The sequence below is a fragment of the Pelophylax lessonae genome (assembly GCF_965119305.1).
Source record: "Pelophylax lessonae genome assembly, chromosome: 9".
NCBI lineage: Eukaryota > Metazoa > Chordata > Amphibia > Anura > Ranidae > Pelophylax > Pelophylax lessonae.
The window spans coordinates 254,161,137-254,226,155 of NC_138776.1; the positions used below are offsets into that span (position 1 = coordinate 254,161,137).

The 65,019-nt window shown below is 45.2% G+C and overlaps 2 protein-coding genes across 2 annotated transcripts; one reads left to right on the top strand and one right to left on the bottom strand.

Annotated features, from left to right (window-relative positions):
• Positions 1-20,437: 20,437 nt before the first annotated feature.
• Positions 20,438-26,713, bottom strand: LOC309564373 (uncharacterized protein; the record flags this gene model as incomplete). The annotated part of the gene is made up of 2 exons (XM_082269000.1): positions 20,438-22,178; positions 26,598-26,713. 2 exons carry the CDS (start codon positions 26,711-26,713, stop codon positions 20,846-20,848), a joined length of 1,449 nt encoding a protein of 482 aa, XP_082125126.1. The 3' UTR covers positions 20,438-20,845.
• A 15,007-nt stretch (positions 26,714-41,720) lies between these two features.
• Positions 41,721-60,344, top strand: LOC309562670 (uncharacterized protein). Its single transcript, XM_082266948.1, has 6 exons — positions 41,721-41,760; positions 52,341-52,563; positions 52,793-52,955; positions 53,713-53,904; positions 54,032-54,110; positions 58,599-60,344. The coding sequence occupies exons 3-6, from the start codon at positions 52,878-52,880 to the stop codon at positions 60,056-60,058; spliced, it is 1,809 nt and encodes a 602-aa protein (XP_082123074.1). The 5' UTR covers positions 41,721-41,760; positions 52,341-52,563; positions 52,793-52,877; the 3' UTR covers positions 60,059-60,344.
• Positions 60,345-65,019: the final 4,675 nt, after the last annotated feature.

Sequence of the window (65,019 nt, forward strand, 5' to 3'; positions counted from 1 at the left end):
GCGAGCATGCGCGCGCCCCCAGGAGACCCGCTCCCGCTGTGATTGGACACAGCGGGAGCCAATCAGCGGGTCCAGCGGACACGCCGATCGTCCTCAGGAGAGGCAGAACGGTGGTCCACCTATCTAAACGAGGCAGACAGCCGTTCTGTGAGAGGGGAAGATGGAGATCTTGTGTTTCTGCTAAGCAGGAATGCGGATCTCTGTCTTCCCCCCAGTCAAAGCACCTCCTACACAGTTAGAAAGCACTCCCTAGGAGCACATTTAACCCTTTGATTGCCCCTGATGTTAACCCCTTCCCTGCCAGTGTCATTAGTACAGTGACAGTGCATTTTTTTTTAGCACTGATCACTGAAATAATGTCACTTATTCTGACTCCAATTGTTGTAATAGTGACATATCCCTTGCTGAGACCTATTCCTCGCCTGTAAAAGTAGATGCAATCACTGCGCAAAATCATTGTCAGATAGCTGAACTCACCAGACACCGTTTCTTTCCATCCACGTAGGTTTTATTGCATGCAGTAGGTATAGCAGACAACAAAATGTGGCAGATGAATAAAATATGGTATCTGCAGGTCAAAACATAATACAGTAAACCCCCCTCCATTGCGGGGGTTACGTTCTAGACCCAGCCGCGAAAAGTGAAAATCAGCGAAATAGAAAAACCCTATTAAAATGCATTGTAGGCATGTTTTTTTTACTGTCACTGTACGTGTAAAAGCATTTTAAGGTCTTTAAACACACTTTTAAAACAATAGAATCTCATTTAAACACATAAAAGATACTGAGAGAGACATAGCAAGAGCTATGGAAAACACAAAAATATTTCATTTTTAATGATTTATATAGTAAAATAACATTACAAAAATAAACGCAATATACCGAGACCGCAAAAACTGAACCGCGATGGAGCGGGGGTTTACTGTAATGCGTTTCCGGTAGCGAGCAGATTGTATGAAAGACCAAGACAGATGTGGCCATCTCTATCCCCACAAGCATAAAGAAAGCAGGAACAGGAAATACATAAAAAAAGGGAGGGGCTAGGAGAGAACACAGAAGGGAAAGACAAACAATTGAAATAACCTCAAGATGGCAGTATAATCACCAATAATAAATACATTACCACAGCTATGCATTATATTATATCTTCCGTATTGGTGTAACAGCACATCACTGGTCCCCAAAAAAGTGTCAAAAGTGTCCAATTTGTCCGCAGCAATATCGCAGTCCCACTAATCGCCGCCATTACTTGTAAAAAATTAAAAATATCTTGTAGTTTGTAGACGCTATAGCTTTTGCGGAAACCAATCAATATACGTTTGAAACTGCTTAAAATAATTTGACATATAAAGTGCTGCATATAAACATACAATATTTAGTATGTAATGATGAAACAATAATCTCCAGATGGTTGTCAACGTCTCCTTTGTCACATCAAATCTTCACTATACATATAGGAACTCGGATACCCATAGAAAACAAAGTCTTCTCAGTGTAAAACCATCAAAGAAAGATTTTATTTAAAAGTAGAAAACGTACATTCTCTCTGCAGTTTACAGGCGATTCAAGTACAAGTAGTGTGATCACAGATAGTCTTACCCCAGATGATGTCCGTGTGGACGAAACACGTCGGTTTGTACTGAGTTTGCTCCATGTGATTGCGCCTGTTGGATACTATCTATGATGACGCTACTTGTACTTGAATCGCCTGTAAACTGCAGAGAGAATGTAAGTTTTCTACTTTTAAATAAAGTCTTTCTTTGTTGGTTTTACACTATGAGGAGACTTTTTGTTTTCTATTGGTATCCGAGTTCCTATATGTATAAGTGAAGATTTGATGTGACAAAGGTAATATGTTTTCAAATAAGGAATAGAGTCCATATCCAAAAGGGGCTTTCCGTGTACAGAATGGAAGATTGATTAAAAAGTGTGACCATTACCAGGGTCGTCTTTATCTTTATTATTGATTGGACTTTTTCTTTGGGCCCCCCCCCCCATGCGATTTTACTCTCCACCCCCAACATCCCATAGCACATAGACATAGCTCAAAAAACCAAACACACACATAGACTAATCTAAAAAAAACTTTAATAATGTAAACAAAGAACTGGTCCACTCTCACTGATTGGTTGCTAGAGGTTACTGTACATTATTACTGCTCGCTGATTGGTTGCTAGACATTACTACACATCATTACCGCTCACCCATTGGTTGCTAGAGAGTACTCCTTATCACAACCGATCACTGATTGGTTGCTAGAGGTTACAGCATATCATTACTACTCACTGTCTTCAGCTCTGCAGATCATCACACCTGTCTCCAGCTTTGCAGAGCATCACACCTGTCTCGAGCCCTGCAGAGCATCACACATCTCCAGCCCTGCAGAGCATCACGTCTCCAGCCCTGCAGAACATCACACCTGTATCCAGCCCTGCAGAACATCACAGCTGTCTCCCCTCTACCAGCCCTGCAGAGCATCACACCTGTCTATAGTCCTACAGAACATCACACCTGTCACAGAACATTACACCGGTCTTCAGCTCTGCAGACCCTGAATTACCTGTAAACTGCAGAGAGAATGTAAGTTTTCTACTTTTAAATAAAGTCTTTCTTTGATGGTTTTACACTATGAGGAGACTTTTTGTTTTCTATGGGTATCCGAGTTCCTATATGTATAGTGAAAATTTGATGTGACAGAGGTAATATATGTGTTCAAATAAGGGCTAGAGTCCATATCCAAAAGGGCCATCCCGTGTTCAGAATGGAAGATTGCCAAAAAGATGCAAACAAGGGAGAGACAGGAGCGCTTACCAGAGTTAATGAACTCTAATGCCAGAGGCAAAGAGTCATTTAAGCAAGAGGTAATGGAACCATGATGACACAATAATCTCCGGATGGTTGTCAACGTCTCCTTTGTCACATCAAATCTTCACTATACATAAGATTACCCTAGATGATGTCTGTGTGGACGAAACACGTCGGGTTGTACTGAGTTTGCTCCATGAGATTGTGCCTGTTGGATACTATCTGTGATCACACTACTTGTACTTGAATCGCCTGTAATCTGCAAAGTGAATGTAAGTTTTCTACTTTTAAATAAAAAGTCTTTCTTTGATGATTTTACACTATGAGGAGACTGTGGCCCCCCCTCAGGTCAGGCCCCTTGACACGATCCCCTGTACTCACTATACTGTTTTTCTAGGGTCCAGTGTCTCCCCCTCAGTCAGCTTTCCTGGATCTCTGGGTTCAGCTTTGTTCCTCTGGCCCTCAAGATGACCTCCTGATGCCTTGTGCCATTGCTACAGAGGAGGAGGCAGCCGCCACCCTCCCTCCGGGAGTCTGCTCACCAGCCAAAGACCCCGCAGCACATGTGCTCTTCGCTTTTATACAGTATCCCAGAAGGCTCCGAGACAGCCAGTCTCTGACATTAACCAGGACTGGATCAAAGCCTATGTATCCATTGGTCAGGTTTCCCCCCACTGTCCAAAATGCCTCCCTATTGGACCAGTGTGAAACACTCTCTAGACTCAATGAATCACACACTGAGCAGACCTAGCTCACAGATCCTGCTCTCTGCTAGACAGAAAGCAATATAGATTTCCCTGCTGCTCATTGGCGGCTGGTGTGTTGAGGGCGCCCCCCCCCCATCCATGCGTCCGGCCCCCTAATCTGCATGCAGGGCACCGGACGCATGGAGTGCAATGGTTTTTATTTTTTTTTCAATCACCTGATTAGAGCCAGAGGCTCTAATAGGGCGATGGAAAGGGTGGTCCCGGGGCGCAGAGCAGTGCGTCCCGAGCCCACCCATTGTGTGACAATAGCCAATGAAAATTCGCTATTGTCACACCGATCCTCCTCCTCCAATCAGGAAGCCGGTCTAATACCGGCTTCCTGATTGGCCGCATGGCAAACCCCATTCCATTGGCCGAGCCGAGGAGGAGGCGGGAGCGGGAGGAGGACTCGAGAAGACGCGCCGCCGGAAGCCGCCCGCCGAATCGGAAGCCGGAGTGAGAAGAAGCCGCCCACAGGGAGACCCGGGACCTGCTCCAGGTAATTGCACTGGTCTGGGGGGGTGGGGGTGGCACACTGCATTAAAAGGGGCACGCACGCTGAACTCTGCATTGATGGGGGCACGGCATGGCATAATGTTCATTGCATTGAAGGGGGCACAGCACAGTGTTCATTGCATTGAAGGGGGCACAGCACAGTGTCCATTGCATTGTGGGGGCACAGCACAATGTTCATTGCATTGAAGGGGGCACAGCACAGTGTTCATTGCATTGTGGGGGCACAGCACAGTGTTCATTGCATTGAAGGGGGCACAGCACAGTGTTCATTGCATTGTGGGGGCACAGCACAGTGTTCATTGCATTGTGGGGGCATGTACGCTGAACTCTGCATTGAAGGGGGCACGGCCCAGTGTTCACTGCATTGAAGGGGGCACGCACGCTGGTCACTACATTGAAGGGGGCATGTACGCTGGTCTCTGCATTGAAGGGGGCATGTACGCTGGTCTCTGCATTGAAAGGGGGCATATACCATCTCCTGTACCATGACCTGGGCCATGCCCTTACCATGACCTGTGCCATGCCTATACCATCTCCTGCACCATCAGCTGTGCCATGCCTGTACCATCACCTGTGCCATACCTATACCATCACCTGTGCCATGCCTGTACCATGCCCTCAAAGTCACGCAATTTTTTACCGCGTTTTTTGACGCGAAGCAATACCTATTACATTTTTATTTTTGCGCCCCCCCCCCCCAAAAAAAAAAAATGTTGAGCACCAGCCGCCACTGCTCCTCTGATAGGCAGACAGAGTCAAAACTATAATCTCTCACTAGCACCTACCTAGGAGGGTGCTACATTTATTTGGATTTTTTTTTAACAGAAATATGTAGCAGAATACATCATTGCTGAAGAAATTTGATTTTCTTTTTTTTTTTATTGGGTATGTTTTTTAGCATAAAGTAAAAAATATTGTTTTTTTTTTTTTTTCAAAATTGTCACCCTATTTTTGTTTCTAGCGCAATAAATAAAAAAATGCAGAGGTAATCAAATACCGCCAAATGAAAGGTCTATTTGTGGGAAAAAACGATATCAGTTTTATTTGGGTACAGCGGCCAAATAATCGGAAAGAGAGACAGATCAGCAAAGCAGAGAATCACCAGAGCTGGGGGGCCGGAACAGGAGAAACTAGCAGATGTCACATACGGTGGGCAGAGTGGGAGTAAGATAACGGGAGGTGAGCTGGAACCAGAGAGAGAGAGATGAGGATCAGCAAAAAAAAAGATCAGCAGTGCTGGTGGACCAGAGTAGGAGAAACCAGCAGATGTCAAACGTGGTGGACAGCATGGGAGCAATATAGCGGAAGGTGACTGTTGACCAGTGGGATGAGGATCAGCAAAGCTGGTGATACTACTGAGCGGGGGATCAACAAAGCTGGTGATACTACTGAGCGGGGGGGATCAGCAAAGCTGATGATACTACTGAGCGGGGGATCAGCAAAGCTGGTGATACTACTGAGTGGAGGATCAGCAAAGCTGGTGATACTACTGAGCGGGGGGATCAACAAAGCTGGTGATACTACTAAGCAGGGGGATCAGCAAAGCTGGGGATACTACTGAGCAGAAGGAGCAGCAAAGCTGGTGATACTACTGAGCGGGGGGGTCAGCAAAGCTGGTGATACTACTGAGCGGGGGATCAGCAAAGCTGGTGATACTACTGACCGGGGGATCAGCAAAGCTGGTGATACTGCTGACCGGGGGATCAGCAAAGCTGGTGATACTACTGACTGGGGGATCAGCAAAGCTGGTGATACTACTGAGCGGGAGATCAACAAAGCTGATGATACTACTGAGCGGGGGATCAACAAAGCTGGGGATAAAAAAGAGCAGGGGATCTGCTGAATGAGGGTACTAATAAGCTGGAGATCTGCTGAATGAGGGTACTATTAAGCTGGGGATCTGCTGAACAGTGGAACTAACGAGCTGGGGTTCTACAGGGCCCATTTAAAACAATTTAAAAAAATCAACACACAGGGCATTTGCCAAGCTTCATTAAATCTTCAAAGAAGCATTACAGAGGCATAAAAAACCCAAAAAGTATGTTAAAGTGGTAGGCTCTTTAACCACTTACTGCCCGCCCACCGTCAAATGACGGCGGAGCGGTGCAGCTCTCGTTCTGGGATACCGTCATATGACGCACAGCAGGGGGGCGTAGTGTGGTGATCGTTGCCGTGCCGTGTTGCTAGGACACGGCGTGACCTCGATCTTGGTAAAGAGCCAATGACATAGCTCTTTACCCATGTGATCGACTGTGTCCAATCAAAGCCGTCACGTAAGCGATCTACAGTATTGTGAAACGCGTCAACCTTTACATGTTCCTGTGATGCACTGTCAAAGTTTTACCTGTGGTGAGGAATAAATACTTCATTGATTTCATCAAGATTCTGAGTGCGGTCATTTCTCTTTTTGACTTGGAAGTTTCTGGATGACGGATCCGACTTGCACCAATCAATACTATCTCACCTGAGCGGCTTTTTCCTTTGTAAGAATCATGGATCATCAGTGCCCTGATTACAGAAAAGTAAAAAAAACATGCCCATAAGTCCCCCCAACCAATGCCCATCAGTGCCCACAATCAGTGCCCATAGAGCTGCCAGTCAGTGCCCATCAGTGCCTGATCATCTGTGCTGCCCATCAGGGCTGCCTGCCAGTACCCATCAGTGCCACCTGTCAGTGCCGCCTTTTAGAGCCCATCAGTGCCATCCGTCAGTGCCCATCAGTGCCACCCGCCAGTGCCTTTTTTTTTTGTAAGAAATAAAAAACCCAGCAGTGGTTAAATACCACCAAAAGAAAGCTCTATTTGTGTGAAAAAAAATGATAAAAATGTCATATGGGTACAGTGTAGCATGACCGCGCAATTGTCATTCAAAGTGTGCGAGCACTGAAAGCTAAAAATTGGCCTGGGCAGGAAGGGGGTGAAAGTGCCTAGTGTTGAAGTGGTTAATGTGTGTTAAAGTGGAAGCAAGGAGCCCTAGGGGTCAGAGTCAGATGCCACCCCTCCACCTCTTAAAGATACTGTACTATACTGGGACAGTGTGGTCTTCACATGCCAACAGGAGGTGCCTCCTTACTAGCTGCTGAACAGGAAATGAGGGCACATCTCCCCAAAGGAACCAACATCACACAACAATAGCATGGACCCCCACACTTGGAACAAGAGCCTCATAACTCCCACTCATGACATGTTAGTATTCTGGTCCCTTAGAAACCAAATAGCCTTCAATGGTAGACCTCCTACAACTTCCTCCGAAAGCAGAAGGTGGACAGAGCGGTCCTTCAACCACGGGTATTGCATTGTCATACAAAGAAGCCAAAACGCGTTTCGCTTTTGTGTCAAGACATGCTTTATTTACATCAGAAAATCGTGTAAACGCAAATTCTTGAAACAGAATACAAATTCATTTGGCACCAAAAGATTCTCATTTTCCCGTAAAAGAAATCTATCGCCTTATTTGGTATTCATAGACATACCTGATTGTGTTCAGCTTATCGTACCCAAGGTCAACGTTGATTAAGATTTTTAAAAAACGTTCTATAATTTATATGTACACGGGGTAACCATCTATTATGTAAGCGGGCTCTTCTGCCTGTACAGGCACTCGAAGTGGAATGAACTTCATAATGTTTTTTTTTTTTTTAGCAAATGTACACAATTGTCACGCAATTCGTTTGGTAAACTCGTATTAAAAATGACCTATTTTAGTCTCCACCCATGATGATTTTTTAGGACCAGCAAAAAAAATAAAATAAAATACATTTCTCTTTCTTACAACCATGGCAGGGGTACACCTGCCCCCCCCCCCCTTCGCATGATTGGGTATTCTTTGTAAAGTGAAGCTTAACCTAATTTATTAAGCTCTGGAGCAACTACACACTCTATTGGCCTTTAGTAAATCAACCCGATTGTGTAAAACTTGTAAAACATACTATGGAGTAATCTATTCTCAAAGATCAAAAAACTTAAGACCTTCAAGAGATGTTCTCTCAGAAGATCAGCTCTCCCTTTCGGCAGTGACTTAGCAGCTCAGCTTCCATTGCTCCCCATCCCAGCAGTGACTGAGCAGCTCAATTTCCCAACCTAGCACTGACTCGGAAACAAAGTTTCCTCTGAAAGCCCCTCCCAGCAGTGTCTAAGTAGCTCAATTGCCCCTCCCAGCACTGGCTCAGTAACAAAGTTCCCTTTGGAGGCCCCTCCCAGCAGTGATAACAGCTGAGCTCAACCTTCTCAGAAATGACTCCTCTGAGTTCCTACTGCTTCCTTTCCCAGCATGACTCAGCAGCTCAGCTCCCATTGCCCCCTCCTCCAAACAGTAACTCAGCAGCTCAGCTTTATCTGCTTTCCCTTCCCAGCAGTGACTCAGCAGGTCACCTCTCACTTCTCCCCTTCCCAGTGTGACTCGGGAACTCAGCAGCGACTCAGAAGCTCAGCTCACCCCTCCCAGAAATGACCCAGCAGCTCAGTTCACCCCTCTCAGAAATGACCCAGCAGCTCAGCTCACCCCTCCCAGAAATGACCCAGCAGCTCAGCTCACCCCTCCCATAAATGAAACAGAAGCTCAGCTCACCCCTCCCAGAAATGACCCAGCAGCTCAGCTCGCCCCCTCCTAGAAATGACCCAGCAGCTCAGCTCGCCACTCCCAGAAATGGCTCCTCTGAGTTCCTGCTGCTTCCTTTCCCGGCATGACCCAGCAATGCAGCTCGCCCTCCCACCAGTGAGTCAGCTCCTGCGGCTTCCTTTCCCAGCATGACTCAGCAGTGCAGCTCCCCCTCCCACCAGTGACTCAGCTCCTGCGGCTTCCTTTCCTGGCTCAGCAGTGCAGCTCCCCCTCCCACCAGTGACTCAGCTCCTGCGGCTTCCTTTCCTGGCCTGACTCAGCAGCTCAACTCCCACTGTCCCTCCTCACAACAGTAACTAGGCGGCTCAGCTCTGCCTGCTTCCCCATCCCAGAAGTGACTCAGATGGTCACCTCTCTATTCTCCCCTTCCCAGCATGACTCAGGAACTGCGCTCTAGATACTCCTTCTCTCCTCTTCCCAGCATGATTCAGGACTTCAGCTCTAGATACCCCCCCCTCCCAGAAATTACCCAGAAGTGCAGCTCCCCCTCCCACCAGTGCCTCAGCTCCTGCTGCTTCCTTTTCCAGCATGATTCAGCAGCTTAGCTCCTACTGCCCCCTTCTCCCAACAATAACTAGGCGGCTCAGCCACGAATGCTTCTCTTCTTAGCAGGTCACCTCTCACATCTAAACTTCCCAGCATGACTCAGGAACTCAGCTCTAGATACTCCCCCCCTCCCAGAAATGAACCAGAAGCTTAGCTCCCCCTCCCACCAGTGACTCAGCTCCTGCAGCTTCCTTTCCCGGCATGACTCAGCAGCTTAGCTCCTACTGCCCCCATCTCCCAACAATAACTAGGTGGCTCAGCTCTGCATGCTTCTCTTCTCAGCAGGTCACCTATCACTTCTCAACTTTCCAGCATGACTCAGGAACTCAGCTCTAGATACTCCCCCCCCCCAGAAATGACCCAGAAGCGCAGCTCCCCCTCCCACCAGTGACTCAGCTCCTGCTGCTTCCTTTTCAGGCATGACTCAGCAGCTTAGCTCCTAGTGCCCCTGTCTCCCAACAATAACTAGGTGGCTCAGCTCTGCATGCTTCTCTTCTTAGCAGGTCACCTCTCACGTCTTAACTTCCCAGCCTGACTCAGGAACTCAGCTCTAGATACCCCCCCCTCCTAGAAATGACCCAGAAGCGCAGCTCCCCCTCCCACCAGTGACTAAGCTCCTGCTGCTTCCTTTTCTGGCATGACCCAGCAGCTTAGCTCCTACTGCCCCATCTCCCAACAATAACTAGGTGGCTCAGATCCACATGCTTCTCTTCTTAGCAGGTCACCTCTCAACTTCCCAGCATGACTCGGGAACTCAGCTCAAGATAGCCACCCCCACTCACTGCAGCTCCCCTGCTCCCCTCTCTCAGCAGTGACCCAGACTTCTAACCTCTAATGCCAAATACCATCCCAAAAAAAAACACCATATAATGGCCAAGGAAATCCTGAGGAACAGAGAGATGTATATGGGACGCCATCTTTGACACCATGCAGGATGTAATGTAAGGGGACTCTCTCATGCTTGTTACACAGGTGGTGGGTCCTGTGGACTGTCCATATACAAGATTGTTTATGTTTCTGTCCCTCTGGATTTCTTTGGCCATGTTATGGCGTTTTATGGGATGGTATTGGACAGTACTATTAATGAGGATTACCAGAATTGAGGATACTCCCAGCCCTATTATTGGAGAAGCTCTAACATGTTAGTTTTGCTCAATTGGTCATTTCTTGTATATTTAAATTGATATCATGTTTGTGTGAGGTCGTGGATCCTGATGAAGCTAAAACATGACGAAACGCGTTTATCCAATAAGGTCATTTGGAATTGAGAATACTTGTCGAGTATATTGCGTGAGATATGACGTCTGTAAAAATTGTTATGAACTCTTGTATCATTTTAATGATTAAGATTAGATTTGAATTATTGTTCGATATATGCTTCATCTTAGGCACACCTAAAGACCAAATTTACGTCTCTCATTCTCCTAGGTTTCTCTATGGGGGTTTGGAAAAAGATTAGTATTGAAGGTCAATGCTATTAGCCTAATTATGTTCCCACTACAGACTGCTGAGATCCAAGGGCCGCACATCACATACCAAAGGGTCACAGGTTGAGCAGCAGGGGCATAGAGGGACTAGAGTTGTGTTCCCCTACACTGTGTGCAACAATAGAAACACACAGCCCAATAGCCTATGATAGCAAGGCACTACCTTGCCGCCCCCCCCCCTTTTCTTTCCACACTCCCTTCTCTAAGCTAACAGACTGGCTGGAGACTGCATTGTCCCCTGTTAACTCATTCCTGTGAGGACTGGAAGTTCAGGGAAGCATAACTGAGTGCGCGGGAGCCAGCAGCTTTGAAAGTTGTAAACTAAGTGCTGGGAAAATAATTTTTACATATTATTTAAAGGGGAATGTTTGTTTTATTGTGTTTAATGGGCTTAGTTGAAAAAACGCTGAGGGTTTAATACTACTTTAATGGTGATTGAAGTTATTCAGACAGGAAATGAAGGCGGGATCAAGATACCGCTTCAAGGTAAGGCAAGGCTGGAATTCAGCTTTAACCGCTTCTGGATCGCCCCGCGTAAATACACTGCCGCAGGGCGGCCCTTCAGCACGAAATCACATACCTGTACGTCGTTTTTTTGGTCCGGGTCTGGGGCGTGCATGCCCGCCGCCAGCGACCCGCCCTAACTGTGATTGGACACAGTGGGAGCAAAGCAGCAGGTCCGGTGGACCCGATGTTCGCCGGTACCCAGCGATCGTTCCCAAGAGAGGTATGAACGGCGGTCTCTATGTAAACAAGGCAGATCGCCGTTCTGTCAAGAGGGGAAGATGGAGATCTTGTGTTTCTGCTAAGCAGGAACAGGGATCTCTGTCTTCCCACAGTATAAGCCCCCTCCCCCACAGTTAGAAGTCACTCCCAGGGAACACATTTAACCCTTTGATTGCCCCTGATGTAAACCCCTTAACCTGCCAATGTCATTAGTACAGTGACAGTGCATTATTTTTTAGCACTGATCACTGTATTGGTGTAACTGGTCCCCCAAAAAGTGTCACTTAGTGTCAGATTTGTCCGCCGCAATGTCACAGTCGCGCAAAAAAATAAAAAAAATCGCTGATTGCTGCCATTATTAATAAAAAAAAAAAAATTCATAAATCTATCCCATTGTTTGTAGATGCGATGACTTTTGCGCAAACCAATCCATATACGCCTATTCCAAAAATATGTAGCAGAATACATATTGGCCTAAATTGGTGAAGAAATTCAATAATTTTCCATTTTTATTTATTGGATTTTTTATAACAGAAGGTAAAAAAATACTGTTTTTTCCCAAAATTCTATCTTTTTTTTTTTTATAGCACAAAAAAATAAATAAAAGACTGAGAATTTTTGGAAAAAAACAATATACTACCAAACACCACCAAAAGAAAGCTCTATTTGTGGGTAAAAAAAGGGACATCAGTTTTATTTGGGTACAGCGTCGCACAACCGCGCAATTGTCAGTTAAAGTAACGCAGTGCCGAATCGCAAAAAAATGGCCTGGTCATAAAGGGGGGTAAACCTTCCGATGCTGAAAAGATTAAAGAGGATCTCCATCCACTCATCCCCTCAGATTTTTATTTCTATCCCCGCTTACCCCGTGGTTTGCGGAGTATATTTCAGGAACTCCCTCACCCGGAGGATGCAGCGTTATCCCACTGAGACCCTTTCCTTTTTTTTTTAACTACTTGGTCCCGCGCCGCCATGTTGTTTATGACATTATCAAGAGGCCCGCTGGCTTTTCTGGGCTCAGCCAGCGCTGCTAGCTTTCCGGGTTCCGCCAGAGCGCCTCAAAATGATGCAGTGCTGGCCATGTCCTTCATCCTCTATTGCAGGGGTCTGCAAACTATGGCCCTCCAGTTGTTCAGGAAATACAATTCCCATCATGCCTAGTCATGTCTGTGAATATCAGAGTTTTATAATGCATCATGGGATGTGTAGTTCCGCAACAGCTGGAGGGGCCGTAATTTGAGGATCCTTGGCCTATTGTAAATTAAAGACTATGCCTCCTGGAATATGTGACATACATCTTCCAGGGGGCATAGCAAGCACTGCGTACGTCATTCGCCTAGGCCAGTGATGGCGAACCTTGGCACCCCGGATGTTTTGGAACTACATTTTCCCATAATGCTCAACTACACTGCAGAGTGCATGAGCATCATGGGAAATGTAGTTCCAAAACATCTGGGGTGCCAAGGTTCACCATTACTGCCATATAAGGTTTGAATCTTGTCAGGTTCCTGCTTAATTGTCCAAAATTTGAACCATCTATGACCAGATTTAGGTCATTTTTTTGTAAGGAGCAGTAGGCTAAGGCTACCCACAGGGCGCCAAGGTTTGCCATCACTGGCCTAGGCGAATGACGTGCATGGGGTCGGGCCCAAACTTTTTTATTGCAAAAAGGTAAAAAAAATAAAAATAAAATGTAGAGGAGGGAAGTATTCACAGTGGGTGAAGATCCGCTTTAACCACTTTACCCCCGCTCACATTGCTGCTACTGCAGCAATGTGGCCCGTTATCGTCCAGCGACGTAGACCTACGTCGCTGGACTCCTCCCCCTGTAGGCGGCGCTCGCGCGCTGCCGGAGGTGCGCTCCTGCTGTTTTCAGTCACAGCGGGAGACGGGCCAGGGGAGGAGCGGCGGCGATCGCCGCCGCTCTTCCCCGATCGTCGGGGAATCGAGTGAGGAGATCCACCCGCTTGTGTAAACAGAGCGGGCGGATCTCCTAAGTGACAGATCGGAGTGTTCAGCATAGCTGAACATGCGATCTGTCCCTGTGTCACTCAGTCACCTCCCCCCACACACGTCAGTAAGCACCAGGCATACATTAACCCCTCCCTCTCCAATAAAATTAACCCCTTCCCTGCCAGTGTCATTTTTACAGTAACAGTGCATATTTATAGCACTGATTACTGCAGTAATGTCACTGGTACCCCCAAAAGTGTCAAAAATGTCAGTCAAGGGTCCGATCTGTGCGCCGCAATGTCGCAGTCCCGCAAAAAAAAAAAAAAAAAAAAAAAAAAAAAAAATCGCAGATCGCCGCCATTACTCGTTAAAAAAAAAAAACACCAAAAATGACAAATCTTTCCCTTAGTTAGTAGACGCAATAACTTTTGCGCAAACCAATCAAAATATGCTTATCGTGATTTTTTTTTACCAAACATATGTAGCAGAAAACAAATTGGCCAAAAATTTTAAAAAAAATTAGATTTTGACATTTTTTTGGGGGGGGAATTTCATATAAAAATTTAAAAATATTGATATTTTTTCAAAATAAACGCTCTTTTTTTTGTTTATAGCGCATGATCAGAAAAATCGCCCAGGTGATCAAATACCACCAAAAGAAAGCTCTGTTTGTGGGAAAAAAAGGACGTCGATTTTGTTTGGGTACGGCGTCGCACAACCGCGCAATTGTCAGTTAAAGTCGCACAGTGCCGAATCGCAAAAAGTGGCCCAGACGTAAGACAGCAAAATCCTCCGGTTGTAAAGTGGTTAAAGTGGAACTAAACCCAATGTTTTAAGAGTTTCAAAAAACAGGAATGTGGCGGGAATGTAACTGTCACATCGGTTGAGCTCTCAACCAAACTGCCAAACCATCCAATGACTGGTGTCAGAACTGATCACATGTGCAGCATCATGGCAGATGAAGATTAAACAGAGGCCAAGATGGCGGCTTCCTTGGTTGAAAACGATAGGAGGGTTTACTTCCAATTTATAAGTATAAGCTGCTGCGGAGGTGGACTTTAGGAACTTGCCGACCGCCCCATGCAGATTTATTGCGGCATGGCAGCTCGGCTGGGCATAATCTACGTGATTATGTGCACGCGGTTTTGGCGGCGCACGCGCAGCCGGGCTCGCACTCCTGCTGTGATTAAACACAGCGGGAGGAGCAGGCTTAATCGCGGCCGGCCTCCCGCAATCTTCGGAAAAACTGACAGGAGAGCCGTCTGCAATGTAAACAATGTAAGACGGCTCTCCTGTCAAAAAGGCAGGGAAAGATCATGTGATTCAGCTAAGCTGAATCACCAATCTCTTTGTGCCTCTGTCCAACCCATCCCCCCACACAGTTAGTAAGCACATCTAGGGAACACATTTAACCCCTTGATCACTCCCAGTGTTAACCCCTTCCCTGCCAGTGTCATTTATACAGTAACGGTGCATATTATTTAGCACTGACTACTGTATTAATGTCACTGGTCCCCAAAAAGTGTAACTTATGGCGCTTTTCCACTACATGGAACCGAACGGTACGGCTCGCTTAAACAGTACCACCTCGGTTGTGGTTCCAAGAGGGCCGTACCGATACCATATCCCACAATCCTTTGCATGCAGCCTTGACTGTTTGTCACTACTAGCCACTGATTGGTCAGAGTATCGTTGTTATCCCACCCACTTACTACTTTAGTGGAAAAGCAAACAGTACCAAACCGTTCCAACACCGTACCATGCGGTACCATGCAGTGGAAAACCAAACCGAGCCAAGCAGGGCCAAGTGGAGCTGAGCTGGTACTTGCAGTGGAAAAGTGCCATTAGTGTCAGGTTGGCCGCCGCAATGTCGTAGTCTTGATTAAAAAAAAAAAAAAAAAAAAAAAAACACTGATCGTCGCCACTAGTAATAGAAGAAATTTAAAAATAAATCTCCATAAATCTATCCCGTAGTTTGTAAACGCTATAACTTTTGCGCAAACCAATTATACTCTTTTTGGGATTTTTTTTTCTTACCAAAAATATGTAGCAAAATACAAATTGGCCTAAACTGATTAAAAAAAAAATTTGATTTTTTAAATTTTTTCTATTGAGAATGTTTGCTAGCAGAAAGCAGAAAATATTAGTGTGTTTTTCCCAAAATTTACACTCTTTTTTTGTTTAGAACGCAAAAACGAAAAAAAAAAAAAACGCAGAGGAGGATCAAATACCGCCAAAAGATAGCTCTATTTGTGGGAAAAAAATGACATCAATTGCGTTTGGGTACGGCGTCGCACAACCGCGCGATTGTCAGTTAAAGCAACGCAGTGTCGAATCACAAAAAAATGGCCTGATCATTAAGTGCCGGTTCGCACATATGCGATCACAGACATAGCATATGATTCAGAGCGCACTGCTCCTAAAAAAAAAAAAAAAATCACATGCAATGTCTGTGCCGGTGCAAATTCAGCCATACAGTTTGTATGGCTGAATTCGCACCGCAATCGCAGTGAACTCGCACAGGACCCTTTTTTTGGTCCGCAGCAGAATCGGATCGCATGGTGGTTCACACCAGTGCGATCCGATTCTGTGCGAACTGTCAGATCTGATCTGGGGTTGTCGTTAACTTTGAATTGACACCCCCAGCGTATCGCATATGGCAGTGTGAACTGCCTGTGCTGCGGATGCGATGCGGGAACACGCAGATATATTCGCAATAGTGTGAAACGGCACTTAAGGGGTAAAACCTTCCAGGGCTGAAGTGGTTAAAGTGAGCCTGTTGCTCTGCCTGGGCCTGACTTTAATCTCATGTCTGTGGGTAGCCTCAGCCCTACTGTGCCTTACAAAAAAAAAAAAAAAAAAAGACCTAAAGCTGGCCATAGATGGTTCAAATTTTGGACAGTTCAGCAGGTACCAGCCAAGGTTCAAACCGTTTATGGCAGTGATGGAGAACCTTGGCACCCCAGATGTTTTGGAACTACATTTCCTATGATGCTCATGCACTCTGCAGTGTAGTTGAGCATCATGGGAAATTGTAGTTCCAAAACAACTGGGGTGCCAAGGTTCTCCATCACTGGTATATGGGAAGGCTGATTGTAGCCAGGATGATGGATCGACGAGCTTGGGCACAACCAGCCAGTCGGATTTTTTCATGTAATTATTGCCAGCAGGCTATAGCTCCTAGAAATAATTGTGTTTTTCCCCTCCTCCCCTCCACCCCCCCCCCCCCCCCGCCAGAAGAACACAATAGCTCTGCAGGAGTCGTTCCCCCATCAACACTGACCCATGGTTATAGAAATAAAAATTGCACCATCTATGGCCGGCCTAAAGGAGAAGTAAAGCCAAAGCTCATTTGGCTGTACTTCTGTGGATCACGGTAGTGCAGTTCGTTCTGCAGTCCACTGTCGGCTGACATCACAGAGCCGGTCCAGGCAGGGGAAAGATCACCACCAGATGGTTGGGATCCACCCAGAAGCCTGGATCAGAACAACAATATCTCTCCTGCACTCGAGTGGTATGCGGGAAGGATGAATCTTCTAGGCGGTTTTATGACACAAATGAATAGGTCTTGCTGCCCCCCTCAGGACCAAGGGTATCCAAAAGGCTCTACAAGAAAACAACAAGAGAAGGGCGCACCGACCTTGTGCATTACCACTTAAAAGTTTATTAAAAGCAAAGGGTAGCGTACAAAATACTCACAAACTTAGCATATGAACAAGCATATAGGAAATGGGCACCGCTCGCTTCCAGGACACTTCTCTACTGCTGGATAGCGTGATGGCGTCCTCAAAACCTGATGTGGCTTACGCGTTTCGTTTGTGGCGATTTTGGCTCTGAGGAAGAGGGTCCTCCCTCGAAACGCTTAAGCCACATCAGGTTTTGAGGACGCCATCACGCTATCCAGCAGTAGAGAAGTGTCCTGGAAGCGAGCGGTGCCCATTTCCTATATGCTTGTTCATATGCTACGTTTGTGAGTATATTGTACGCTACCTTCTTTGCTTTTAATAAAACTTTTAAGTGGTAATGCACAAGGTCGGTGCGCCCTTCTCTTGTTGTTTTCTTGTAGTGCCTGGATCAGAACCTCAAGGAGCACAGCCCGGGGAGAGAGGAAGAAGTGAGTGGTTCTCGGAGAATCGAGCGATCAAAGACCGTTGATCGCTCAGTTCTCAGTCTTAGGGCCGGAGGGGGGGACCAATGCTGCATCGACCAAGGCAAGTATGATTCTTTAAAAAGAAAAAAAAAATCTTTAGTAAAAAATGTATATTATTTGGAGTGATTCTCACCATGTCGGGTCCGCAGTATCAACACACTTGACAAGATTTTACAAGATTCAATATAACAAAATCTTATTAATCAGGTAAAAGTGGAATGAATTAGGCAGCAGTTTTGTCCGTTTTCCTTGAAGGGATTACTCCACCAGCAGCGTCGTCTCTCCCATTTCCATATATTCTATACTCCATTTTCTTAAGTGCTATATATACGTCCCATTTCAAAAACTGGGCCAATGGAAGGACTCTGCTTTGACGTAATACAACCAAAACTCTAAAAGAGTACGAAATGTTCTCACACCGTGGAAAAGGGGGGTTCCGGTGAAACGTCATACGTAAGAGATGGCAGGACAGTCCAAGACCTACTTCAGATGCCTCCACTGTAATTCTCACTTTAAAACTGAGGATGGGTGGTCTTTAAAAAGAGCCTGGAGATCGAGATCACAAATTCTCAAAACAAAGTGGAACTATCATGTATGATTTCGGTAGTTGAATGGGTAGACCTTCTCTGTCACAACAGGTGAAGGCCCCACGGAGCAATGAATGGGCCTATCGTGGTTGGCCGGTTCACTGATCCATCACCTCATTTGTTATCTTCTTTAGCCGCTTTGTGATTGTCTTGCTCTGGTGATTGATATTCGGGCAGTGAGGGCTAAGCTCTACTAGGGGCTTGAGGTTTACTCCTGGCTTTACCGGGTCATAGTACTTTCTTGTATGGTCGGGAAAGGTCTACAGCTGCACAGAGAAGAAACGTAGTGGTTGATGGCTCTGGGAAACCTCTCTTATTGTCTATTCGAGAGTTGTGTATCTGTATTTTTGCTTTCTTGCAAAACTATCTTTCGACAGCCAATGTGGTCAATCAGTGCAACAAGGAACTTAATCAAGAGGATGAGGTCCAAAACGACCTCACCAGCTACAAGTCCATCCTCTAAAAAGAGAGTCCCCAAAACGTAAGTCAGCACCAAAAAAAGAAAGAAACCCAAGAAGAATGAGCTTTCTAGGAATGCCTGCATAAACTTTCTAGCAACAAATAACTCTTTACGACAGGGGGTCTCCAAACTTTCTAAACAAAGGGCCATTTACTGTCCTTTAGACTTTGAGAGGGCTGGATTGTGGCCAGTGGGAGTAGAAAATGCCCTGGAGTCCATGGGAGCAAAAAATGCCCCATCATTGGTTTTATTGGGAGGAATAGTGCCCCATTGTTGGTATCGGGGGAAGAAAAGTGCCCCATTAATGGTTTTAGCAGGAGGAATAGTGTCCCATTGCTGGTTTCAGGGGATACAATAGTGTCCCTTATTTGGTGTCAGTGGGAAGAATAGTGCCCCATCACTTGTGTCAGTGGGAGGAATAGGGCTTCATTGTTGGTATCAATGGGAGGAATAGTGCCTCATTCTTGGTTTTAATGGGAAGAATAGTGCCCCATCATTGATATCACTGGGAGGAATAGTGCCCCATTGTTGGTATCAGTGGTAGGAATAGTGCCCTATTATTGGTTTTAGTGGGAAGAATAGTGCCCCATCATTGATATCACTGGGAGGAATAGTGCCCCATTGTTGGCATCAGTGGGAGGAATAGTGCCCCATTGTTGGTATCAGTGGGAGGAATAGTGCCCCATCATTGATATCACTGGGAGGAATAGTGCCCCATTGTTGGTATCAGTGGGAGGAATAGTGGCCCATCATTGGTGTAAGTGGGAGGAATAGTGCCCCATTGTTGGTATCAGTGGAATAAATAGTGCCCCATCATTGGTATCAGTGGGAGGAATAGTGTCCCATCATTGGTATCAGTGGGAGGAATAGTGCCCCATCATTGGTATCCGTGGGAGGAATAGTGCCCCATCATTGATTTTAGTGGGAGGAATAGTGCCCCATCATTGGTGTCAGTGGGAGGAATAGTGCCCCATCATTGATGTCAGTGGGAGGAATAGTGCCCATCATTGGTGTCAGGGGGAGGAAAAGTGCCCCATCATTGGTCTTAGTGGGAGGAATAGTGCTCCATCACTTGTGTCAGTAAACAGAATAGTACTCCATTGGTGGTGTCACTTGCAAGAATTATGCCCTTCTGCTGGTGTCAGAGGTGGGAATAGTGCCTTGAATGGGAGGCAGGAATAGTGACCCAAGGGCCATATAAAAGCAAAGAGCGACAGTTTGAAGACCACACTGCTCAACGCCAACACACAAAGTACTTTATCCTCGGGAGGGAACCCCTTGGCTCTCTGTTGTTTCGGACCACCATAAGTAATTTAGGACATACCCTGAAACAACTGCACAACATGGAATTTGACCCAACTGGTACATTTTTTTTCATTATTTTTGAGTCTCCGCAGTTTTGTTATTACCCTTTCCTTGTCTACAACACCTAAAGGCCTCATACAGGGATAAAGACTTTGTTGCAAATCTAACTTATGGTACCAAGAGCTTCAACTGAGATATTTTGAAGGCCTTCCTTTAAAGAGTAACTCCTGGTGGTCCTCTTCAGTGCAAAACTAAACTCAGTCATTCTACCCATGTCCTGGGAGTCCATTTTGTCAATAACAACCCCCCCCCCCCCCCACAAAGGCGTGCGGCCATACAGGTTGGGCCCACAGTACTCCAGGATGTCATCGGTTGCGCTCTCAACCAAACTGTCAAACCATCCAATGGCTGGTTTCATAACTGATCACATGAGCAGCACCATGGCAGTTGAAGATGGCAGCTTTCTTCGTCTGAAAACGATAGGAGGGTTTAGTTCCCGAAATTATGAGGGCTTTAAAAAAAAATGACTGGGAGGAAGGGTTCTTCAGAGAGTGGGGGTGGGGAATCCTGGAGAAATGCTTTAACAATCTCTAGTCCCTCACTAATGAGGCCACAGCTGAGCTTCCACGGGTTGACTTTTCTGCATTTCTTAAGGCTGTAATTCATGAAAATATCGCACTCACGCCTGCCGAATAAAAAAATACATTTCCCCAAGAATCTCTGGCAGTTTTAGACAAGTACGCTAAAGTACAAAGATATTAAAAATTGTTCATAAACAAAAATATTCATCCTCGGCTACGTCCCACAGACTGGAGTCCATCTTGACGCCTTCATTGGCGAACTCTCCGTACGTCATCAGTGGAACAGCTCCTACATTCATAGCGGGAAGCTCCTCTTTGTCCCACGTTGGATGATTTTTAGACAACCGATAAAATGCTCCTCGAAGTTCTATACTACGTTCGGTCTGTCATGATTATCGATACCTGATTCGCTGCTAAGGCTTTCTACTGACCCCGGGGCAGAAAGGGCTTCATAGTCAAAGTGGATTTTTTTGTGTCTTTTCAGGTCAAAATTGTTAATGAAGCATTTCCCGCACGCCGAGCAAGAATACGGCTTCTCTCCGGTGTGGATCTTGTGGTGTCGGATAAGATGGGCGTTGGTGACAAAACATTTGCCGCAATCGGGGCAGATGAAAGGCTTGACACCCGTGTGAATCTTTCGATGGACGCCAAGATTGGACTTGGTGGTGAAATGCTTCCCGCACTCGGGGCAAGGGTGCGGCTTCTTGGCGAGGTCGACGGGCAGGCTTTTGAGGAACTCCGCGCGTTTGGAGCCGGGCTTCGGCCGGTTCTCATCGTGGATCTTCTCGTGTCTTTTCAGGTCGGAGTTGCTGATAAAACTTTTCCCGCAGGCCACGCAGGAATGCGGCTTCTCCCCGGTGTGAATCTTCCAGTGTCTGATGAGGTGGGAGTTGCTGATGAAGCGCTTGCTACATTCAGAGCACCGAAAAGGGCGCTCGCCGGTGTGGATCCTCTGGTGCAAAGACAAGTTCGAGTTGGTGGTAAACCGTTTGCCGCACACCGGACAGCAGTAAGGCTTTTCTCCGGTGTGAGTCCTCTGATGATGTGCCAGATATGTGCAGGTGGTGAAAGACTTCTCGCAGTCGGGACACGAGTATGGCTTCTCTCCAGCGCGGCTCCTCTTGCGATTGAGGCGTTCAGAGTTCCGCTTGGTAGAGTTCACGTCACACTTGTACGGCTCATCTGCTGGTGGCTCCTTTTGGTTGTTGTTATTCTCTTCATCTTCAGCAGATACACTGCCATACTCTGAATCTTCTGTGAGATCTCCACCATCCGACTCCGTCTCAATAGAAGTATCACATGGAGGCGAAGAAGATTTCGAGAGTGGGAGTTGGTCTTCGTCACAAGAGTCAACTTCTTCCTTTACATCGGTGGATGCACGACTAGGGTCATCAAGTGTGGAGCATCCAGAGTGCAGATGGTGTTCTCCATCGCTCCACTGGGGTTCCTCCTTAATACCTGTGGCTTGGAAAGCAACAGCAGTGTCTCTATCACACTCGGATGGCTCGACTTTAATTCCGGAAATATATGGCTGTGGTGGATCTTCCGTCTCCTCTTTGCACAATGTCAGCATCCCGGGGACATCCTCCACTGCACGGGACATAATTTGCCCTTCCAGGAAGGAGAGTTTAGCAGTTGAGCGATTTACAACAATGTTGTGAACTTCTTTCAGCAGTGGTTGGGTCCTCCATGCAACAAACCTGTTGGAAAGAGGGACATGATGGTGAGAAGGTGGAAGGCTGGAGATACATCAGGTTGTTAGTTAGAAAAAGGATTCTAGAAAGAAGGACTCTACAGGAAATTCTCACGTTGGAAGCAGGGTCCCCCATTTGACCAAGACAAACCCAGAATGTATTTATTTTCAGATAACCTGGTACAGAAGGGTCATAGCGGGCCACATCGGCATCATGGCTGCCCTCAAAGGGGCGGTTATAACTGTAAGACTATATACATTTTTTCAGGGCTTCTTTTTTTTTTTCTATCAAAAAATAGGTGCAGGAAATAAAATAGGAATGCACTACAGAGTGCAGAGTTTAGGGGTGCGCTACGTACAGAGTGCAGGGTTTAGGGATGCGCTACGTACAGAGTGCAGGGTTTAGGGATGCGCTACGTACAGAGTGCAGGGTTTAGGGATGCGCTACGTACAGAGTGCAGGGTTTAGGGATGCGCTACGTACAGAGTGCAGGGTTTAGGGGTGCGCTACGTACAGAGTGCAGGGTTTAGGGGTGCGCTACGTACAGAGTGCAGGGTTTAGGGGTGCGCTACGTACAGAGTGCAGGTATTAGGGGTGCGCTACGTACAGAGTGTAGGTTTTAGGGGTGCGCTACGTACAGAGTGCAGGGTTTAGGGGTGCGCTACGTACAGAGTGCAGGGTTTAGGGGTGCGCTACGTACAGAGTGCAGGGTTTAGGGGTGCGCTACGTACAGAGTGCAGGTTTTAGGGGTGCGCTACGTACAGAGTGCAGGTTTTAGGGGTGCGCTACGTACAGAGTGCAGGTTTTAGGGGTGCGTTACGTACAGAGTGCAGGTTTTAGGGGTGCGTTACGTACAGAGTGCAGGTTTTAGGGGTGCGCTAGGTACAGAGTGCAGGTTTTAGGGGTGCGCTACGTACAGAGTGCAGTGTTTAGGGGTGCGCTACGTACAGAGTGCAGGGTTTAGGGATGCACTACGTACAGAGTGCGGGGTTTAGGGGTGCACTACGTACAGAGTGCAGGGTTTAGGGGTGCGCTGTGTACAGAGGTACGCTACACACAGACTGCAGGGTTTAGGGGTGCACTGCATACAGTGCAGGGTTCTGGAGTGCGCTACATACAGAGTGCAGTGTTTAGGGGTGCACTGCGTACAGAGTGCAGGGTTTAGGAATGCACTACAGAGTGCAGGGTTTAGGGGTGCACTGTGTACAGAGTTCAGAGGTACGCTACACACAGACTGCAGGGTTTAGGGGTGCACTGCATGCAGTGCAGGGTTCTGGGGTGCGCTACATACAGATTGCAGGGTTTTAGGGGGTGCACTGCGTACAGAGTGCAGGGTTTAGGAATGCACTACAGAGTGCAGGGTTTAGGGGTGCGCTGTGCACAGAGTTCAGGGGTATGCTACATACAGACTGCAGGGTTTAGGGGTGCACTGCATACAGTGCAGGGTTCTGGAGTGCGCTACATACAGAGTGAAGGATTTAGGGGTGCGCTACGTACAGAGTGCAGGGTTTAGGGGTGCGCTACATACAGAGTGCAGGGTTTAGGGGTGCGCTACATACAGAGTGCAGGGTTTAGGGGTGTGCTACATACAGAGTGCAGGGTTTAGGGGTGCGCTACACACAGAGTGCAGGGTTTAGGGGTGCGCTACATACAGAGTGCAGGGTTTAGGGATGCGCTACGTACAGAGTGCAGGGTTTAGGGATGCGCTACGTACAGAGTGCAGGGTTTAGGGATGCGCTACGTACAGAGTGCAGGGTTTAGGGATGCGCTACGTACAGAGTGCAGGGTTTGGGATGCGCTACGTACAGAGTGCAGGGTTTAGGGATGCGCTACGTACAGAGTGCAGGGTTTAGGGATGCGCTACGTACAGAGTGCAGGGTTTAGGGATGCGCTACGTACAGAGTGCAGGGTTTAGGGATGCGCTACGTACAGAGTGCAGGGTTTAGGGATGCGCTACGTACAGAGTACAGGTTTTAGGGGTGCGCTACGTACAGAGTGCAGGTTTAGGGATGCGCTACCAACAGAGTGCAGGGTTTAGGGCTGCGCTACGTACAGAGTGCAGGGTTTAGGGGTGTGCTATGTATAGAGTGCAGGGTTTAGGGGTGCGCTGTGTACAGAGTTCAGAGGTACGCTACACACAGACTGCAGGGTTTAGGGGTGCACTGCATACAGTGCAGGGTTCTGGAATGCGCTACATACAGAGTGCAGTGTTTTAGGGGTGCACTGCGTACAGAGTGCAGGGTTTAGGAATGCACTACAGAGTGCAGGGTTTAGGGGTGCGCTGTGTACAGAGTTCAGGGGTACGCTACACACAGACTGCAGGGTTTAGGGGTGCACTGCATACAGTGCAGGGTTCTGGGGTGCGCTACATACAGAGTGCAGGGTTTAGGGGTGCACTGCGTACAGAGTGCAGGGTTTAGGAATGCACTGCAGAGTGCAGGGTTTAGGGGTGCGCTGTGTACAGAGTTCAGGGGTATGCTACATACAGACTGCAGGGTTTAGGGGTGCACTGCATACAGTGCAGGGTTCTGGAGTGTGCTACATACAGAGTGAAGGATTTAGGGGTGCGCTACGTACAGAGTGCAGGGTTTAGGGATGCGCTATGTACAGAGTGCAGGTACGCTGTGAGTACAGGGCAGGCAGGGACCAGTGAGAGCTGCCGAGAGGAAAGCTGTCCTTGTAAACACAGAAGTGATGATGAGTGGAGGGGGAAAGCTGAAGGTGGCGGTACCGAATTCCGCCACGTTCCTGCTAAAAAAAAGCCCTGAGTGCAAGGGCCACATAAAATGGCCTGGCGGACCGGATTCAGTCTACAAGCCTTGCGTTTGACACCCGTGTTGTAGAGAAAGATGGGACTGAGACCGAGGCTTATACACTATGACCTCCAAAACCATTTCCTCCTCCACGAATGACACCTGGCTGTTATCTCTGGGGACATCAGACCCCAGCACTTTATCTGATCCCTTGCTGTGACAATATCCCATGATTCCTAGCACTGCTCACCTCTCCTATCAGCAGACCAATGGTCCGGTCATCGTTCCTCGGATGTCAGGGAGGGTGGTGCGGCTCTGCCTCCTGCTCCGTCCTATACTCCAGGATGGTTGCTGGGTCTCAAGAGGTCTTCTCCTGTGTATAGAAAGGAACACACTCATTGGTATACAGCGAAATACCCCATGGCCTGGCTCTTTATATCTTTGGGACTTTCCGATTGGGAGATCTCACTGCCATAAGTCCCGGCTCGGTTACTGTCCGCCTTGAAATATGGACGTTCCCACCAACCTATGTGTGGGAGATGATGGGCACAGTAGGGGTACAGACCCAGGAACTCAACACAGGGATGGTGGGAACCCCGCATAATGGGCACAGTAGGGGTACAGACCTGGGAACTCGACCCTGGGATGGTGGGAACCCCTCATAATGGGCACAGCAGGTGTACAGACCCGGGAACTCAGCACAGGGATGGTGGGAACCCCGCATAATGGGCACAGTAGGGGTACAGACCCAGGAACTCAACACAGGGATGGTGGGAACCCCGCATAATGGGCACAGTAGGGGTACAGACCTGGGAACTCGACCCTGGGATGGTGGGAACCCCTCATAATGGGCACAGTAGGTGTACAGACCCAGGAACTCAGCACAGGGATGGTGGGAACCTCTCATAATGGGCACAGCAGGTGTACAGACCCAGGAACTCGGCACAGGGATGGTGGGAACCCCTCATAATGGGCACAGCAGGTGTACAGACCCAGGAACTCAGCACAGGGATGGTGGGAACCTCTCATAGTGGGCACAGAAGGTGTACAGACCTGGGAACCCAGCACAGGGATGGTGGGAACTCCTCATAATGGGCACAGCAGGTGTACAGACCCAGGAACACAGCACAGGGATGGTGGGAACCCCTCATAATGGGCACAGCAGGTGTACAGACCCAGGAACACAGCACAGGGATGGTGGGAACCTCTCATAATGGGCACAGCGGGTGTCAGCTGACAATTCCACTTTAATCCCTCCATCAGACGCATGACGTAATGATGACCACATGGGTTGCCCTTCTGGAAGACAGGTAGCCCAATCCAATGGCAGTCAACGCACAGTGTGGCCCCTGAACGGCGCATCTTACAATGCCAACGCTCAGGTACGGGTGCCCCCCGGGTTCAACCAGTCAATTTTAATTTATAAACATAATTCAACACAATATTTGAAAATCATATCATAATAGAAACAATAATAATAATAAAAGAAAAAAAAAAACTAAATATATACACCTCTTAGTTCTGGGGGTCATGTGACCAGGGGGGGCAGCTTATAACTTCATTACAAACCCCCTGATTACATGACTGACCCCCCCAATACTGACAGCCCCCTCCCCCTGGATGTAATACATGTTCAGCATACCAGTGAGGCTTCCTAGCTCCCCCATAGTTACCTGCAGCAGCTACCAGGCACCTCACACATCACCCTCTCCTCTCCTTCTTCCTGAGACAACAGCAAAGGAAGTTGTAGGGGCACTTCCGGCCTGTGCGTTCCACGGTGCTTCTGCATTGTGCGTTCCAAAGGCCGGATGGCAGCCGGCGTGCTCTTCCCCGCGATCCCGGCTTCGAGGTTCCGCCCACTGGTATGTCGCTGAATGAATCGCTTCTGAGTTCTCACCCTCTGAGAACTCCCCAGTCTCCGGCCAGGATCAGCTGAGGATCACTGCTCATTTTATTATATACAAATAATAAACAGAAAAAAAAAGATAATAAACAGAAAATAAAAATTAATCTTGACTAATAAAGACATACAATAAAATGCCATATCAATTTTTCATTGTCTAAAATCATTAAAATAGTAATACTAAAATTATTATTATAATTAGTAGTAGTGGTACTTTAGTTTATTTTTTATTAATACTGAAATAAAATAATTCTAAAAAATTAATAAAATTGACAATAAAGATAATAATAATATTTTAGTATTACTATTTTAATGTTGCTATTATTATTATCTAAATAAAAATATTTCTAATAAATTACAAAAAAAAAATGTGACAATGAAGATAATAATTATAATGCTTTAAGCATTACTATTTTAATGATTACTATTTTGATGATAATACAATTTCAGTATTACTATTTTAATGATATTATTATTATTAATATAATTAATTAAATACAATAATTCTACTAAATTAATTTAAAAAAATATTGACAATGACGGTAATAATAATTTTAGTATTACTATTTTATTAATTACTTTTTTAAACGATAATACATTTTTAGTATTACTATTTTAATGATAATATTGATATTATTACTGAAATAAAATATTTCTATTAGATAAATAAAAAAAATATTTACAATGAAGATAATAATATATTTGATTTTACAATTACTATTTTAATGATAATATTATTATTTTTTTTTCTTCAAACAAGATTTTTTTTTTATTATTGCTATTATCAAAATAAAAATATTTATAATACATTACTAAAACAAAAATTGACGATGTAGATAATAATTATAATAATTTTAGTATTACTATTTTATTAATTACAATTTTAATGATAATACAGTTTCAGTATTACTATTTTAATTATATTATTAATATTATTATTACTATTATTATTATTATTATTAATTATTAAATAAAATAATTTTATTAAATTCATTTTAAAAAAATATTGATGATGAAGATAATAATAATTTTAGTATTACTATTTTTATTGATTACTGTTTTAAATGATAATACATTTTTAGTATTACTATTTTAATAATAATATTATTATTACTGAAATAAAATATTTCTATTGGAATAATAAATAAAATGTATGATGGAGATAATATTAATAATAATAATTATTATTATTAAATATGATTAATAATAATATTCATAATAATAACAATAATAATAATATTTTAGTATTACTACTATTTTAATAATTACTATTTTAATGATAATACAATTTAAGTATTACTATTTTAATGTTGCTATTATTATTATTGTTATCTAAATAAAAATATTTCTAATAAATCACAAAAAAAAAAAATGTGACAATGAAGATAATAATTATAATGCTTTAAGCATTACTATTTTAATGATTACTATTTTGATGATAATACAATTTCAGTATTACTATTTTAATGATATTATTATTATTAATATAATTAATTAAATACAATAATTCTACTAAATTAATTAAAAAAATATTGACAATGACGGTAATAATAATTTTAGTATTACTATTTTATTAATTACTTTTTTAAACGATAATACATTTTTAGTATTACTATTTTAATGATAATATTGATATTATTACTGAAATAAAATATTTCTATTAGATAAATAAAAAAATATTTACAATGAAGATAATAATATATTTGATTTTACAATTACTATTTTAATGATAATATTATTATTTTTTTTTCTTCAAACAAGATTTTTTTTTATTATTGCTATTATCAAAATAAAAATATTTATAATACATTACTAAAACAAAAATTGACGATGTAGATAATAATTATAATAATTTTAGTATTACTATTTTATTAATTACAATTTTAATGATAATACAGTTTCAGTATTACTATTTTAATTATATTATTAATATTATTATTACTATTATTATTATTACTAATTATTAAATAAAATAATTTTATTAAATTCATTTTAAAAAAATATTGATGATGAAGATAATAATAATTTTAGTATTACTATTTTTATTGATTACTGTTTTAAACGATAATACATTTTTAGTATTACTATTTTAATAATAATATTATTATTACTGAAATAAAATATTTCTATTGGAATAATAAATAAAATGTATGATGGAGATAATATTAATAATAATAATTATTATTATTAAATATGATTAATAATAATATTCATAATAATAACAATAATAATAATATTTTAGTATTACTACTATTTTAATAATTACTATTTTAATGATAATACAATTTTAGTATTACTATTTTAATGTTGCTATTATTATTATTGTTATCTAAATAAAAATATTTCTAATAAATTACAAAAAAAAAATGTGACAATGAAGATAATAATTATAATGCTTTAAGCATTACTATTTTAATGATTACTATTTTGATGATAATACAATTTCAGTATTACTATTTTAATGATATTATTATTATTAATATAATTAATTAAATACAATAATTCTACTAAATTAATTTTAAAAAATATTGACAATGACGGTAATAATAATTTTAGTATTACTATTTTATTAATTACTTTTTTAAACGATAATACATTTTTAGTATTACTATTTTAATGATAATATTGATATTATTACTGAAATAAAATATTTCTATTAGATAAATAAAAAAAATATTTACAATGAAGATAATAATATATTTGATTTTACAATTACTATTTTAATGATAATATTATTATTTTTTTTTCTTCAAACAAGATTTTTTTTTTATTATTGCTATTATCAAAATAAAAATATTTATAATACATTACTAAAACAAAAATTGACGATGTAGATAATAATTATAATAATTTTAGTATTACTATTTTATTAATTACAATTTTAATGATAATACAGTTTTCTGTATTACTATTTTAATTATATTATTAATATTATTATTACTATTATTATTATTATTAATTATTAAATAAAATAATTTTATTAAATTCATTTTAAAAAAATATTGATGATGAAGATAATAATAATTTTAGTATTACTATTTTTATTGATTACTGTTTTAAATAATACATTTTTAGTATTACTATTTTAATGATAATATTATTATTACTGAAATAAAATATTTCTATTGGATTAATAAATAAAATGTATGATGGAGATAATATTAATAATAATAATTATTATTATTAAATATGATTAATAATAATATTCATAATAATAACAATAATAATAATATTTTAGTATTACTACTATTTTAATAATTACTATTTTAATGATAATACAATTTTAGTATTACTATTTTAATGATATTATTTTTTATTGCAATTTTATATTATTATTATTATCTTCATCATCATTTTTGAATAAATTTATTTTATTTCAGTAAAAAATAATATTCCTACTCAATAATTAATCAATAAAATAGTAATACTACAATAATTATAAATATTTTTATCTTCATTGTCAATTTTTTTAAATTAATTTAATAGATTTATTTTATTTCAGTATTATTATTATTAATAATAATAATATAAAATTACAATAAAAAATAATTATAACATTAAAATATTACAAAATAAATTATTGATGAGGGTGGTATTTCATAGGGCTTTCTATGAATGGGTGAGGGGGCATGGTTGGCACTTTTGACGAGTGCCTATGACAGGTCCAGACACTAGTATTCACTCCCGCAGCAGCAGAAGACTACCTATGGGGGAATACAGCGAGAAGGCAGAGGACGAAAAATTTCAGAGACCAGTCACAAGCACAAGGGACACTTCTCACTCAATGTAAGTACCATCCCTTGTGCTGACAAAACCAATCTAATTTTAGACTTTAATTCAGCCTTTCTCAACCGTTTTACCCCAGAGGAACCCTTGAAAATTATTTTGAGGTCTCCAGGAACCCCTGGTAAGATTAGGCTTTTAGAGGGTCATTTGAAAATCGCCCTTTATGTTGGTGTTGGTAAGAGGGAAGAATAGTGGGGTGGCACCCTTGCAGTCATGTCACTGGCTCTGCCAAGTTTTGTTTGGGACCTGGAACCATGCAGGCACCATCAGATGGGTAGTCAGTTTGCCAGAGCTCAAGAAACCAATAGCTATCCCTGGAGGGACCCTAGGGTTGAGAATGTCTGTGTTAAGGATTCACAGGCATCACAAATACTTACCATCTTGTATATACTATGTTTATTTTCTATGATCATCAGCTCCATCTAGTGGCCATGTATGGTATTTTCTTGACATACCGCAATCAGAAAACGCAATTTGGTGAATATTCTGACAAATGTGTGAATACTTGAGGCATTAAGCACAGCTTTTTTTTTTTTTTTTTTTTTTTTTTTTTTTTATACATAGGCCCGCTCGTATTGCTCCTATATACACTAGTGAACCAACAGTCCCTATGATGGGTTCCCACAATCTTTGCTAAGAAATGCGAGTACAACCTAAGTTGGCCAGGCGCACCCAAAACTCCAATGTGGCTAGGAAGAGACCCAGAACAACGGTGGGGGAATCTTATCAATAGGATTCCTAAAGTGTGGCTACTATGATGGGTTCCCATTATCCTTGCTAAGAAACATGAGTACAACCTAAGGTGGCCAGGCACAACCAAAACCCCAATGTGTCTGGGAAGAGGCCTAGAACAATAGTGGTGGGATCTTATCAATGGGATCTCTAAGGTGTGGCTATTATGATGGGTTCCCACCCTAAGGTGGCCAGGTGCACCTAAAACTCCAATGTGGCTGGGAAGAGGCCCAGAACAATAGTGGTGGGATCTTATCAATGGGATCCCCAAGGTTTGGCTATGATGGGTTCCTGCATCCTTGCTAAGAAACCCAAGTACAACCTAACGTGGCCAGGCGCACCCAAAACTCCAATGTGGCTGGGAAGAGGCCCAGAACAATGGTGTTGGGATCTTATCAATGTGGCTACTATGATGGGTTCCCACTATCCTTGCTAAGAAACATGGGTACAACCTATTGTGGCCTGGCACACTCATAACTCCAATGTGGCTGTGAAGAGGCCCAGAACAATGGTGGTGGGATCTTATCAATGGGATCCTTAAGGTGTGGCTACTATGATGGGTTCTCACCCTAAAGTGGCCAGGCGCACCCAAAACTCAAATGTGTGCTAGGAGGAGGCCCAGAACAATGGTGGTGGGATCTTATCAATGGGATCCCCAAGGTTTGGCTATGATGGGTTCCTGCATTCTTGCTAAGAAACACAAGTAAAACCTAACATGGCCAGACGAACCCAAAACTCCAATGTGGCTGGGAAGAGGCCCAGAACAATGGTGTTGGGATCTTATCAATGTGGCTACGATGATGGGTTCCCACTATCCTTGCTAAGAAACATGGGTACAACCTAATTTTGCCTGACACACTCAAAATTCTGTTGTGGCTGTGAAGAGGCCCAGAACAATGGTGGTGGGATCATATCAATGGGATCCCTAAGGTGTGGCTACTATGATGGGTTCCAACCATCCTTGCTAGGAAAAATGATACAACCTAACCTGGCCAGGCACAACCAAAGCTCCAATGTGTCTGGGAAGAGGTCCAGAACAATAGTGGTGGGACCTTATCAATGGGATCCCCAAGGTGTGGCTACTTTGATGGGTTTCCACCATCTTTGCCTAAGAAACATGAGTACAACCTAACATGGCCATGCGCACCCAAAACTCCAATGTGGCTGGGAAGAGATCCAGAATAATGGAGGTGGGATCTTATCAATGGGATTCCCAAGGTATAGCTACTATGATGGGTTTCCACCATGGGTACAACCTAATGTGGCCAGGCACACTATCCTTGCTAAGAAACATGTGTACAACCTAATTTTGCCTGACACACTCAAAATTCTATTGTGGCTGTGAAGATGCCCAGAACAATGGTGGTGGGATCATATCAATGGGATCCCTAAGGTGTGGCTACTATGATGGGTTCCGACCATCCTTGCTAAGAAAAATGATACAACCTAACCTGGCCAGGCACACCCAAAGCTCTGGGAAGAGGTCCAGAACAATAGTGGTGGGATCTTATCAATGGGATTCCCAAGGTGTGGCTACTTTGATGGGTTTCCACCATCCTTGCCTAAGAAACATGAGTACAACCTAGCGTGGCCATGCGCACCCAAAGCTCCAATGTGGCTGGGAAGAGGTCCAGAACAATAGTGGTGGATTCTTATCAATGGGATCCCCAAGGTGTGGCTACTTTGATGGGTTCCCACCATTCTTGCTAAGAAAAATGAGTACAATCTAACGTAGCCATGCGCACCCAAAACTCCAATGTGGCTGGGAAAAGGTCCAGAATAATGGTGGTGGGATCTTATTACTAGGATCCCTAAGGTGTGGCTTCTATGATGGGTTCCCACCATTCTTGCTAAGAAAAATTAGTACAACCTAATGTGGCCAGGCACACCCAAAGCTCCAATGTGGCTGGGAAGAAGCCCAGAACAATAGTGGTGGGATCTCATCAATGGGACCTCTGCACCGGGATACTCTGTACAAGAAGGTCACTCAGGACAAGTGCTGACTTTAAATACTTTATTCACAAGCACCACAAACATTAAAGAACAGATCAGTACAGGTGTACCACACATTCAATAAGTTATTTATTCTTTAACTTGGCCTTTCTCAACTTTTTCGACACAGAGGAACCCTTGAAATAATTTTCAGGTCTCAGGGAACCCCTGCTAAAAATGACTATATTTACAACTCATGATACATTACTGTGAGGGTCAGTGGGATGAATGCTCCTTACACTTCTGGACACTGGGAAGAATAGCTAAAAAGATCAATGGTGTCAGGGGAAACTTATCTGAGAGGCAGAAATTGCCTATTGCTCACGGAACCCCTTGCAACCTCTGGAGGAACCATAGAGTTCCACGGAACCCTGGTTGAGAAACACTGCTTTAACTAAAGGGCAGCTCCACCCTAACCTAGCAAGTGGGGAACCAAAGTGAGGAATGTGGTGGTGATTTAGAATATATCTCCTCCGTGACACAATTGCCTCGATCCACTGCTACAGTGTTCCAGATCAAGGGGTCGCAGTCCCCTATATCAATGAGTCTGTGTCTGAATGTTCTTGCGGAGTTTTTTCAATGGAAAATTTTGATTTGGAGATTTTCTTGTATATATGAAAATAATTTCAGGCCTCCCGATTCACAATTTTTTGCCAACACTGAAAATAAGCCATTGAGATAGAACCAATAAATACAACTTGGCCAATTCATAAAGACTTTTTGCGCAATTTTTTTTTTTTACCAAGAACTAACTCCACCTTAATAGAATAGCTCAGTGGTCTCCAAACTGTGGCCCACTTGTCGAATGTGGCCCTTGGCTTGCATTAATCCGACCCTAAGGGCACTATTCCTTCCACTGTCAGCAATGATGGGGCACTATCCCTCCCAGTGACATCAAAGATGAGACACTATTCCTGCCGGTGACACCAAAAATGGGACACTATTCTTCTCAATGACACCAAAGATGAAGCACTATTCCTCCCAGTGAAACCAAAGATGGGGCACTATTAATTTCACTGATACTGAAATTTTGAATTTCCTAGGCCTTTGCCGTAATATCCTGTGAAATAAAACATTGGAGCTACTATTATTTTATTCTCTATGGTCTCTGCTTTCAGAAAACATATCTATTTTGTGGGTTTTATGTAATCTTCAGCCTTAAAATTATTTTTTTTAACCACTTTACCCCCGCTCACATTGCTGCTACTGCAGCAATGTGGCTCGTTATCGTCCAGCGACGTAGACCTATGTCGCTGGACTCCTCCCCTTGTGGGCGGCGCGCGCGCGCCGCCAGAGGCTCGGTCCCGCTGTTTTCAGTCACAGCGGGAGTCGGGCCAGGGGAGGAGCGGCGGTGGTCACCGCCGCTCTTCCCCGATCGTCGGGGAATCGAGTCTGGAGATCCGCCCGCTTGTGTAAACAAAGCGGGCGGATCTCCTAAGTGACAGGCAGGGTCAGATTGCAGGGTTCAGCATAGCTGAACATGCGATCTGTCCCTGTGTCACTCAGTCACCTCCCCCCACACATGTCAGTAAGCACCAGGCATACATTAACCCCTCCCTCTCCAATAAAATTAACCCCTTCCCTGCCAGTGTCATTTTTACAGTAAGGGTCCATGTACACGGGACGCTGGAAATGGCCGTTTAGGAGCAGTTGGGCGTTTTTTTCAGAAGCCCCTGAACCCATCTACATTTTATCTTATCTGTCCATGTACACCAGGTCGTTTACAGTCATTTGCAGGCAGTTGCGTTCAGGGACTTTTTTTAGAACGCAATTATTTGCGTTCGAACGTGTGTTTCCCAGCGTTTCAAACGCACAAACGTGTCCGAACGCGTCTGAACGCGATGACCCGCGTTTAGCGTTTGCATTTTTCCATTTTAAAGGGGAATAATTTTTTTGACCTCTAGGAACGCTTCTAAACGCAAACGCCCGCAAACGCCGCTAAACGCGGGTACAAACGCGACCGAACGGACGTTTAAAACGTCCTAAAAATTCCAGCATTCAAAGGGACTTTTAACAATGTCCCGTGTACATGGAGCCTTACAGTGCATATTGATAGCACTGATTACTGTAGTAATGTCACTGGTACCCCCAAAAGTGTCAAAAATGTCAGTCAAGGGTCCGATCTGTCCGCCGCAATGTCGAAGTCCCGCAAAAAAAATCGCAGATCGCCGCCATTACTCGTTAAAAAAAAAACACCAAAAATGACAGAAATCTTTCCCTTAGTTAGTAAGCGCAATAACTTTCGCGCAAACCAATCAAAATACGCTTATTGCGGTTTTTTGTAGCAGAAAACAAGTTGGCCAAAAATGATAAAAAATTTTGATTTTTACATTTTTTTTGGGGGGGAAATTTCATATAAAAAAATCTAAAAAATATTGTTATTTTTTCAAAATTTTCGCTCCTTTTTTGTTTATAGCGCAAAAAGTAAAAATCACACAGGTGATCAAATACCACCAAAAGAAAGCTCTGTTTGTGGGGAAAAAAGGACATACATTTCGTTTCTGTACGGCGTTGGAGGACCGCGCAATTGTCAGTTAAAGTCGCACAGTGCCGAATCGCAAAAAGTGGCCTGGATGTAAAACAGCAAAATCCTCCGGTGGTAAAGTGGTTAAACATGTGTGCAAAAAAATGCAAGAACAACTCTGGCAGCGAAATGGTTGAAGGCTGGATTTATGGAAACAAATTCTAGTGACCACAGGCAAAATGAGTTTTGTCATCTACAGTAAGTGAGCTTCCTTATGGGCATCCAGATCCAAAGGAGGTTAAGAAAATTGCTAAACGCAAAACCCAGTCCTTCTCAAAAAATGGAATGTTCTCAAATTTAAATGGTAACTGTACTTTTACTGAAACCATATTTAACCTTTTTCTAAGCCCTTGGCAAAATGAACACTCTCCTCATCCACAGATCTATACTTACCCAAATAATACTTTGCCTCCTGGCAGCATATACTTGAACTCTAGCTTTCTGTAGACTTCAATGTGCCAGTCAACAGACCACTTTCTCACAAAAGTGAGTACACCCCTAAATTAAAATGTCCAAACTGGGCCCAAAGTGTCAATATTTTGCATGGCCACCATTATTTTCCAGCACTGCCTTAACCCTCTTGGGCATGGAGTTCACCAGAGCTTCACAGGTTGCCACTGGAGTCCTCTTCCACTCCTCCATGATGACATCACAGAGCTGGTGGATGTTAGAGACCTTGAGCTCCTCCACCTTCCATTTGAGGATGCCCCACAGATGCTCAATAGGGTTTAGGTCTGGAGACATGCTTGGCCAGTCCATCACCTTTACCCTCAACTTCTTTAGCAAGGCAGTGGTCATCTTGGAGGTGTGTTTGGGGTCGTTATGTTGGAACACTGCCCTGCGGCCCAGTCTCCGAAAGGAAGGGATCATGCTCTGCTTCAGTATGTCACAGTACATGTTGGCATTCATGGTTCCCTCAATGAACTGTAGCTCCCCAGTGCCGGCAGCAGTCATGCAGCCGCAGACCATGACACTCCCACCACCATGCTTGACTGTAGGCAAGACACACTTGTCTTTGTACTCCTCGCCTGGTTGCCACCACACAGGCTTGACACCATCTGAACCAAATAAGTTTATCTTGGTCTCATCAGCCCACAGGACATAGTTCCAGTAGTCCATGTCCTTAGTCTGCTTGTCTTCAGCAACTGTTCGTGGGCTTTTTTTGTACATCACCTTTAGAAGAGGCTTCCTTCTGGCATGACAGCTATGCAGACCAATTTGATGCAGTGTGCGACTTATGGTCTGAGAACTGACAGGCTGACCCCCCCACCCATTCAACCTCTGCAGCAATGCTGGCAGCACTCGTACGTCTATTTCCCAAAGACAACCTCTGGATATGAAGCCGAGCACGTGCACTCAACCTATTTGGTCAACCATGGTGAGGCTTGTTTAGAGTGGAACCTGTCCTGTTAAACCGATGTATGGTCTTGGCCACCGCGCTGCAGCTCAGTTTCAGGGTCTTGGCAATCTTCTTATAGCCTAGTCCATCTTTATGTAGAGCAACAATTCTTTTTTTCAGATCCTCAGAGAGTTCTTTGCCATGAGGTGCCATGTTGAACTTCCAGTGACCAGTATGAGAGAGTGAGAGCGATAACACCAAATTTAACACACCTGCTCCTCATTCACACCTGAGACCTTGTAAGACTAACGAGCCACATGACACCGGGGAGGGAAAATGGCTAATTGGGCCCAATTTGGACATTTTAACTTAGGGGTGCGCTCACTTTTGTTGCCAGCGGTTTAGACATTAATGGCTGTGTGTTGAGTTATTTTGAGGGGACAGCAAATTTACACTGTTATACAAGCTGTACAATCACTACTTTACATTGTAGCAAAGTGGCATTTCTTCATTGTTGTCACATGAAAAGATAGAATAAAATATTTGCAAAAATGTGAGGGGTGTACTCACTTTTGTGAGATACTGTATATCAGTTAATGGGCTGCCACTAAGAAGATAATCCTTGTCAGGAGGCCAAGAATTGAAGAGACCGCGGCCAAGGTAAGTACGTACCGATCTGTGAAAGGGGATGGGGTGTTGGATCTTGCCAGGAGGCTGAAGAAAAACCAGACCCACCTGGCTGTTCAAACCATTTCCAAATTCAGCTTCACAACACAGTTCCCCTTCTAAGTAAGTTCTTTGGTGCCATCCGAGGTCAACGGTGTGGCACCCATGAGAATTCCTTATGGAATGCTTGCCATGTTTAGCACAAGAGTGGGGCTTCTACCCCATGTGGATTCTCCGGTGAAGAGCACGGTTGAGTAAATAGCAAAGGATTTCTTGTTTAAGGCGTAGATGAAGTTTCTCGTACATGTGAACGCTCAAGTCCAGAGTAGGTGGAGAAAATGTTTTGCACAAGAGTACAGTGCAGACCCTCAAATTGGTCACAAAATCTTCCTAGATGGAAAAAAATGAATTTCTCCTTCGGCACACTTGGATATGAAAGAAGGAGCGCCGGCTGTACCGAAAACTACAACTTATGTTGTGTGATTCATAAGACGTTTACGAAAAATGTTAACAAGTACATTGAGCCAACACGTTTCAGGGGAATGGACTCCCCTTCTTCAGGGCTGTTGCTGCATGCTACTGGATGAGAGTGGATTGACAAAGTGCCGGCTAAGGATGCAGAGTATGTTGCCTCTATATATCCTTCTGAGAACCACTGCCAGGGTTGGGACAAGGGGTGGGCAGGAGGGGCAGCTGTCCTGGGCACCGTGGTATCATGTGAGGTGGGGGGGGGGCGCTGTGAGGCGATTGGGGGGTATTTGTGTTGGAAGAGGTCATTTTTGGGGGGCGGCAGGGGGTAAGAATTGTTCTAGGAGGAAAGATTTGGAGGGGGGGTTGCTAGGAATGGTGATTAAGGGGGATTTGTGTTAGAAGAAGGATGGGGAAGAGGATTTATGCTCATAGGGGGTATTTGGGGGGTCTGTACTAGAAGAGGTGATATGGTAGAAGAGGGGGAAGGAAATTGTGCAAGGGAGTGAAATTTGTTTTTGGGGGAGGGGGGGATTTGTGCTAGTAGGGATGATTGAGATGTATTTGTGCTAGGAGGGTTGATTTTTTTTTGGGGGGGTGGCATTTGTGCTTTGGATTAAGATTCCTGCTGGGAGGGGTGATTTCTGCCTCTGCATCCTTGGCCAGTACTCTGCTAATCCACCTCCCAAAATCCTGTAATCAATATATCCCTTTGAGAACCACTGCCAGGGCCAGGGCAAGGGGTGGGCAGGAGGGGCGGCTCTACAGGGCACTGTGGTATCATGTGAGGTGGGGGGCGCTGCAAGAAGATTGGGGGGGATTTGTGTTGTGAGGGGGGAGGCAAGGGGTAAGAATTGTTCTAGGAGAAATTTGGGGTGAGGGTTTGCTAGAAATGGTGATTAATGGAGATTTATATAGAAAGGGGAATGGGGAAGAGGATTTGTGCTCGGAGGGAGTATTTGGAGGGTCTGTGCTAGAAGAGGTGATATGGTAGAGGGGGAGAGTAATTGTGCCAGGAGGGGAAGTTTATTTTTGGGGGGAGGGGGGGGATTTGTGCTAGTAGGGATGATTGAGGGGTATATGTGCTAGGAGCGGAAATTTGAGGGGTAGAGGATTTGTGCTAGGAGGGGTCATTTTTTATTTTTTTTGGGGGGGGGGGGCATGTGTGCTAGGGGGATTTGTTGAGCGAAGATTTGTACTGGGTGGGGGAAGATTTCAGCAGGTTGGTCAGATTTGTACTGGTCAGTTTTGGGGGGGGGGGGATTTGTGTTAGTAGGGATGATTGAGGGGTACATGTGCTAGGAGCGGAAATTTGAGGGGTAGAGGATTTGTGCTAGGAGGGGTAATTTTTTTTTTTTTTTGGGGGGGGTATTTGTGCTAGGGGGATTTGTTGAGCAAAGATCAGTACTGGGTGGGGGGAAATTTCAGCAGGGGGTCAGATTTATACTGGTCAGAGGCAGAATTTATGCTTAGGGGGGAAGAATGCAGATTAGTTCTTAAACAAGGGGGGATATCTGCTGACACATAATGCTCGTACATCTTGGGGGGGGGGCGCAGTTTGACATGTTTGCCTTGGCCTAGATGACCTTGTTCCAGCACTGACCACTGCTATCCAATAGCATGCCGCAAAATTTCTGAAGAAGGAGGAGTCCATTCTCCTGAAACGCGTTGGTTCAATGTACATGTTGACAGGACCACACAACATAAGTTGTAGTTTTCAGGACACCCGGCATTACTTCCTTTATATCCAAGACTGTACACTAAGGTGACCCTAAGGCCATATCTGAAAAGTAGCAACCCAACTCCAAAGAGGGTCTTCCGCTTCCATCTACCATTGGACACAACCTACAGTAAGAAATCTCTTCCACTCTGCCCATACGATCATCCACCCACGACCAGTGACTGACCCGGTCAGTCAAGCGCAGTCTCCAGCACAAACCAGATCATTTGGCACACAGGCGTGGCTCCTCTCCCGTGTGGCATTTCCGATGCCTCCTGAGATGCGAGTTCCTAACAAAACGTTTCCCGCACTCTGAACAACAATATGGCTTCTCTCCAGTGTGAATGCGAAGGTGAAGGGTAAGATTGGAATGTGCAGCGAAGCGTTTTCCGCACTCTGAGCAAGGGTAGGGTTTCTCGCCGGTGTGAACCCGCCAGTGCTGCACTAGGCAGCTATAGGCTGGGAAAGATTTCCCGCATTCCGAACAAGAGTAAGGATTCTCTCCGGTATGATTTCTCCAATGGACAACAAAAGAAGCCCGGGTGAGGAAACTCTTGCCGCACTCAGTGCAAGAATATGGCTTGACTCTGTCACCTACGTGGCTTTGCCGATGCCTAGTGAGGTGTGAGTTTCGGAGGAAGCATTTGCCACACTCCGGGCAGGAATATGGTTTCACTCCCAAGTGGATCTTCCGGTGAAGTCCCAGATTGGAGTAAGTGGAGAAGAACTTGCCGCAATCAGGACAAGGGTAAGATGTTGTGGCCGTGTGGAGCATTTGTTGTGGAGTAAGGCCATCAGACGTAGTAAAACAATAAGGCTCCTGTCTGACATGAGACCCTTGATGGGCCACCAGGTCGGACCTGACCCGAAAATACTTACTGCATTTAAAGCAAGCAAATGGTTTGTTGCAAGGACGAGGCTCCTGGGTGTTTTTGCTTTGATCAAGACATAAAGAAGGGTAAAAGACCGATACATATTCCCCCTGATCCTGAGAACGTGCATGGGAAGAAAATTCATTTTGGGTGTGATGGTCCTTAAATTGAGCAGATAGGTATTGTGTATGTTCAGCTAGGGTGGAGATGTCAGGCTGGAGGAGATGTTCTTCAACTAGGAGCGCGTCCACCCTACAATCAGCTGACGAAGACTGTGTATGTGTGGTTGTAGAGTCTACAGGGTGGAGGAAATGCTCTTCAGCCAAGAGTGCCCCCATATTACAATCAGCTGGTACAGACTGTGTATGTGTGGTTGCGGAGTCCTCAAGTCGAAGGAAATGCTCTTCAACTAGGAGCGCCTCCACCTTACAATCAGCTGATGCAGACTGTGTATGTGTGGTTGTGGAGTCCTCAAGTCGAAGGAAATGCTCTTCAACTATGAGCGCCTCCACCTTACAATCAGCTGATGAAGACTGTTTCTGTGTGGTTGTAGAGTCTATAGGGTGGGGGAAATGCTCTTCAGCTGGAAGGAGTTCTTCCTTAACATGAGTAGACATAATCGGTGTATGATGTGTGGCCGCGGAGATGTCGCGCTGCGGAAAATGTTCCTCTTCTTCACAAGAATTTGAAGCCTTGCTGATGTCATTCAGGGTATAAGTCATATTTTCCTGCTCTGCTGAGGAGGACTGGTCAGTAAGGAGATTGATAACAGTAATGGAATCATCGTTCGGACAATTTGGCGATGGTGGATCTGTTGGAGAAAAAGACATCAGGGTGAGAAGAAGGAAACATCTGAATATTTAGGAATGTATAAACCAAAGAAAGGGTTTCTGGGATGAGGAACATTCATGTACAGGTAATGGCGTTGATGGGTTCTTAAATGCTATAGGATAGTGATCCCCAAACTGCGGCCTGCGGGCCCGATGAGGCTCTTTGCTTGCCTTTCTATGGCCCTCAGGGCACTATTCCACCTACTGGACACCAATGACGAGAGACTATTCCTTCCACTGACACCAATGATGGGGCACTATTTCTCCCACTGATACCAATGATGGGGCACTATTCCTCCCACTGACACCAATGACGGGCCACTATTCCTTCCACTGACACCAATTATGTAGCACTTTTCCTCCCAATGATACCAATGATGGGCCAAAATTTCTCCCACGAATACCAATGATGGGCCACTATTCCTTGCACTGACACCAATTAGGGGGCACCATTCTTCCCACTGATACCAATGATGGGCCAATATTTCTACCACTGATACCAATTATGGGGCACTATTCCTCCCACTGACACCAATTATAGGGCACTATTCTTCCCACTGATACCAATGATGGGGCACTATTCCTCCCACTGACACCAATTATGGGAAACCATTCCTCCCACTGACAACAATGATGGGGCACCATTCCTTCTATTGACACCAATGATGGGGCACTATTCCTCCCACTGATACCAATAATGGGGCCCTATTCCTCCCACTAATACCAATTATGGGGCACTATTCCTCCCACTGACACCAATGATGGGGTACTATTCCTCCTACTGATACCAATTATGGGGCACTATTCCTCCCCCTAATACCAATGATGGGGCACTATTTCTCCTACTGGACAACAATGATGAGGGGCGATTCCTTCTACTGACCCCAATGATGAGGCAATATTTCTTCCACTGACAACAATTATGGGGCACTATTCCTTCCACTAACACCAATGATGGGGTACTTTTCCCTCCACTGACACCAATGATGAGGGACTTATCCTCCCACTGACATTAATGACGAGGGACAATTCCTCCCACTGATACCAACAATCAGACATTATTCTTCCCACTGAAATCAAATATGGGGCACTATTCCTTCCACTGACACCATTTTCTATTCCCAGTGGACACAGTCCAGCCCCCCTAAAGCCTTTGTTTCAAATGTTTGGACACTCCTCAAATAGGATGAGTGAGGAGAAGGTCTTGTCAACTGGATATGACCCAAAAACCCTAAAATTCTACCCCTACAGATCTATTTTTTTCCTGAAGACCTGACATACATTATGGCTCAATTTACTAGATGACCACAGCTATGCAACAAAATGATCATCTAACAGTGCCTTCAGTTTCCTCTCTTCTGGTGTGGGTCCTTCGCTGAAACTTTTATCCTTCCTTTAGGTCTTTGAGGATATAGTAACCCAGAAAACCAATGGGAAAAGGTACTTTTTGCCCAAACAGCTTATCTACTGAGTATAGGGGCTGGCTAATATTATTGTCTTTACCTCTATATTTACCCACTTCAGCTCCGAAAGATTTCCCCCCCCCCTCTCATGACCAGGCCATTTTTGGTTGCAATTCGGCACTGCATTACTTTAACTGACAATTGAGCGGTCGTGCGACGCTGTTCACAAACTATGTGGAACTTTGCCAAGGAGGCTGCCAGGATGGATTGACTCTTTGGGGCTTGTTACCCGACTAACTCAGGCACAGACCGATTGGAGGGCTGGTACCTGGTTAGTCTACCTTTGGGGGTGAAGATTTGATGGTACTCACCATTACTGGCAATGAAAGACAGACACTATATGTGGGGCCCTTGGAGTTGTGTGACTTTGGATTCCAGTCCATGTCTCCCCAAGACAGTAAGACTCATAGCAGATGCTAATATCATCAGCTCAACCACCTGTCTTCCACACATTGTTGAATATGCTGATTTACCCACCTGTTATCTACTATGGGTTCTGTGTTTACACTAATGATAATGTGTATTGTAATACATGAGCTAGAGGACGGCAGTCTGCTAGTTAATTGGCTCAGGTTGATTGAATCATTGTCCTCTATTAGTTACTGGTGGAAAAGTAGAATACTGTTTGTGTTGGTGGTTCTTTAGATAATAAGTTCAGGTTAAGTATATTTCTGTATACAATTTCATCTGCATATGATAATGTAATCAGGCACCTGACCTGGTGGGGTAATCTGATCAGGAGGGGGATGTCCATCCTGTATATATTCTGTGCTAGACTGTTCAATAAAAAAGAAAGGTTCCAGTTATCTACAAGTTTTGTATGGGGGGGCAGCTAGAATATCTGATACCTATGTCCAAGACTGGAGGAAGCCGTATACTGACGGAAGCCCACAAACACAGTGTGGGTCGCGGTTCCGCTCCAGTAATTTTTTCAGAAAATGAAGGCCAATATGTTACATATTGTTGGTTAAAAAATCCCAATAGGCATATATTGATTGGTTTTGCTTGTGGAAGAGAATTCCACACCCTTACCGCTCTGACAGAAAAGAACCCTTTACCCAGTTTAAGGTTAAACCAGTTCTCTTCTAATTTAAGTGAATGGCCGCATGTCTTTTTAAATTCTCTCTCCCTGAAAAGTTTGTTCCCTATGCTAGGGTCACCAGTCCGGTATTTGTACATTGATATCATATCCCCTCTCAAGCGTCTCTTCTCCAGAGAGAATAAGTTCAATGCTCGTAGTCTTTCCTCATAGCTGAGATCCTCCAGTCTCTTTATTAGCTTTGTTGCCCTTCTTTGGACTCTCTCCAGTTCCAGCACATCCTTCCTGAGGACTGGTGTCCAGAACTGGATGGCATACTCCAGATGCAGCCAGATCCAAGTCTTGTAGAATGGGAGAATTATTGTTTTATCTCTGGAGTGAGTCCCCTTTTTTAGACATGCCAGTACTCTTTTGGCTTTGCTTGCAGCAGCTTGGCATTGCATGCCATTGCTGAGCTTGTTATCTACTAGGACCCCCAGGTCCTTTTCCATCCTTGATTCCCCAAGAGGTTCTCCCCGTAGTGAGTATCTTGCATTCTTATTTTTGGCACCCAAATGCATTTCTTTAAATTTTCCAACAATAAATATAATTTGCCATGTAGATGCCCACCCCATCATTTTGTTCAGGTCTTCTTGTAAAGTTTCCACATCCTGCATAGATGCATAGAAGTTATTGCCCTGCTTAGCTTTGTATCATCCACAAATACTGAGATTGAGCTGGTTATCCCATCCTCTAGATCATTTATGAATAAATTAAACAGGATTGGTCCCAGGACAGATCCTTGGGGAACCCCACTTTCCACACCCGTCCAATCCGAGTACTCCCCATTTATTGCCACCCTCTGGACTCGCCCCTGGAGCCAGTTTTCAATCCAGGTACTCACTCTATGGTCCATTCCTACGTACCTTAGTTTGTACAGTAAACGTTTGTGGGGAACTGTATCAAATGCCTTTGCAAAATCCAGATACACCACATCCACAGGCCTTCCTTTATCTAGATGGTAGCTCACTTCTTCATAGAAGGTTAACCACTTGCCGACCGCCGCCTGACTATATACGGCGGCGGTCAGCCCCTCCCAGGCAAAGTGACATACCGGTACGTCACTAGCCTGGGAGCCAATAGGGGGCGAGCGCGCGCCACCGGAGGCGCGCTCCTGCCCCCGCTCGTACCCTAAGAAGCCCGCGCGTGTGACCGGCGGACCCGATGTCCGCCGGTCACTCGCTATCGTTGGGTGGAGAGGGAGAAAGGCAGGCGGCTAATGTAAACAAAGCCGTCTGTCATTCTCCCCTGTGTAACTGCAGAGATCATACGGTCCTGCTATGTAGGACCGTTGATCTGTGCTGTTACACACACATCCAATCACAGTTAGAATCACGCCCCTAGGGACACACTTAACCCCCTCCCTCTCCAATAAAGTTAACCCCTTCCCTCCCAGTGTTATTTTTACAGTAACAGTGCATATGTATAGCACTGATTACTGTAGTAATGTCACTGGTACCCCCAAAAGTGTCAAAAATGTCAGTCAAGGGTACGATCTGTCTGCCGCAATGTCGCAATCCCGCAAAAAAAATCGTAGATCGCCGCCATTACTCGTTAAAAAAAAAAAACAACAAAAATGACAAAAATCTTTCCCTTAGTTAGTAAACGCAATAACTTTTGCGCAAACCAACCAAAATACGCTTTTTGCGATTTTTTTTTACCAAACATATGTAGCAGAAAACAAATTGGCCTAAAATGTTAAAAAATTTTGATTTTTACATTTTTTTGGGGGGAATTTCATATAAAAAAATGTGAAAAATATTGTTATTTTTGCAAAATTGTCGCTCTTTTTTTGTTTATAGCGCATGATCAAAAAATCGCACAGGTGATCAAATACCACCAAAAGAAAGCTCTGTTTGTGGGGGAAAAAAAAGATGTCAATTTCATTTGGGTACAGCGTTGCACGACCACGCAATTGTCTGTTAAAGTCATGCAGTGCCGAATCGCAAAATAGGCCCTGGTCAGGAAGGGGGTAAAATTTTCCGGGGCTTAAGTGGTTAATAGATTGGTCTGGCAAGAACAATTTTTCATGAATCCGTGCTGATTACTACTAATGATACCCTTTTCATCACTAAAATCTTTTATATAGTCCCTTATCATCCCCTCCAATAGCTTGCACACTATTGATGTTAGGCTAACCGGCCTGTAGTTCCCAGGGATATATCTCGGCCCTAAATTTGTCCTCCATGTTTGCTCACCATCTCCAGCAGTACTTGTTCTCTATAATAAACAGATCTGCATTTTGCAAAAAACATGGGATTCTGACTCCACATCTTCTTACCCGGTGATGTGAGGGGCGGCTGATTCTCCATCATGACGTCCTTGTAGAGATCCTTGTGTCCTTCTAAATACTCCCACTCCTCCATGGAGAAATAGACAGTGACATCCTGACACCTTATAGGAACCTGACACACACAATGATACAGTCACCATCCAGACACATCCCTTGTCTGTTACTGGATAATGTCCCAGAATTCCCGGCACAGCTCACCTCTCCTGTCAGTAGATCAATGATCTTCTGGGTGACTTCTAGGATCTTCTTGTCAATGTTTCCCTCAGGTGACAAGGAGGGAGGTGGTGGTTTATTGGACTTCTTCTTCATGGGACCATAATTCTATGCAGTAAGATACAATAAACATCATACAGAAACAATATTACTCCTCACCTTGGTAAGAGTGATGTCATGTGACCTCCCAGAATCCTCCTCACCCCTCCGGTCAGGTCTGTGTTTTATTAATAGAGATAAGAGTGATGTCACGTGACCTCCCAGAATCCTCCTCACCTCTCCGGTCAGGTCTGTGTTTTATTCATAGAGATAAGAGTGATGTCCTGTGACCTCCCAGAATCCTCCTCACCTCTCCGGTCAGCTCTGTGTTTTATTAATAGAGATAAGAGTGATGTCATGTGACCTCCCAGAATCCTCCTCACCTCTCCGGTCAGCTCTGTGTTTTATTAATAGAGATAAGAGTGATGTCATCTGACCTCCCAGAATCCTCCCCACCTCTCCGGTCAGCTCTGTGTTTTATTAATAGAGATAAGAGTGATGTCATTGGACCTTCCAGAATCCTCCTCACCTCTCTGGTCAGCTCTGTGTTTTATTAATAGAGATAAGAGTGATATCATGTGACCTCCCAGAATACTCCTCACCTCTATGGCCCGGTCTGTGTTTTATTAATAGAGATAAGAGTGATGTCATGTGACCTCCCAGAATCCCCCTCACCTCTCCGGTCAGGTCTGTTTTATTAATAGAGATAAGAGTGATATCATGTGACCTCCCAGAATACTCCTCACCTCTATGGCCCGGTCTGTGTTTTATTAATAGAGATAAGAGTGATGTCATGTGATCTCCAAGAATCCTCTTTACCTATCCGGACAGATCTATGTTTTATTATTAGAGATAAGAGTGATGTCATGTGACCTCCCAGAATCCTCCTCACCTCTCGGTCAGCTCTGTTTTATTAATACAGTAGAGATAAGAGTGATGTCATGTGACTTCCCAGAATCCTCCTCACCTCTATGGTCAGGTCTGTGTTTTTTTAATAGTAATAAGAGTGATGTCATGTGACTTCCCAGAATCCTCTTTACCTATCCAGACAGATCTGTGTTTTATTATTAGAGATAAGAGTGATGTCATGTGACCTCCCAGATTCCTCCTCACCTCTCCGGTCAGGTCTGTGTTTTATTAATAGAGATAAGAGTGATGTCATGTGACCTCCCAGAATCCTCCTCACCTCTCCGGTCAGCAGGTAGATGATCTCCAGGGTGAGGTTTAGGATATTCCCAGACACATCTTGGTCCATCCTATGGTGGTCGAGGCGATTTACACTGAACCCGATCTGTAAAAGGGCCAAGTATCCTTCGCAGAAGATCCTACAAAGCTCACAGCTTGACTTCTTTGAAATGAACACACAGAAATCTAAATACAGCTGCAACATAAATTATTTTAAACAATTATCATTTTAAGGCCAACTCCAGCCATGCTTAGTGGAGTAGGGCTGGAAAGCTTGTCTGAGTTTTACTGCCTTTAACCCAATACCCCCATCTTCCTGGGGATCGATCTGCTGACAGTGCAGTGCTGTTTACTTGCAGCCGGCAGATTGATCACACAGCCACGCAAATACTGACTGATCCTTTACTTTTATAGAGGGCACAGCACAGAGCTGGAGACAGGAGACAGTGTGAAGTGCGGCTCAACACAAGAGGTCAATGTGTGCCAGGGGCTGGTCTGCTTATTTGAAAAGGAAGTCAGTGCAGGGCTTAGTGAGCTGCTGGCAGGTGAACTACAACCGCTGCTCAGGAGCCAGGGATGTGACTTACAGGGACCAGAGGAGGTATTATTGGGAAGTAAGCCAAGAGGCTGCTGAGGAGCCAGGGATGTGACCTGCAGCGACCAAGGGAGGTACTATTGGCAGGTGAACTACAACCGCTGCTCAGGAGAAAGGGATGTGACGGATGGCGCTTTTCCACTGCATGGAACCGAACGGTTCGGCGCGCTTTTGTGCTTTTCCACTGCTGGTACCGCATGGTATAGTGTCAGAACGGTTCGGTACGGTACGGTACGGCAGCGCTTTTCCACTGCATGGAACCGAACGGTTCGGCACGCTTTTAAGCTTTTCCACTGCTGGTACCGCATGGTATAGTGTCAGAACGGTTCGGTACGGTACGGTACAGCGGCGCTTTTCCACTGCATGGAACCGAATGGTACGGCACGGTACGGCTCTGAAAAAACAGTACCTACTCGATTGTGGTTCCAACAGGTACCATAACTGGCACCATATCCCACAATCCTTTGCATGCAGTCACTACTAGCCACTGATTGGTCAGAGAATCCCACCCACCCCGTTGTTATCCCACCCACTTAACTTTAGTACTACTTTAGTGGAAAAGCAAACCTATACCGTATCGTACCGAACCGTTCCAACACCGTACCATGCGGTACCAGCAGTGGAAAAGCAAACCGGGCCAAGCAGGGCCAAGCAGGGCCGAGTAGAGCTGAGCTTGCAGTGGAAGAGTGCCATTACAGGGACCAGAGGAGATATTATTGGGAAGTAAGCCAAGAGGCTGCTGAGGAGTCAGGAATGTGACCTGCAGGGATAAGGGGAGGTACTATAAGGAGGTAGGTCATAGGGGCTGCTGGGGTGTCTGGGTTGTGACCTGCAGGGACTGAGGAAGGTACTATTGGCAGGTGATTTGTGGGGGGCTACTGAGAAACCAGGGATGTGACCTGCAGGGACTGAGGGAGGTACTATTGGCAGGTGATACACGGGGGCTGCTTAGAAGCATGGGATGTGACCCACATGAATTGAGGGAGGTGCTATTGGGAGGTAAATTGTGGGGGCTGCTGGAAGCCAGGGATGTGACCTGTGAGGACTTAGGGAGGTACTATTGGCAAGTGATACATGGGGGATACTCTTGAGAATGGGATGTGATCTGCAGGAATCAGGGGAGGGGCTATTGGGAGGTTAGCCATGGGGCTGCTAAGAAGTCAGGGATTTTACCTAAGGGGCAGGGGAGATACTTTCAGGAGGTAGGTCATGGGGGACATAAGGTGCTAGGGTTGTGACGTGCAGGGACAGTGGAAGGTACTGTTGGCAGGTGAGTCGTGGGGGATGCTGAAAAGCCAGAGGTGTGACATGCTGGGTCCGAAGGAGATATTATTGGCAGGTGATTTTTAGGAGCTGCTGAGAAGCCCGGGATGTGACCTGCAGGAGCCCAGGGAGGTTCTATTGGCAGGTGATGCGTGGGGGCTGTTGAGAAGCCCGGGATGTGACCTGCAGGAGCCCAGGGAGGGTCTATTGGCAGGAGATGCGTGGGGGCTGCTGAGAAGCCTGGAATGTAACCTGCAGAGGCTGAGGAAGATACTTTCAGGAGGTAGGTCATGGGGGCTGCTGAGAACCTATGGGATGTGACCTGCAGGGACTGAGAGAGGTAAAATTCCGGAGGTGGGTCACTGGGGTTGTTGAGGATTTTACCTAAGGGTCAGGGGAGACACTTTAAGGATGTAGGTCATGGGGGTCATAAGGTGCCAGGGTTGTGACCTGCAGGGACCGAGTGAGATATTATTGGCAGGTGATTTTTAGGAGCTGCTGAGAAGCCAGGGATGTGACCTGCAGGGACCCAGGGAGGTACTATTGGCAGGTAATGGGTGGGGGCTGATGAGAAGCCAGGAATGTAACCTGCAGGGGCTGAGGAAGATACTATAAGGAGGTAGGTCATGAGGATGCTGAGAACCTTGGGATGTGACGTGCAGGGAACGAGGGAGATACAATCGGCAGGTGATTTTTAGGAGCTGCTGAGAAGGCAGGGATGTGACCTGCAGGGACCAAGGGAGACACTATCAGGAGGAGGGTCATTGGGGTTGTTGAGGTGTCAGGGTTGTGACCGCAGGAGGTACTATTGGCAAGTGAGTCATTGGGGCTGCTATGAAGCCAGGGATGTAACCTGCAAGGCCGAGGGAGGTACTATTGGCAAGTGAGACCTGGGGGCTTCTGATAAGCCTGGAATGTAACCTGCAGGGGCTGAGGAAGGTACTATCAGGAGGTAGGTCATGGAGGCTGCTGGGAAGCTTGGGATGTGACATGAAGGGACCAAGGGTGGTACTATCAGGAGCGGTGTCAGTGGGGTTGCTGAGATTCCATTTACTGGAGGAGGTACTATCAGTAAGCGAGTCATGTGGACATACTCAATCTGAGATGGGGGGGGGGGGGGGCTCAGTGCTAATTTTAACACCCCCTATAGCAATGCCCATAAATTGGGCTTTAGCCTAGGGTGGAGCTACAGCCAGCACGTACAAATGTAAAGAGATGCTTTTTAACGCCAAACCACAGTATGGATCAAAACAGGACAGAGTGCTACACCCCTTGACGGGACTCAGCAAGATTTTTTAGCGGTGGTGCTTGTTCTCCTTTTACCCCTTTATGACAGCTTGACGCATGTATTTGGCAGTAGGGCAGGTGGACCTATATGCCCAGTCACTGCATATACAATATATGTCTCTTGTCAAGAACACGCTCCATCGGCGCCCCCTAGAACTACGACCAAGCTTTCACAATCAGCTCAATATGGAGCTGGGAGGAGGGGCTTCAAATTACGTCAACCAATCATGGTGCCGCACGATCGAGTGTCCCTTTAACTGACCCCAGCGTCACGACTCATATATTGACGTCAACCAATCACGGTGCCGCGCGATCGAGAGTCCCTTTACCTGACCCCAACGTCGCGACTCATATAATGACGTCAACCAATCATGGTGCCGCACGATCGAGACTCCCTTTAACTGACCCCAACGTCGCGACTCATATAATGACGTCAACGAATCATGGTGCCGCACGATCGAGACTCCCTTTAACTGACCCCAGCGTCGCGACTCATATAATGACGTCAACCAATCATGGTGCCGCACAATCGAGACTCCCTTTAACTGACCCCAGCATCGCGACTCATATAGTGACGTCAACCAATCATGGTGCCGCACGATCGAGACTCCCTTTAACTGACCCCAGCGTTGCGACTCATATAATGACATCAACCAATCATGGTGCCGCACGATCGAGTGTCCCTTTAACTGACCCCAGCGTCGCGACTCATATAATGACGTCAACCAATCATGGTGCCGCACGATCGAGACTAACTTTAACTGACCCCAGCGTCGCGACTCATATAATGCACCGATTTGCGCTGACGCAAAAGGGGTTATACAGCAAAAATTAATATAATTATAATAATAAAAATTAAAAATTAAAATAAATACGAGTGTTGGTGTTTTAATACTATCACTAATAATATAATTATTATAATTCTATGACATCATAGTAGTAATATAAACAATAATAATAACAACAACAACAACCCTCTCTGCATTACTGCTATTAACATAATAAAAAAAAGTCAGCAATGTTTAGATTTTACATTATTGCCAAAAATATAATAAACCCCATTTAATTACATCATTACCATGTGGTTTATAAAAAAAATTATAATAATAATAATCCCCCTTCGTGCTAGGAACCTCTTTACTCACATCAAATTCTCCTGCATTCGAAGGCGCTTCCGGCCCGTGCGTTCCAAGCGGTGCAGTTGTGCGTTCCAGCAGCCGGAAAAGGACTCCGACGTCCAATCGCGGCCAGAAGGAGGCGCCCAGAAGAAGAGGCTTGGAACGCAGAGCCGGCCCGGGTGGTGGAACGCAGAACCCGGAAGTGATGTGGTAGCTTGGTATTTTTAACTAAGAAGCTGTTTAGAAAACATCCAGAAGACGCCCTCCAGCTAGGTAGGAGTGTGACAACCCGGAGGTATTACACCCCAGGGACCCAGCTGCCTTCATGCAAACAGTTGTTTCCCTCTCAGGCATGTTTATGATGGTTTTTGAGGCTTTGTTTGTAGTATATCATTATTTGGAGGGTTTAGTATTATATCATTGTTATTATTTTGAGTGTTGTATGTTGTTGTATTATTGTTGTTTTTTTGTTGCATGTTAAAACTTTTATGCTTTTCTTAAGGGCTTTCCTCCTGTGGCACGTCAGAAGGTTCATTATTACCGTCACATCAAAGGGGGTTGTAACTACGCGGGGACACCAGCACAGCATGGACCCCAACCAGAGACGTATGACTGACAGCGTCCTGAACCTTACCCTGGAGATCCTCTACCTGCTGACCGGAGAGGTGAGGAGGATTCTGGGAGGTCACATGACATCACTCTTATCTCTATTAATAAAACACAGACCTGACCGGAGAGGTGAGGAGGATTCTGGGAGGTCACATGACATCACTTTTATCTCTATTAATAAAACACAGACCTGACCGGAGAGGTGAGGAGGATTCTGGGAGGTCACATGACATCACTCTTATCTCTATTAATAAAACACAGACCTGACCGGAGAGGTGAGGAGGATTCTGGGAGGTCACATGACATCACTCTTATCTCTATTAATAAAACACAGAGCTGACCGGAGAGGTGAGGAGGATTCTGGGAGGTCACATGACATCGCTCTTATCTCTATTAATAAAACACAGAGCTGACCGGAGAGGTGAGGAGGATTCTGGGAGGTCACATGACATCACTCTTATCTCTATTAATAAAACACAGAGCTGACCGGAGAGGTGAGGAGGATTCTGGAAGGTCACATGACATCACTCTTATCTCTATTAATAAAACACAGACCTGACCGGAGAGGTGAGGGGGATTCTGGGAGGTCACATGACATCACTCTTATCTCTATTAATAAAACGCAGACCTGACCGGAGAGGTGAGGAGGATTCTGGGAGGTCACATGACATCACTCTTATCTCTATTAATAAAACACAGACCTGACCGGAGAGGTGAGGAGGATTCTGGGAGGTCACATGACATCTTGAGGACTCCATAACTGGGACGGGGACACCTCAACTGTGTCTATAAAGTTGTCCCCTCATTTCTTAGGACTATACAGTTGTGAAGAAGACAACCGACCAGCCAGTGGCTTCCACCAACCGCTCACGAGGGTCAGATGGATGGAGCAGAAGCCAGAGCCCCATTACTGCTCCGTCAGCTCTTTCCCCATCCCATGGAGAAAATAATGACAAGAAGGTATTGGAGCTCGCCAACAGGATCATTCACTTCCTGACCGGAGAGGTGAGCGGTGCCGGGAATTCTGGGACATTATCCAGTAACAGACAAGGGATGTGTCTGGATGGTGACTGTATCATTGTGGGTGTCAGGTTCCTATAAGGTGTCATCGCCGTCTCTCTCTCTCATGCAGGTGTGGCAGTATTTATTAGGACACAAAGATCTGGTCAAAGGTGTTGTGATGGAGAATCGTAGTACGGACACCTCCGAAGGTAAGAGGAGGCCTAACTGCCATGATATTGGAGGCTTATTTCGTTAAAAGCATAAAAAATGATCATTAGGCAGGATTTATATAGTGCCGACATTTTACAAAATAAAGGCAGTACAGGTACCATACAAATCAAGACGAGGGTTAGGAGTTTTTGGAGATAATTTGAAGGAGGAATAAAAACATTTAGTCTTCTCCGAAGAGAAGAGTTTTCAGGGATGACCTAAAGGAGATAGGCCAGACAGGTTGGTGCCGGGAGTTCCAGAGGATGGGAGAGGTTCTGGGAGTTCCAGAGGATGGGGGAGGTTCTGGGAGTTCCAGAAGATGGGGGAGGTTCTGGGAGTTCCAGAGGATGGGGAAGGTTCTGGGAGTTCCAGAAGATGGGGGAGGTTCTGGGAGTTCCAGAAGATGGGGGAGGTTCTGGAAGTTCCAGAAGATGGGGGAGGTTCTGTGAGTTCCAGAAGATGGGGGAGGTTCTGGGAGTTCCAGAAGATGGGGGAGGTTCTGGGAGTTCCAGAAGATGGGGGAGGTTCTGGGAGTTCCAGAAGATGGGGGAGGTTCTGTGAGTTCCAGAAGATGGGGGAGGTTCTGTGAGTTCCAGAGGATGGGGGAGGTTCTGTGAGTTCCAGAGGATAGGGGAGGTTCTGTGAGTTCCAGAAGATGGGGGAGGTTCTGGGAGTTCCAGAAGATGGGGAGGTTCTGGGAGTTCCAGAGGATGGGGGAGGTTCTGGGAGTTCCAGAGGATGGGGGAGATTCTGGGAGTTCCAGAGGATGGGGGAGGTTCTGGGAGTTCCAGAAGATGGGGGAGGTTCTGGAAGTTCCAGAAGATGGGGGAGGTTCTGGAAGTTCCACAGGATGGGGGAGGTTCTTGGAGTTCCACAGGATGGGGGAGGTTCTGTGAGTTCCAGAGGATGGGGGAGGTTCTGTGAGTTCCAGAGGATGGGGGAGGTTCTGTGAGTTCCAGAAGAGGGGGGAGGTTCTGGGAGTTCCAGAAGAGGGGGGAGGTTCTGGGAGTTCCAGAGGATGGGGGAGGTTCTGGAGAAGTCCTGGGGGTGAGCATGGGAGGAGGCGATAAGGGAGCTAGAGAGAAGGAGACTCTGGAGGAGCGCAGAGGACAGTTTAGGTGATATTTTGGGGCAAGATAGGCCATGTAGATGGGGCAGAGTTGTAGATAGTAGACATGTGCAATTTACATCAATCGTTTAGTTAAATTCGTTTTTCGGAATTATGTTTGTGTGTTGAACCATAACCCCTCTTTTGCTCTCCTTTTTGGGGAGGGACAAGACCTGTAAGTGTTACGTAACTACAGCTGATTAAAATCAGGTCTCCTGCCCTGCCAGCTCTATCACGTGATACTATTAGAGAGGGCACGCATGTGTATTATGGGATGGGCATGGGAAGTCAGGGTCAATGTTGACCCGAAGCAGGAGGCCAACTGACACAACAGTGAGCGCTCCCTGATTTGTAAGTCTTTAGGGCAAAATACTGCTAAATAGCCTGGCAATTGTTAAAGGTAACATGGAGCTAAAGGGGGAAAGAATAAGCAAAAGGGACATTACTTTCCTTCGGGTTGAGATTTGTCCCTTGTGCTGCTCTGTCATCGTTTAGCAGTAATCTTCCTACTCCGATGCCATCTCGCCCAATCCATAGCACCATACTCTTCCGGTGCGGCAGGGTTTAATAGAACTGAGGGAGCGGTCATTGAAACACATCAAGAGTGCCCAACTACATCTATCTTTTCCACCCAGTTACCCCATTCATAGGATCTGTACTATGGCTTCTATGAATTAGACAGGATTATGAATGGAGGATGGGCAGATGATGGAAAGATCTCTCCCCCCCCCCCCTTTCATCCATAGACGAACCCATCCCTTTTTCCCCGCTCCTCTGTTTCACAGAAGCTGATGCATGGATACCCCTTAAGTGTCCTGATACTTGCAGTCAAGTATTTGCTGATAACAAATACTGATACTTTTTGGTGCAATATTTGTCCATACAAAATAATTGCTCAGAGATTGTCCCGGACGAGCCCCCAAAAGCTCACACAAGAGTGGTGTAGGAAACTTCCCTGCATGACGGGTTTGGGCTCGGGCTCCTCCTGCCTCTCCCATGGCTTTCCACATCTCCAGCAGCCCTCTCCCCCCCCCAGCCTCCAGTGGTTTCAACCACCCACTGGAACCTCTCCCCAGCCTCTCAAGCCTCCCCCTCCCCCAATCCCACTGTACCAGATTCCCACAATCCCCTGCTGTCAGAAGCCAAAAAGCCACTTTGCCGCTCCAGGGATTTTAGATCCCCTTGGCTTTCTCTTCTTTCCTGACAGTACAGTCAAGATATTTGTCCATACAAAATGAATGGGCGCAAATCGCACTGCAAAGAATTGCTCAGGGATTATCCTGGACGAGCCCCCAAAAGTTCACATAAGAGCGATACAGGAAACCTCTCTGCATGACGGGTTTGGGCTTGGACTCCTCCTGCCTCTCCCATGGCTTTGTTTCCCACATCTCCAGCAGCCCTCTCCCCCCCAGCATCCAGTGGTTGCAACCACCCACTGGACCCTCTCCCCAGCCCCCCCCCCCTCCCAGTCCCGCTGTATCAGATTGCCAAAAGCCCCCGCTGTCAGAAGCCAAAAAGCCACTTCTCCGCTCCAGGGTTTTTAAATCCCCTTGGCTTTCTCTCCTTTCCTGGCAGAAGCTGACAGTACAGTCAAGATATTTGTCCATACAAAATGAATGGGCGCAAATCGCACTGCAAAGAATTGCTCAGGGATTATCCCGGACGAGCCCCCAAAACGTCACATAAGAGCGGTATAGGAAACCTCCCTGCATGATGGGTTTGGGCTCGGGCTCCTCCTGCCTCTCCCATGGCTTTACACATCTCCAGCAGCCCTCTCCCCCAAGCCTCCAGGGGTTCCAACTACCCACTGGACCCTCTCTCCAGCCCCCCCCCCCCAATCCCACTGTACCAGATTGCCATGATCCCCCCGCTGTCAGAAGCCAAAAAGCCACTTCCCCGCTTCAGGGATTTTAGATCCCCTTGGCTTTCTCTCCTTTCCTGACAGAAGCTGACTGTACAGTCAAGGTATTTGTCCATACAAAATGAATGGGCGCAAATTGCACTGCAAAGAATTGCTCGGGGATTATCCCGGACGAGACCCCAAAAATTCACACAAGAACGGTATAGGATAATTCCGTGCATGACGGGTTTGGGCTCGGGCTCCTCCTGCCTCTCCCATGGCTTTTTTTCCCACATCTCCAGCAGCCCTCCCCCCCCCCCCCCAGCATCCAGTGGTGGCAACCACCCACTGGACCCTCTCCCCAGCCCCCCCCCCAGTCCCACTGTACCAGATTGCCAGGATCCCCCACTGTCAGAAGCCAAGAAGCCACTTCGGAGCTCCAGGGACTTTCCTGACAGAAGCTGACAGTACAGTCGAGATATTTGTCCATACAAAATGAATGGGCGCAAATCGCACTGCAATGAATTGCCCAGGGATTTTTCACACAGGAGCGGTACAGGAAACCTCCCTGCATGATGGGTTTTGACTCCTCCTGCCTCTCCCATGGCTTTGCTTCCAACATCTCCAGCAGCCCTCTCCCTCTAGCCTCCATTGGTTCCAGCCACCTACTGGACCCTCTCCCCAGCCCCCCTCAACAAACTTCGCCCCCCGTCCCACTGTACCAGATTGCTATGACCCCCCGCTGTCAGAGGCCTAAAAGCCGCTTCACCGGTCCAGGGATTTTAAATCCCCTTGGCTTTCTCTCCTTTCCTGACAGAAGCTGACATTACAGTCTAGGCGGCTTCTGGTTGGTCAGCGCCATCCATGTGATGCTGCTGACCAATTAAAATTCCTGTAGTCTGTACTGTCAGGCTGGGGGAAGAGAGTTGCTGGACATGTGGGGAACAAAGCATTGTGGGAGGCAGGAGAAACCCAAGCCGCAGATGTCCACAGTCAGATCGGGAGCTGGAGCTGATGGAACCCATCATGCAGGGAGGTTTCCCGCACCGCTCCTGTGTGACTCAAAATCCCTATGGGAATCCTGGGTTTACACAGGAGCGGTGCGGGAAACAGCATGCTATTCAGACAGGAATCACACGGTCTTCCTATTCAAATTCCATACAATTCTTTGCAGTTAATTTTGTTTGGATCCAAATCACACCGCAAAGTATCGGTTTCAGGTATTAGGAGCATTTTCATGAGTACTCGTGAAAATACTCGATATCGGCACAGATACTGGAACATCCCTAGTCTGCCCCCCCCACTTTCCAATCAGAGATCGCATAGCTTCACATCAAAAGATTGTGTAGGGCTGGAGGTGCAATGGAGGAGGATGATTTTTGCTAAAGGGGGACACAGCAGCACACGGAACACATCTCACTGAAGGTAAGTCGTGTCCATTGTGTTTATTCTTCAAGAAAATGGTAGACCACCGAGGATACACAACATGGCTTTGAAAGAAATGTGCTTTAGCGTGTCCCTTTTATTTTTCTTTGTTAGAGACAAACAATAACGCCACATGGGAAGAATTGGGTCCAAGCTCTGCTATTTCCACACCCTCGGATCACACAGATAATTCATTTGTGCATATTAAGAATGAGCCAGGTTCACATGACGAAGACTGTCTCATAAACTCTGACATCTCCACGCCTGTGGAACATGCACAACATGCAGCTGCTCATATCAAGCTGGAAACGGTCTCTTGTGAGGAAGCCCACCTTACCTACACCGAAATCTTCTCCTCCAGCAATAGTGCGGAAAACGCTTTGACCTTCATCAAGGAGGAGTACACCTTGAGCGAAGAAGGTGAGATGGCTTTTTATGAACCCTCCTATACCGAGCTAGCTTCTATTCCAGACAATCCTACAAAGACCTCCAATACCCAAATCATCGATCATAATGCTGGCACTCATCCAGATTTTGAAAATACTTTGCCACTTGTGGAAACAGAGACAACTTGCACACCTTTGACCCCAACGAAAAGTCAAATCCCCGTTTCAGATGGTGGGATCTGTTTTTCCAATACCTTAAATGTGGCTTCTCCCCAAGAAGGTCATGTGCGGTCAAAACCGTTCGCCTGTTCGGAATGCAGCAGATGTTTCAGTACCCAGTTAAGTCTTTTTCGGCATGAAAGGGTTCACACCGGTTTGGGGAAAAAAGTTGGCTGTAGTACGGAGGCCAGCTCAGAATTTGCAAGCATTGATTCTGCTGGTGATCCGTGCTATGACAAGAGCCCTGTATGGACTGGAGGTGGCCAAGAATTAGAAACAAGCAATGGAAGTCCTCAACAATCCAACCATCAGACAAACTTTTTGGACAATTTGGAACAGAAAAGTTCAGTAGAGAATGGAGGTGGCAAAAAAATAAGGACTAGCCCCAAAAGTACTACTTCTGTGAGCTTGGATCATCATACGGGATCTTTTAACACCTTAGGCCCTGCTGACCCTTGGAAGTTTAAGAAGGCCTCTTGTTTCGAATGTGGGGAGGTTTTTCCTTTTAGGTCTCAGCTGGTTTTACACCAGAGGGATCACCTCAGTAAGTCGCAATTCTCATGTTCTGAATGTGGGAAATGTTTTACCAGTAACTCCCATCTTATTGTACACCAACGGGTTCACACCGGAGAGAAGCCGTTCGGCTGCTCTGCTTGCACCAAGCGTTTTGCCACTAAGTCGACGCTGGTCATACACCAAAGGGTCCACACGAGAGAGAAGCCCTATTCATGTACAGAGTGTCGAAAGTGTTTCCCTTGTAACTCCCAGCTGGTGATCCATCAAAGGACTCATACAGGGGAGAAGCCTTATTCTTGTTTGGAGTGCGGGAAAGGCTTTATCAGTAACTCTGACCTTCTTAGGCATAGGAGGGTCCACACGGGAGAGCGACCCTTTAAGTGTATAGAATGTGCTAAGTGCTTCTCACAGAAATCCCACCTTCGCGAGCATCATAAAACGCACAGGAGATAAACTGGGCTCCCTTTTATTTGTAGTTTGATATTCTATTTTTATACATTCAAGGTAAAATTCTCAATCTTTACAAAGAAGGGACAGCCTACTGAAAGCCGATACTTCACTGTTGGGTAGATGCCTGTAAGCTGACTGACCCACCACTTTCTGTAGGAAATAACCAGTGCTACCCACCTTCCACGGCCATTACAAGACAGCTAAGGCCCTGTTAAGTAGAATTTTTGTTTGTTGTGCAAAATGTCATCAGCTGAACATGTTGGCAGTTGGGGGCTTGTCCGGGACAATCACTGAGGAGATCCCTCAGACAGGCCATTGAGCCACGAGCATCCACCTATAACTGGATGAGCATTTTTTTCTGTAGAGCTTACTGCTTCTAATGTGGACCTGTCACTTTGTAGCAGAACCTGAAAGCTCTCCTGTGGACCCTTTGGTATTTGACCACCGCTGTTTGTTAGTTTTTTTTATTTTATTATATAAATGAAAAAATAGGGAAAATTAAAAAAAAATCTATATATATATATATATTTTCTACTTTCTGTTATAAAACATATCTAATAAAAAAAAAGTTAAATTTCTTCATACATTTAGGCCAAAAATGTATTCTGCTGCATGTCTTTGGGGATGTGTTTTTGGGGACACTATACTATTGAAAACCTTATCTAGAGATCTGATCGTGATGAAGATATTGATCCTCTTTGCCATGATTGGCCAAAGCCAATCAGCAGGTATACAGCCAAAATCATTGTTTGCCATGGGGGCAGCCTTTCCCAACCTTTTTAACACAGAGGAACCCTTAAAAATAATTTCTGGTCTCGAGGAACCCCTGCTAAAGATTAAAAATCTACAACTCATGACACATTAGTGTGACAGTCAGTGGGAAGAATGCTCCTTGCTCTTATCATCATTGGGAAGAATTACCCCCTTACAGAGAGCTAAAAGGAACAATGGTGTCATTGCAAACTTATCTGAGAGGTAGAAATTGCCCATTTCTTAAGGAATGCCTAGCAACCTCAGGAGGAACACTGGTTGAGAAACCCTCCTCTGGGGGCATTTGGCAGGACTCCCAGGCAGTGCTGTATTTTGGCCTAGGCCAACAAGGCCCAGGCCTAGGGGGGCACTTTGCAGGGGGGCAGCAAATTAGCCACCCCTGCCTCCACCTGGGACTCTATTGGCCACTGGTTGCTAGTGCCTCCCACCCCCTTCCCTCTCTCTTCCTCTCTCCCTCTCCCACCCCCTCTCTCTCTCCCACCCCCCTTTCTCTTTCTCTCTCCCACCCCCTCTTTCCCCTTCTCTCTTTCTCCTCCTCTCTCTCTCACCCACCACCTCTCTCTCTCTCTCTCCAAGTCCCTCTCCCTCTCTCCCACCCCCTCCCGATTTCTCACCCACCCCATCCTGCTCTCTCTCTCTCTCTCTCATCCCCTCTTCTCTCTCACCCCCCCCCCTTTCCCACCACTCTCTCTCTCTCTCTCTCTCCCCCCCCCCACCACTTTCTCTATCTCTCTCTCTCTCTCCCACCACCCTCTCTATCTCTCTCACCCACCCCCTCTCGTGAGATCTCAGGGGTTCTTGCTGGGACTTGTAGTGCTTCAATGTTGGAGGGCGTCACATCTGTTAGACAGGAAGGGGTGGGGCAAATTTACATAGGAGGGGGGACGCCCAATTTTAGTCTTGCCTAGGGCAGGACAAAACCAAAACACACCACGGCTCCCGAGCCAGGAGCAGCAACGGGGGACCCAAGTAGAGGAGGATCGAGGCTGCTCTGTGCAAAACCATTACACAGACCAAGTAGTAAGTATGACATCTTAGTTTTTTGGGGTTTTTTTTTTTTTTTCTTATTATCACTTGAAGTAGTTAAGGTGTGGATAGAAATGCCGGGGTATCATCAGTCCCTAGAAACAAAGAAGTGTCTTGGAGAAGCTACGAAATGTCTTCAGCATTACAGAACAAGTCCATCTGAATGTGACCAACTACTACTAGATAAACCATGACCCAGATGAATGGGAACCTTGGTAGATACCACAACGAAAGGTTGACATGTATCATTCATTGCTGTAAGTATATATGATTTCATTTGGATTCAGCATTTATGCGGGAACCTTTGGAGATGGAAGGCTGCACATTTTTGAATCTTTTAAATATGTAAAAAAAAAGAAGAAAGATATAATAAATGATATTTTTCATTTTTCTACACAACGAGCCTTTAATTTCTGTAGTTCTTGCAATCGTTTTTTGGTAATTTCATAAAATTTACTTCTTGGGATCCATTACAGTATTGGCTTGCTCTAAGAAATTGAAACAAACTCTGTGCTGATAGGCATAACTACTTGACCACTTCTGGACCGGGCCTTTTTCTGACACTTGTTGTTTACAAGTTAAAATCTTCTTTTTTTTTTTTTGCTAGAAAATTACTAAAAACCCCCAAACAGTATATATATATTTTTTTAGCAGAGACCCTAGGGCAGGGGTCTTCAAACGATGGCCCTCCAGTTGTTCAGGAACTACAATTCCCATCATGCCTAGTCACCAGTGCTGTATTTTGGCCTAGGCTGACAAGGCCCAGGCCTAGGGCAGCACTTTGCAGGGGGGCAGCAAAAAAGCCCCCCCCCCCCCTTCACCTGAGACTCTATTAGCCACTGGTTGCTAGAATCACCTCTCTCACCCCTACCTCTCTTTCTCACCTCCCCTTCTCCCTCATCCCTCTCTCTCTCTCTCTCTCTCACCCCCCTCTCTCTGTATCTCACCCCCCCCCCCTCACCCACCCCCCTCTCTCTCTCTCTCTCCCACCCCCTCATGAGATCTCAGGGGTTCATGCTGGGACTTGTAGTCCTTAAATTTTGGAGGGAGTCACATCCGTCTAAAAGGAAGGAGTGGGACAAATTTACATGGGGGGGGGGGGGTTGCGCCCAATTTTAATCTTGCCTAGGGCAGCACAAAACCAAAATACACTACTGCTAGTCACGTCTGTGAATGTCAGAGTTTTACAATGCCTCATGGGATGTGTAGTTCTGCAACAGCTGGAGGGCCGTAATTTGAGGATCCCTGCCATATAGAATAAAATGGAGATGTTTGCAATATTTTTTATCACACCGTATTTTCGCAGCGGTCTTACAAACCCAATTTTTTTGGGAAAAAATTCATTTTTTTAAATAAAAAATAAGAAAACAGTAAAGCTAGCCCATTTTTTTCCTATAATGTGAAAGATAATGTTACGCCGAGAAAATAGATACCCAACATGTCATGCTTCAAAATTGCGCACGCTCGTGGAATGGCGACAAACATTGATACTTAAAAATCCCAATAGACATTTTAAAAAATTCTACAGATTACCTGTTTAGAGTTACAGAGAAGGTCTAGGGCTAGAATTATTGCTCTCGCTCTAACGATCGCGGCAATACCTCACATGTATGGTTTGAACACCGTTTACATGTGTGGGCGCGACTTGCGCAAGTGTTCGATTCTGCGCGCGAGCTCGGAGGGACGGGGCGCTTTAATTTTTTTTTTTATCTTATTTATTTTATCTTTTATTTTATTATTTTTTTTTTTTTTTACACTTTCCTTTTGAAAAAAAAAAACATTTTGATCACTTTTTTTTTTACAATTTGTAAACATCCCTTGTAATAGAAATAGGCATGACAGGTCCTCTTTAATGTGAGATCTGGGGTCAAAAAGACCTCACATCTACACTAAAAAAGAAAAAAAAAAAAGTATTTATCTTTTCATGATGATTAAAAATGGGCTCTTTAAATCCATTGCTAGGAAGCGACGTATGACGTCGCACCAGTCCTCCAAGGCCATAGAGTGGTGTGGGGGCAATCTTGCCCTCACTTGACTTCCTGCTTGAGGGGACATCAGACCAGATAGTTTTCCCCGCTACCGACGGCTCCGGTGCGCGGGGGGAAAAGGACCGGGAAGCGGTGGGGGGAGGGGGGGCACCTCTCCCGCAGCCCATAAAGGTGATCCAGTGGCGAATCCATCGCTGGGACCACCCTTATGTTAAAGCGGACCGCCCACCATTTTAAAAAAAATACCAGGGTTATGGCAGCTATCTGCTGCCATAACCCGGGTATTTAACGTCAAAGTACCGACGTAAATACACAGTGGACTGTCCGGAAGTGGACCCGGCCTTTACTGACACTTTTTGTTAACAAGTAAAAATCCATATTTTTCCCAAGAAAATGACTCAGAACCCCCAAACATTATATATATTTTTAGCAGAGACCCTGGAGAATAAAAGGGCGATCATTGCAATTTTTTGTCACTCGATATTTGCGAAGTCGATCTTCAAACGCAATTTTTTGGGAAAAATGCACTTAAAAAAAAAAAAAAACTTTAAAAAACACAATATATACCCCAATTTTTCGGTAAAATATAAAAGATGTTGTTACGCCGAGTAAATAGATACCTAACATGCAGAGTAGTGATCAACCAATTGACGTTTTCTTAATACCGATATTTTGCCCATTGGATATCGATATCGGCCGATATTTTCGAAAATTTAAAATTTTTTTTATTTATTTTATTTTTTTACAGGTACTCTTGTGGAGGGATCTGGGCGTCTAAAAGACCCCAAACCCCTCCTCTGCACTTAAAAGCATTCAAAATGCCAAGTTTGGCTGTTTTGAATTTGGCTCCGAGTACCCGGAAGTGATGTCATTTTGCATGGAGACCCGATCAGAGCCGAATGCGGCTTTGATCGGGTCTTCGGCGGCCGTGCAGGCTGGTTGTCCGGGCCTCCCGGTGGGATGGGAGACCCGGGCGAGCCGCGGAAGGCGGCGGGAGGGGGGGGGAGACGCCCCCTCCCGCTCCTTGTGATGACAGCTGAGTGGCTTCTCAGCCGCATCGGTTATCATTACTTTTTATTAAAAAAATGTTAAAAAAGAAAAACAAAGCAACAACAAAGCACAATGAGTCTGTTAAGCATGAGAAGGGCATCAATGAGATTGTTAACTAACAACCATACA

Coding starts and splice junctions, on each gene's coding strand:
- LOC309562670 (XM_082266948.1), top strand. CDS start 52,878: ATGGACCCCAACCAGAGACGTATGACTGACAGCGTCCTGAACCTTACC. Junction 53,905..54,031: donor TTCACTTCCTGACCGGAGAG/GTGAGCGGTGCC, acceptor TCTCTCATGCAG/GTGTGGCAGTATTTATTAGG. Junction 54,111..58,598: donor TAGTACGGACACCTCCGAAG/GTAAGAGGAGGC, acceptor TTTCTTTGTTAG/AGACAAACAATAACGCCACA.